Genomic DNA, 72,089 nt, shown 5'->3' on the forward strand with positions numbered 1-72,089 from the left:
GGAGGTGTAATAATACAGGGGGGAGGTGTAATAATACAGGGGGGGAGTGTAATAATACAGGGGGGGAGGTGTAATAATACAGGGGGGAGGTGTAATAATACAGGGGGGGAGGTGTAATAATACAGGGGGGGAGGTGTAATAATACAGGGGGGAGGTGTAATAATACAGGGGGGAGGTGTAATAATACAGGGGGGGAGTGTAATAATACAGGGGAGGTGTAATAATACAGGGGGAGGTGTAATAATACAGGGGGAGGTGTAATAATACAGGGGGAGGTGTAATAATATAATACAGGGGGAGGTGTAATATATAATACAGGGGGAGGTGTAATAATACAGGGGAGAGGTGTAATAAATATAATACAGGGGGAGGTGTAATAATACAGGGGAGAGGTGTAATAATATAATACAGGGGAGGTGTAATAATACAGGGGGGAGGTGTAATAATACAGGGGGAGGTGTAATAATACAGGGGGAGGTGTAATAATACAGGGGGGAGGTGTAATAATACAGGGGGGAGGTGTAATAATACAGGGGGAGGTGTATAATACAGGGGAGGTTTAATAATACAGGGGAGAGGTGTAATAATATAATACAGGGGGAGGTGTAATAATACAGGGGGAGGTGTAATAATACAGGGGGGAGGTGTAATAATACAGGGGGAGGTGTAATAATACAGGGGGAGGTGTAATAACTAATACAGGGGGAGGTGTAATAATACAGGGGGGAGGTGTAATAATACAGGGGGGAGGTGTAATAATACAGGGGGGAGGTGTAATAATACAGGGGAGGTGTATAATACAGGGGGAGGTGTAATAATACAGGGGGAGGTGTAATAATACAGGGGGGAGGTGTAATAATACAGGGGGAGGTGTAATAATACAGGGGGAGGTGTAATAATACAGGGGGAGGTGTAATAATACAGGGGGAGGTGTAATAATACAGGGGAGAGGTGTAATAATACAGGGGGGGGTGTAATAATACAGGGGGGGTGTAATAATACAGGGGAGAGGTGTAATAATATAATACAGGGGAGGTGTAATAATACAGGGGGAGGTGTAATAATACAGGGGGAGGTGTAATAATACAGGGGGGGGTGTAATAATACAGGGGGGCGGTGTAATAATACAGGGGGGAGGTGTAATAATACAGGGGAGGTGTAATAAATATAATGCAGGAGGCTGTAGATTACACCCCGGGCAGCGCAGCAGTCCCCGCCCGCCCGCCTGCCCGTATTTGACATCCCCCACACTCGGCGCTCCCTCTGCATGAGTCACGTTTTTATATTCGGAGGTTTTTCTTCAGTTTCCATGACGACGCGGAGATGAGACAGACGGCACTTTGTGTGAGGGGCAGATGTGGACGCCGTTCCTGCCGTGATGGAGTTTCTCAGACTGCGTCCCCAGAATATTCACAGGAGCGACAACCGAGGCGGCCACAGACAGAGCGAGAACGGGCGGATCCGCCCAGAACACGTGATCAGAGTGATAACCGCGCCGTCTCCGGGGACAGCCATCTTTATCCGACAATGAAGGACGGGCCAGAAATATCAACCGGAAGAAACGGTCGCAGCTGCTGCAACTGGACGACAAGATCTACGTGAGACTGCGCAAAAGTGAACACCGTACAAGATGCTGGAACACTCCGCCACACATTATGCACACGCGGCCAGAGCCCCATACTTTACAGCCCCCCTTTATTCCGACAAGCTCTGCCGCACCTAGAACGCTGAGCTTCCTGTAGATGAATATAATGCCAGACTTACAGTGAAGACTGACACGGGAGGGCCGCAATGCTAAGGAACAGTCCAGATTGCTGAGTGACCCCCTCTCTGGGCGTAGTAATGGCGGCGGACAGGCCCGAACACAATACTAGAAGGCCAAGCAGCGATTTTTAGGGAGTTTATTCTGAGGGGACCCCGACCGCACCTCCCGACATCCTGAGAAATATTTCATGGAGGACAAAACAAAAAAGTGACAAGAAACACTTTATTTACAGGATCGGATACAAAATGACGGCGAATATTTACAGCGATCAGCGGCGCCTCTGTACACGCTCCACGTCATATATACAATCAGTACCCAATACAGATCAGCGGCGCCTCCCCTATATACACATCTGTACACAGGGGCCGGTAATTATACACATATTACTGTACAGGTCACACCCAGCCATGAGGAGAGAGAACCCGGGAATAGTACAATGATGGGGGCTGTAGTACTCTGCACAGGAACCTGCATGGGACCCAACAGGGCAGGCAGAAAAAGGGTTAAACAGTCATGCAACCTCACAGACCTATGTGCATCATGGGAGTTGTAGTTCAAAAAAAGAGGAAGAAACTGCCAAGATGCATAGTGGGAGTCACAGTACAATCTATTGTTCTCTGTTATCAGACATGTCAGGCTGGGGGAGGATGACTGTAGGACAGGTGAATACAATCTATTGTTCTCTGTTATCAGACATGTCAGGCTGGGGAGGATGACTGTAGGACAGGTGAATACAATCTATTGTTCTCTGTTATCAGACATGTCAGGCTGGGGGGAGGATGACTGTAGGACAGGTGAATACAATCTATTGTTCTCGGTTATCAGACATGTCAGGCTGGGGGAGGATGACTGTAGGACAGGTGACTACAATCTATTGTTCTCTGTTATCAGACATGTCAGGCTGGGGAGAGGATGACTGTAGGACATGTGAATACAATCTATTGTTCTCTGTTATCAGACATGTCAGGCTGGGGAGGGTGACTGTAGGACAGGTGAATACAATCTATTGTTCTCTGTTATCAGACATGTCAGGCTGGGGAGAGGATGACTGTAGGACAGGTGAATACAATCTATTGTTCTCTGTTATCAGACATGTCAGGCTGGGGGAGGATGACTGTAGGACAGGTGAATACAATCTATTGTTCTCTGTTATCAGATATGTCAGGCTGGGGGGAGAGGATGACTGTAGGACAGGTGAATACAATCTATTGTTCTCTGTTATCAGACATATCAGGCTGGGGAGGATGTCTGTAGGACAGGTGAATACAATCTATTGTTCTCTGTTATCAGACATGTCAGGCTGGGGAGGGTGACTGTAGTGTTCATCGATGGGATAAGTAACCGTGGGTGCAGAATAGGGGATCTTGGAACCTGACTGTGCTGGCAGAAGTCCTCCGTGTGGATTTGGGGTGTCGGTCACACGGTTGTCATGACCTTAAGTGACCCTGTGTGGAACCTCATTAACTTTTTCTTAAGCGCCTGAGAAGCTTTTACCTTAAACATTTGGGGGCGCCCTTCGGCATCCCGTGGGGGGAGCTGCATTGGCCACACAAGCCCCCTCATCTTCCTCTCCTCTTCTCCTTCAGAGTCCACCCTGGCCTCCCCCTCTGGGACCCCTGCTCTGATCTCGGCCGTGGACCTCCACTTTCTGCAGGGAGGGCCAATCCTTGCTGTTGGGGTCCTCCTGTCTCTTCCCAGGGTGTAACAGCGGCCTCCTTCCTGGATGTGGGCTCCAGGGTCGCCCCATTCCTGCGCAAAGCCCTGTGAGTCTGCCCAGCCCTCGGTGTGAGCCCTAGTATTCGCCCAGCTCTCCTTGTAAGCGCGGGGATTGACCCAGCCATCTAAGTGGCCCCTGGAGCCCTGCCACACTTCTGGGGGGACCCTGAGATCTACGTTCTCCTCTGGCTGCGGAGCGGGGTCCCGTAGGCTAGTTTCTGAAAGTGACCGCGGGTCCTCCGCCCACCTCTTTTTCGCGGTGGCTCCTCAGCCGAAAGGCATTTCCTTGGAGGTTTAGGTGGAGACACCTCCACACTGTGGCCCTTTAATAGAGGGGGTGTTTTCTGCGGGGGCCACGGTGAGTTGGGGTGTAGGAGGCGTTGGCCATTCTACACACAGGGGCTGGGGCAGGAGGACGCTCGGCAGACACAGAACGTAGGAACGGGGCCCGGAGCTGACGACGAAGGAGAGAGAGAATATAACCTTCAGCCCGGCGAGCAGGAGGCGGTGGAGGAGGAGATGAGGGGGAAGGGTAAGGGGCCGACATGGAACGAGGCACCAGAAGACGAGAAGAAGAGGAACGAGGGTGATGGGATCCCACAACCAGATCACCTGAGGGCAGAAAGGAGAGCGGGACAGTTACAAACTGAAGAGGAGAAGCGACAGAAGCTGCGGGGACCGCGCCATGACGGGCTCTCACCTGCGCTCTTGGGGCGCTCACTGGCGTAATGCATTCGAGCCTCAGCTTGTCCTACCCGGGGGCCCGATCCAGGAACACGTCACATGACTCGGGACCATCCGCTTCATACTCCTCTGCAGAGAGAGAGACGTTACATACAGGACAGAAATAATGACAGCAAGCTACACGTGGGAGGAGTCTCAGCCGGCGCATCTATGAAGGGGCGGAGTCTACGAATATATTACCAAACACAAATTCATTCAACAAACTGCGCAGCGTTCATCCACCCGCCATCAATGATAACCCTTCCGTATAGATCAACCCCACCGCCCGATACATAATGGTATAAAGTCTACACGCCCCTGTTACAATCAGTACAAGACAAAACTTTTCAAGAACTTTTCCACCTTTAATGTCTCCCATAATCTGAACATTTCCACTGAAAAACAAACAAATCGTTTAGAGGGAAAATAAAAACCTCCAATAATGCGGCTGCGTAAGTGTGAACACCGTCTTAGAATTGGCTAATTCTGTCCACAACCACATCCTCAATCACTACTCCGCTGCCATTATTTATAGTGATTCGGAGTGACCCCATATAAAGTTCAGCTCTTCCATTAGGATTTTCCTGACATTTTCTTTGTTGCATGTGTCAGTAAAAGCCGTGGTCCGTAAATAACTTACAACACATCAAAGGGATCCGATTGTAGAAAGGCATCAGTCAGGTGAAGGGTACCAAAGAGTTTCCAAGGCATTAGATATACAATGGAACACAGTGAAGACATTTGGCAGAACAGTGACGTTACCAAGAACTGGACGTCACTCAGAATTTGATGAAAAGAGAAGACGAAAAATGGTCCAGGAGGCAACTAAGAGGCCAACAGCAACATTAAAAGGAGCTGAGGACTTTCTGACAAGTTCTGGTTGTGTAGAGCATGTGACAACAATCTCCGTATTCTTCATATGTCTGGGCTGTGGGGGAGGGTGGCAAGACGGAAGCCTTTTCTAACCAAGAAAAACATCCAAGCCCGGCCATGTTATACCAAGACCTCCATCCAGTCTGCCGAAAGCGTGTGGGGAAATGTGTTCTGTCTGAGTAGACCGAGTGGAACTTTTTGGCCAGAATTCCAAAAGGTATGTTGGGCACAAAGCAAAAGGAGCGCAGCGGGGGCGGCGTCATGGAGCGCGGGGGGCTCAGAGGAGCGGGGGCTCAGAGGGAGCGGGGGGCTCAGAGGGAGCGGGGGGCTCAGGGGGAGCGGGGGGCTCAGGGGAGCGGGGGAGTCAGAGGGAGCGGGGGCTCAGAGGGAGCGGGGGGCTCAGAGGGAGCGGTAGGAGCGGGGGGCTCGGAGGGAGCGGGGGGCGAAGGCTTTATGCTGTTTTATATTTTGGATATATCACGTTCTACCCACAAAGATAAAAATTGCCGATACCCGAATGGTTAATGTTCATCCCTGCGGGTGGGCAGGACAGGTGGGCGCTGGTCACGGTCTACTGGGCAGGAGCGGGGAAACATCGGGATCCACACGTGCGCTGGGCAGAAATGAACGTCAATCATCTCCCGCTCCTCCATTCATTTCCAGGATCTGAGGAAACGTGAAAATCCGGCGAGCCGGTGACCTTCCCGCCCAATGTAAACGGCTGACGCAGCGGAGGACGAGGCCAGGTCACTGAAGACCGGGCAACCTGCTGCGTACTTAACCCCTTCATAACAAGCCGCAGATTCCACACTAATGACCCGAGCAGTCAGAGCGTCCCGGGTGTCATGTGTAGAGACTCGGGCTCTGTTCACACACAAAATAAAAAACGGCTGAAATTACGGAGCGCGGCGGTCGGGGAGCGCGGCGGACAGGGAGGTCGGGGAGCGCGGCGGACGGGGAGGTCGGGGAGCGCGGCGGACGGGGAGGTCGGGGAGCGCTGCGGACGGGGGGTCGGGGCGGACGGGGAGGTCGGGGGCGCGGCAGCTTTGATTGGGAGGCTCAGCACAGGAACAAGTCTGGGAGCCTCAAATAATCAAAGAAGAAGAACCAGCGGTACTGAACGTGGCAGCGCAGGACGGGCGGCTAAAGGCAGCAGCGAGGGTAGATCAGAGGACTCCAGTAATTCTCTGATAATGAGCCTTTAGGAGGGGCTACATACTAGAAGACCCCAAGCCCACACTGCCCAGTATACACAGCCCCTCCACAGGTATATATATATACAGCCCCCCCACGTCTCCGGTTCTCACCGCTCTCCTGGTCGTTTTCCGCCCTCAACCGCAATTCTCCAAGTTTTCTTTCCAGTTCCCACAACTGCCGATCCAGATCCTGAGAGACGAAGAGGAAGGTGAGAAACGATACACAGGATGTTGGGGGTTATACGGGGGGGGGGATGGGGGTTATACACGGGGGGGGGGGGTTACGACGACGGCGGGAATTACACACGGGGGGGGGACATACATGGGGGTTATACACGGGGGGGGGTGATGGGGGTTATACACGGGGGGGGGGGGTGATGGGGGTTATACACGGGGGGGGGGGGATAATGGGGGTTATACACGGGGAGGGGGATGATGGGGGTTATACACGGGGAGGGGATGATGGGCGTTATACACGGGGAGGGGATGATGGGCGTTATACACGGGGAGGGGATGATGGGGGTTATACACGGGGAGGGGATGATGGGGTTATACACGGGGAGGGATGATGGGGTTATACACGGGGAGGGGATGATGGGGGTTATACACGGGGAGGGGATGATGGGGGTTATACACGGGGAGGGGATGATGGGGGTTATGTTATATACACATTATAGATGTAGATAATTCTTGGACACTTCATTCCCAGGTGATTCTAGTCTTATTATTGTGACGTCGTCCTCTCACCTCTCCGCCGCCGCGCAGCGCCCGTCTCACTCGCACCTCCTGCCGCTCCCGCAGTAATTTCAGCTCGCACAGCCCCGCCACACTTCCCCGCAACAACTGACGGAGTCGCCCCCGGTCCACAGAGCCACCCGTGCCCAGCATATCACACCGGAGCCGGCTGCGACCTGACTGAGCAGCCGCCACTAGAGCTCAGCGGCCCGGAGCGCAGAAGGCACAATCATAAGCCGCTATTCCACTGACGCTCTCTGCTTTACCCAATCACAGACAGAGAAATCTGACAAATCCCGCCTCCACCCCCAGCAGCCTGACCAGATAAAAAGCATCTAGCCCCGCCTTCCCAGTTCTCATGGCCTTTTTCATCTCTGCATGTAAACCAATCAAAAGGTGATTATTTACATATTCTTGATTGACAGCCCAGCGTTTAATGAAAAAATAACCCACGCCTCCAAGAAAAGGTTGGGTTAACAACAGATGACTGACATTGAGTTTAACCAATAAAGTCTGCCTGTCGATTCTACTAGCCAATCATTAGTTAGAATTTGGTTTTAACAAAACCAATAAGCACACAGTTGCCTAGGCTGCAGGTATAATGCATACGCTCAATTAGCCACGCCCTCAATGCGCTGCCACGTCAAACAAGAGCGAGAAAACCGAGAAGAGCTGATTAATATTCCTCACAGCAGTAGAGATGGGCGGGGCTAAAGGAGGAGCCAGCAGCAGCTGATTGACCGGGTGTATCGGCAGCGGGCGGGGCCAGATCCCTGAAAGCCGGCGTCTGTCTGTGTCACGCAGAACAATAAAGTTTTTTCAAGGACGTCAGAAGGGGCGGGAAAAGAGAAAGACACGTGGGTTGCAGCTGAGTGATGGCTACACTATAAGCAGCGGCGGATACGGAGGTAATTATGCCCCTCCCCCGGTGTACCGGCTGTGACGTGGGCGGGGGGAGGGTGTGTTGTACGTTCCCTGTCAGACGCGTGCGTTCTGTGCACACGCGAACTCAAAAACGTCTGAGAATACGGAGCTTCAAGGGTACGATTTTCTATAGAGTCAATGAAAAACGGCTCCAAAAACGTCCCAAGCAGTGACATGCGCGTCTTTTTTGCGGGCGTCTTTTTTGCGGGCGTCTTTGCCTTTTTTAGAAAATGAGGCGTAAAAAAACGTCCTGTCGGAACAGAACGCCGTATTTCTTATTGAAATCAATGGGCAGATGTTTGTAGGCGTTCAGCCCCCTTTTTTTGCCGTTTTTCGTGGCGTTTTACGGCCGTGTGCACGGAGCCTTACGCTTTCTTTTGCTATTGCCTAGAAGTGGCGCTGATAATAAACGTAAAGATTGGGAGTAAGGTGCCCCCCCCGCCATGCCGTCGTTCTCCCCGCACCGCCGTTCTTCCCGTTTCTGTTCTCCTTGCGCCCCCGTTTTCCCCGCGCTGCTGCTCTCCCAGCCCCGCCATTCTCCCTGGTTCCGTTTTCCTTGCGCTGCCGCTCTCCCCGTGTTTCCGTTCTCCCCGCGCTGCCGCTCTCGTTGTCAGCCGCTCCTGTCAGTACTTTACATATTTTGGGGGGTCTTATCATCCAGCGTCTCCCGCTTTGCGTATTCTCGGAGCAGTCGTTCGGATGTAATGAATGCAGAATAGAGTCGCTGTAGTCCTGGGGGCTCCCGTCACCTCTCGGGGTTTCTTATATGACGGTCGTACGTAGTGATCATGTGACTGCAGCCGCTGATCTGACAGACTGGTTACTAGGACTCGCGGCCTGACGACCTCCCACAAGAGCGGTTGTTACAGTGTCTCCATAGCAACCAGACTGTCAGATAACAGAGAAGCAGCAGAGACACAGGCAGTCCTCCTCTGCGGTGATAACCCCCATCATCCGCCTGTGTATTCATGATGTCTCTCCCCGCAGGCTCGGTGGTGCTGTGATGAGCTCAGGATGCGCTGCCGGCTCTGCTACGCGTTGGTGGCTCTGACTCTGCTGTGTAACGCGCTGTGCTGTACTACACTGGCACCTCCACCCGGCTGGACGCCCGCAGTCCTCCCTGTCGCCCGGCGTCACCGTCATTGTGCGGGAGCTGCGCAGCTTTGAGCATGCTCGGGCGGAGTTACAGCGCTCCTTCCTGCGCGCCCGCTCTTCTCTTCACATTGTTGTGGCCTCAGAGACGTCTCTGTACCCAGCGGTACCTGGAATACACCTGCTGAGGCTTCAACCGTCCCCGGAGCAGCCCGGCTCTGCATCCCGCCCGGAGTCCCATGTTCACACTCGTCTGTGGCTCTGCTTCCGGACGGTTGTGCTCTGGATCCTCCCGGATCTACTGGAGCGGATGCTCGAGGATGCGTGATGCTCCACCTGGAGTCAGACTCGTGGCGGCTGGAGCTGGCGCTGCCCTGCGCTGTCTGCACCTGAACGTATCGCAGCGGGAGTGGACGGCGCAGTACAGAGCAGCCGACCCGGAGGATCCTGTGGAGCGGTGTCTGGAGCCGCGGTCATTCTGATGCGATCCCGCGACTTGTTAGACCTGCCCTTTCCTCTCTCCCGCCCCCTGCAGGCAGCCATATTTATTCAAGCAGCTCTGCGTGGGTGGAGGGTGAAAGGTGATGAATGACGCCATGTTTCCTCGCACTCGTCTGCCGGCCACAGACCACGTCGCTGGAAGGCGGAGCAGGCAGAGGGGCAGAGGAGGCAGCGACAATGCGAGCGCTGAACGTCAGACTGGTCCGGGGCCTGGACGGGGGCGATCGCTGGTTTGGCTGCACTAAAGAGACTCCGCGCTGCTTTGGGACTGTGGTCGGAGAAAACCCCAGATTACCTGTATGAGGGGCGCTGGACCCCCCCGTGCTGCCTCCGGGCGCTGAGAATCACTGCCCTCCATGTTATCAAGGTCCTGGAAGCCAACAACGTGCGGTACTGGCTGGAAGGAGGAAGCTGCTGGGGGCCGCCCGTCACCGAGATGTCATCCCCTGGGACTACGATGTGGATCTTGGCATCTACCTAGAAGACATTACGCTGTGTCCGGAGCTGCGGGGGGCTCAGGGGGGGCCCTCATAGATGAAGCTGGGCTTTGTGTGGGAGCGGGCCGTGGAGGGCGACTTCTTCAGGGTACAATACAGTCAGAGTAACCACCTCCATGTCGATCTGTGGCCTTTCTACCCTCGTGACGGGCTGATGACCCGGGACTCTTGGACCGGACACCCCCAGGATATTGAGTTTCCGGAGAGTTTCCTCCAGCCCCTGCAGACGCTGCCTTTCGCCGGTGCCTTAGTTCAGGCCCCAATCGCCACCTGGAGCTGCTGAAGATGAAATTTGGGGAAAGAGCCATAGAGGTTCCCGAGTATCCCAACCCGGCCGTACTGAAAATAAAGAGGCGGTGAGGCAGGAGCAGGGACTTTCATCAGGACTGGAGGGGCAGGGGGGTGGAGTGTGGGCAGGACCCTGGAGTGGGGGGGATGTGCAGGACCCTGGAGTGGGGGTGCAGGACCCTGGAGAGGGGGGGGGGGGATGTGCAGGACCCTGGGGGGGGGGGGGGGGGGTCACAACTGAATTAAACTGCCGACTCAGGAAATAACGGCGCCCGGTGTGGCATACTGCTGCTGTATGATGTGTATAGTACAACATATGGAAGGTCCTGCACATACAGGGTGTAACCACTGGGGGGCAGCACTGCCTCATAAACTGCTGTATGGGGCATCACTGACCTTGAGAACGCAGGGACGGGTTGTGAGGCGCCTCGCTGCAGCTTTATACGGTGGTTTATGTTACGCTGCTGTAGGTCACCCCTGCAGGGAGTATATATATATACACACACACACGTATCAGAGGATGAGTCTCTACCATGCACCAAACCCCTATCAGTAGCCTGAGCACAGGGAGGTGAAGCTGTGACCAGACGTCTGCTGCCTTCCGCTTAGGACGCCGTCACCATGACCGGCACGTTGTATGGCGGTCATCATGGCGCACGCCTGTTATTCACCCCGATCCTGCCCCTACGATGTTATTTTTTTCTTGGAGCAGATCCCGGCCCAGCTGTAGACAATCCTGCGTGAGCGAAATACAGCAGCACAAATCACTCCTGTCGTGATAGTTTGTTACAGTGTATCAGCGCAGGTGAAATGTATCAGTCTGAAGTCCAAGCTGTTTGCCACAAAGGATTGTTTAGACTGGAGACAATGGTAACAAAGCCTCAGCTGTGGGATTATGTCAGGAAAGGTTAGCAGCCTCTGACTGTAAATAAGAATGTTTAAATTTACTGACAGCAAGCAGAGATCCTGAAAATGGTGAGGAACTAACGCACAATGCCTCACAATGATACTTTTTTGGCGCTCTTTACTCCAGAATAACGTTTTATCTGCTGTGCGACATATTTATAAACCATTTATGTGGACGGGGCTTCTCGCTTGGCCAAGATTTGGACATTTATGATGTCACCCGGGTAATAGAAGCGCCCGGATGGAGCGGCAGCGACCGCTGTATCAGAAGCTGCTGCTGTCACAACATGTAACAATGGCGCCACTTCTCATATTGAGATCTTGGGGCCCGGTCTGCGTGCGGCGATCAGCCATAATCTTCTGGTCAGAGGACTTGTCACCGCCTGCTGATCATGTGTTTATAGAACAAGCACTGCAGTGTAAAGCATGGAGGACAGCAGCAGCCTGGTGAGGCAGGAGGCGTGTCAGACGTGCAGCGCTCATTGTCACCACAGGGCAGAATCTCCTCACCGAGGTGAGAGAGACACAGACATTCATTACAGGGTGTCCCCAGAACAGACGTCCGTGTCCACAGGAAGGGCCAGAATCGTCTCAGGACAATGACCCCCCTTCCCCCCATGAGAACAGGGGTCCTGAGGCCCCCCCCCCCAACCATGACTTCCTCTGGAGAGCAGTTTCTTGTCGTGTCACGGCATCCGGCTGTAGCCTCGGGCCCAGATCTGTAATCATCCGCATATGGGGCCCACGGTCTGCAGACACGCTCCGCAGTGCCCCCATATTTACAGATCTGCAAGGACAGGGAGGCGACACACGATGTCACCAATGTCTCCGCCCCTGCACAAGGTCACATGATCGTCCCGACACCATTTTCTTGGAGTAGCCCCTGACGTGGCCTAGTAACACGTCCGCGATTACAGCCGGCCGGGAGCTTTGTGCGCCCCATAGGCGGTGCCGCAAATGCAGCCAAGAATAGGGCGTGTTCTATATTTTGCGGATCATTTCTACGGCACCGGAATCATCTGAAAATAGACAGAAGGGCGTCCGTGACCTATCGAAATGAGCGGAGCCGCAGATTATCCGTAATTACAGATAAAAGCTATACGCGGGGGGCGGAGACGGTTCATATTGTCGCTTTTTACACTTATTTCTCAGCTCATCCATTTTAATGGAACCATCCCGTATTACTAACGAATATAAAACCGTGACACAAATCCGAGGATCAGACCTATTTCTGGCGCGCGTGCCGCCGCCGTACTGATCTCCGAGCAGCGACACGCAGCACATAAGCACGCAGTCACACAACGCAGATTTTCTGCAACTGAGAATCCGTCCCATTCCAGGGATTTCTGCTGCGTGTGACTGCGGCGACATGTGGGGGGGGGGGGGACAGCAGAGACCCCTTGCCCCTCTATGGCAGTCCTATGTAACAGAGCCGCACAGCCTCGGGCATTTTGAGAAGTCAAAGCAGTGACCCGATTGGCTGCTGGTGAGACGGCTTCACTTAAAGAGGTTGTCACCAGATTTTGCAGCCCCTATCTGCTATTGCCTGTGATCGGCGCTGCAATGTAGATAAGAGTAACGTTTTTATTTTTAAAAAACGAGCATTTTTGGCCAAGTTATGGCCATTTTTGTAGTTATGCAAATGAGGCTTGCAAAAGTCCAAGTGGGCGTGTATTATGTGCGTACATCGGGGCGTGTTTAATACTTTCACTAGCTGGGCATTCTGAAGAGAAGTCTCATCCTCTTCTCTTCAGAACGCCCAGCTTCTGACAGTGCAGATCTGTGACGTCACTCACAGGTCCTGCATCGTGACGGCCACATCGGCACCAGAGGCTACAGTTGATTCTGCAGTCGATGTAGCTACTTACCTGCAAACGCTGATGCTGCTGCAGAATCAACTGTAGCCTCTGGTGCCGATGTGGCCGTCACGATGAAGGACCTGTGAGTGACGTCACAGATCTGCACTGTCAGAAGCTGGGCGTTCTGAAGAGAAGAGGATGATACTTCTCTTCAGAATGCCCAGCTAGTGAAAGTATTAAACACGCCCCGATGTACGCACCTAATACACGCCCACTTGGACTTTTAAACACACCCACTTGGACTTTTGCAAGCCTCATTTGCATAAATACGAAAATGGTCATAACTTGGCCAAAAATGCTCGTTTTTTTAAAATAAAAACGTTACTGTAATCTACATTGCAGCGCCGATCACAGGCAATAGCAGATAGGGGTGCAAAATCTGGTGACAGAGCCTCTTTAAGTTATGACAATTCTCAGAGAAACGTAACCCCTACTGCACCGGCCCACAACCCGTATATCCCCTGGTCACAGCGACAACCCAACCAGATGGTGTAAATTAAATTGGGCAACCATGCCACACCCCCAACGTGTAACCGCCCCGCCCGTCCATACACAGAACCTCGCGGGGTCGGCCAATTATGTAATGTATATGGGATGAACCAACCCTCCCGCTGGCACGGTGGATTTCAAGATGGGCACGGGGCAGTACATGGCCGCAGGTTATTTCCCTCCACATAGAAATTAATAACTCCTGTAGTGTGACCAGGACCCCAACAACTCACAGTAAAGCCCCCTGACGTTCGTCCCCCCCCCCCCCCCCACTGATCAGCAGACCCCAATAATAATGGGAGGGAGGGATTAGATTGCGGGTTACAGGGATGATGGGAGTTATACTTTGTGTTGAGGATTCCTCCCCTCTGTCGTAGTCGGTAACGTTCACACTGAGCAGCCGGACAATAAAAGACACTGGAGACTCCGATATTGTTTGTCGTTCCTTCATTGAACACTACATTTCCATCATTCTCTCCATCATTTGTTCTGTTTACGTTTCCTGTTTGGGTTTCAGGGGTTCCACATGTAACAGACTCATTGGCGCGCCCCCATAGCGTACGGTACCGGCAGCAGCATCAGGCGAACAATGTCAGCATCCGCTCCGAGTCCAAGGTAATAACACCACAGCGGCGCCGGTGAACCAGAAATATCCAGAGTGACCCCCACACCGCCCAGGGGGTCACAGCAGCAGGTTGGGAACCCCCACAAGTTCTTGTACAAAATCAATTTGGTCCCAAAGTAGAACAAGAAACATCATAATTCTCCCAAAATAAAGTTACAGACACACGAGTCACCCACGGACAGACGTATAAAAGAGAACGGAACCAGAACCAGCATGGCGGACGCAGGCAGGGCCCCTGCTGAGCGACAATTACATCACCGTGATTGGAGGTATAGGAGGCAGCGCAGACCCGGAATGGAGACATACGCCCCCGATTGCCCTGAAGATGCAGCACATAAGTTAAAAATCCACGTAAAAAAATAGAATATAAAAAAATAAAACTGCCCGCGGCCTCAGCCAGTCCACACGCCACACGCGCTCAGCCTCACATAGTGGACTCCTTCTCCGAGGGGCTGCAGCCGTCCACCACACAGACATCCTTCTTCAGGAGGGGGTTGCCCTCCGGCTGATCCTCATTCACCACCTGTACGGACATTAAAGTCACGTCATCAAAACTGGGCTTCGCAGTCCGGTCACTGTACACCTGGAGGAGGCCGGCGCCAAACGCATCTCCTTCTACATTCAGCACCGTACACGTGCGATCACTGGAGAAAGCAACAAACATGGAGTCAGTATAATGACCGGGCAGAACAGACGGCAACTCAAACCAGGAGGAGACAGATAGATGCAGCCGATACAAACGTATACATAATCTACACAAAACAATGCAGTCACTGTGTACATACAGATCCTGAGTTATATCCTGTATTATACTCCAGAGCTGCACTCACTATTCTGCTGGTGGAGTCACTGTGTACATACATTACATTACTTATCCTGTACTGATCCTGAGTTATATCCTGTATTATACTCCAGAGCTGCACTCACTATTCTGCTGGTGGAGTCACTGTGTACATACATTACATTACTTATCCTGTACTGATCCTGAGTTATATCCTGTATTATACTCCAGAGCTGCACTCACTATTCTGCTGGTGGAGTCACTGTGTACATACATTACATTACTTATCCTGTACTGATCCGATCCTGATTTACATTCTATATTATACGCCAGAGCTGCACTCACTATTCTGCTGGTGGAGTCACTGTGCACATACATTACATTACTTATCCTGTACTGATCCGGAGTTACATCCTGTATTATACTCCAGAGCTGCACTCACTATTCTGCTGGTGAAGTCACTGTGTACATACATTACATTACTTATCCTGTACTGATCCTGAGTTATATCCTGTATTATACTCCAGAGCTGCACTCACTATTCTGCTGGTGGAGTCACTGTGTACATACATTACATTACTTATCCTGTACTGATCCTGAGTTACATCCTGTATTATACTCCAGAGCTGCACTCACTATTCTGCTGGTGGAGTCACTGTGTACATACATTACATTACTTATCCTGTACTGATCCTGAGTTACATCCTGTATTATACTCCAGATCTGCACTCACTATTCTGCTGGTGGAGTCACTGTGTACATACATTACATTACTTATCCTGTACTGATCCTGAGTTATATCCTGTATTATACTCCAGAGCTGCACTCACTATTCTGCTGGTGGAGTCACTGTGTACATACATTACATTACTTATCCTGTACTGATCCTGAGTTATATCCTGTATTATACTCCAGAGCTGCACTCACTATTCTGCTGGTGGAGTCACTGTGTACATACATTACATTACTTATCCTGTACTGATCCTGAGTTACATCCTGTATTATACTCCAGAGCTGCACTCACTATTCTGCTGGTGGAGTCACTGTGTACATACATTACATTACTTATCCTGTACTGATCCTGAGTTATATCCTGTATTATACTCCAGAGCTGCACTCACTATTCTGCTGGTGGAGTCACTGTGCACATACATTTCATTACTTATCCTGTACTGATCCTGAGTTACATCCTGTATTATACTCCAGAGCTGCACTCACTATTCTGCTGGTGGAGTCACTGTGTACATACATTACATTACTTATCCTGTACTGATCCTGAGTTATATCCTGTATTATACTCCAGAGCTGCACTCACTATTCTGCTGGTGGAGTCACTGTGTACATACATTACATTACTTATCCTGTACTGATCCTGAGTTACATCCTGTATTATACTCCAGAGCTGCACTCACTATTCTGCTGGTGGAGTCACTGTGTACATACATTACATTACTTATCCTGTACTGATCCTGAGTTATATCCTGTATTATACTCCAGAGCTGCACTCACTATTCTGCTGGTGGAGTCACTGTGTACATACATTACATTACTGATCCTGTACTGATCCTGAGTTATATCCTGTATTATACTCCAGAGCTGCACTCACTATTCTGCTGGTGGAGTCACTGTGTACATACATTACATTACTGATCCTGTACTGATCCTGAGTTATATCCTGTATTATACTCCAGAGCTGCACTCACTATTCTGCTGGTGGAGTCACTGTGTACATACATTACATTACTGATCCTGTACTGATCCTGAGTTATATCCTGTATTATACTCCAGAGCTGCACTCACTATTCTGCTGGTGGAGTCACTGTGTACATACATTACATTACTGATCCTGTACTGATCCTGAGTTATATCCTGTATTATACTCCAGAGCTGCACTCACTATTCTGCTGGTGGAGTCACTGTGTACATACATTACATTACTGATCCTGTACTGATCCTGAGTTATATCCTGTATTATACTCCAGAGCTGTACTCACTATTCTGCTGGAGGAGTCACTGTGTACATACATTACTTATCCTGTACTGATCCTGAGTTACATCCTGTATTATACTCCAGAGCTGCACTCACTATTCTGCTGGTGGAGTCACTGTGTACATACAGTACATTACTTATCCTGTACTGATCCTGAGTTATATCCTGTATTATACTCCAGAGCTGCACTCACTATTCTGCTGGTGGAGTCACTGTGTACATACATTACTTATCCTGTACTCATCCTGAGTTATATCCTGTATTATACTCCAGAGCTGCACTCACTATTCTGCTGGTGGAGTCACTGTGTACATACATTACATTACTTATCCTGTACTGATCCTGAGTTACATCCTGTATTATACTCCAGAGCTGCACTCACTATTCTGCTGGTGGTCACTGTGTACATACATTACATTACTTATCCTGTACTGATCCTGAGTTACATCCTGTATTATACTCCAGAGCTGCACTCACTATTCTGCTGGTGGTCACTGTGTACATACATTGTGGGGGGCAGTTTGTGACGGATATAAACGTTACACTAAAACATTTAACAATCTACACAACAACTTCGTGGTTATGGATAAGAAACATTGTTTGAGAAGTCTCTTAGTTCTGCCCATGATGGATATAAATGGTGACCTGGTTGTGGGTGACATTACGGACAGAGCGCTCCTGTACTGACTGTTTCCTCTGGTCAATGATTCCACAATCGGGATCTCATGTTACTCGTTATCTGGGGAGGACTCCGGGATCTGTCCTGGGACGTTACGCTTTAGAATTGGCGCTGGGAATTCGCTTACTCTAGTGCAATTATTACTTCTTACCTTGGAGATCACAGATAACTGGACATATGATGGGGGCCGATACTCCGACCCAGGACACTCCTCGCACCAGGCACCAGGGGTACACGCCTCCGTTTTTGAGGTGCCCAGATGGCCCTGGCACCAGAGATCTATTACTTCCACACCCTCCCCCACCCTCTGCTGCCCCAGCTACTCGCACCCTTGGTCCAAAAATAGAAGACTATTAGAAAAGACCCCCTAAAACATCACGGTTACAAAATGCAAATAATCCCCGTCAGTGTGAACGATCGGAGTCATTGTGAGGATGATGGGGGTTGTATCTGACGCTGCTGAACACTAGTGACTGGACGGGCGCACTGCAGAAATATTCACACCCCTGAAAACCAATGAAGATTCTGTAAAGTTTCCAGTGAGACCCCAGTAATATGGCGCCCGGTTACAGCAGCCGCTCCCGGCATCCGACCTCGGGCACAAACCTCGTTACTTCCCCACAAAAGAGCCAATTACCATAAACATGGCGGCCACCAAGAGCCGATACTTACACCAACCAATCCACGGCCAGGATGAGAGAGATGTCATTAGTGGGAAGCCCCACCGCCTCTAGAATGATAGCGAGTGTCAGCACGCCACCCGCCGGGATCCCTGCAGCCCCCACGCTGGACGCTGTGGCCGTCACCCTGAGCGAGAGACAAGGGGAGGAGTCAGCGAGAGACAAGGGGAGGAGTCAGCGAGAGAAGCTGCGTCCGCTCATGGCACTTACAGGATGGTGATGATCTGGATGAAGTTCAAGTCAAAGCTGTTGAGCTGCGCAATGAAGACGGCGGCTACGCACTGGAATAACGCCGCTCCATCCATGTTCACTGTGGCGCCGATCGGGAGGATAAATCTGCTGATCTGTTTGGACACTCCATTTTTTTCTTCCACACATTTCATCATCAGTGGGAGGGTGGCCGAGCTGAAGGAAGAGCCGAGACATTAACCCTGCAGTTCCCAGCAGAATACTCAAAACCAACAACACCGCACAATGAACGAAAACCACAACAGATCCGCCACCTCATCACACAGGACACAAAAATAATGTATACCACAACTAGTACTGATCCTGAGTTATATATATCCTGTATTATACTCCAGAGCTGCACTCACTATTCTGCTGGTGGAGTCACTGTGTACATACATTACATTACTTATCCTGTACTGATCCTGAGTTATATCCTGTATTATACTCCAGAGCTGCACTCACTCTTCTGCTGGAGGAGTCACTGTGTACATACATTACATTACTTATCCTGTACTGATCCTGAGTTATATCCTGTATTATACTCCAGAGCTGCACTCACTATTCTGCTGGTGGAGTCACTGTGTACATACATTACATTACTTATCCTGTACTGATCCTGAGTTACATCCTGTATTATACTCCAGAGCTGCACTCACTATTCTGCTGGTGGAGTCACTGTGTACATACATTACTTATCCTGTACTGATCCTGAGTTATATCCTGTATTATACTCCAGAGCTGCACTCACTATTCTGCTGGTGGAGTCACTGTGTACATACATTACATTACTTATCCTGTATTGATCCTGAGTTATATCCTGTATTATACTCCAGAGCTGCACTCACTATTCTGCTGGTGGAGTCACTGTGTACATATATTACATGATTTATCCTGTAATGATCCTGAGTTACATCCTGTATTATACTCCAGAGCTGCACTCACTATTCTGCTGGTGGAGTCACTGTGTACATACATTACTTATCCTGTACTGATCCTGAGTTATATCCTGTATTATACTCCAGAGCTGCACTCACTATTCTGCTGGTGGAGTCACTGTGTATACATTACATTACTTATCCTGTACTGATCCGGAGTTATATCCTGTATTATACTCCAGAGCTGCACTCACTATTCTGCTGGTGGAGTCACTGTGTACATACATTACATTACTTATCCTGTACTGATCCGGAGTTATATCCTGTATTATACTCCAGAGCTGCACTCACTATTCTGCTGGTGGAGTCACTGTGTATACATTACATTACTTATCCTGTACTGATCCAGAGTTATATCCTGTATTATACTCCAGAGCTGCACTCACTATTCTGCTGGTGGAGTCACTGTGTACATACATTACTTATCCTGTACTGATCCGGAGTTACATCCTGTATTATACTCCAGAGCTGCACTCACTATTCTGCTGGAGGAGTCACTGTGTACATACATTACTTATCCTGTACTGATCCTGAGTTATATCCTGTATTATACACCAGAGCTGCACTCACTATTCTGCTGGTGGAGTCACTGTGTACACACATTACATTACTTATCCTGTACTGATCCTGAGTTACATCCTGTATTATACTCCAGAGCTGCACTCACTATTCTGCTGGTGGAGTCACTGTGTACATACATTACATTACTTATCCTGTACTGATCCTGAGTTACATCCTGTATTATACTCCAGAGCTGCACTCACTATTCTGCTGCTGGAGTCACTGTGTATACATTACATTACTTATCCTGTACTGATCCTGAGTTATATCCTGTATTATACTCCAGAGCTGCACTCACTATTCTGCTGGTGGAGTCACTGTACATACATTACATTACTTATCCTGTACTGATCCTGAGATACATCCTGTATTATACTCCAGAGCTGCACTCACTATTCTGCTGGTGGAGTCACTGTGTACATACATTACATTACTTATCCTGTACTGATCCTGAGTTATATCCTGTATTATACTCCAGAGCTGCACTCACTATTCTGCTGGTGGAGTCACTGTGTACATACATTACATATCCTGTACTGATCCTGAGTTACATCCTGTATTATACTCCAGAGCTGCACTCACTATTCTGCTGGTGGAGTCACTGTGTACATACATTACATTACTTATCCTGTACTGATCCTGAGTTACATCCTGTATTATACTCCAGAGCTGCACTCACTATTCTGCTGGTGGAGTCACTGTGTACATACATTACATTACTTATCCTGTACTGATCCTGAGTTATATCCTGTATTATACTCCAGAGCAGCACTCACTATTCTGCTGGTGGAGTCACTGTGTACATACATTACATTACTTATCCTGTACTGATCCGGAGTTACATCCTGTATTATACTCCAGAGCTGCACTCACTATTCTGCTGGTGGTGTCACTGTGTACATACATTACATTACTTATCCTGTATTGATCCTGAGTTACATCCTGTATTATACTCCAGAGCTGTACTCACTATCCTGCTGGTGGAGTCACTGTGTACGTACATTACATTACTTATCCTGTACTGATCCTGAGTTATATCCTGTATTATACTCCAGAGCTGCACTCACTATTCTGCTGGTGGAGTCAGTGTGTACATACATTACATTACTTATCCTGTACTGATCCTGAGTTACATCCTGTATTATACTCCAGAGCTGCAGTCACTATTCTGCTGGTGGAGTCACTGTGTATATACATTACTTATCCTGTATTATACTCCAGAGCTGCACTCACTATTCTGCTGGTGGAGTCACTGTGTACATACATTACATTACTTATCCTGTACTGATCCTGAGTTACATCCTGTATTATACTCCAGAGCTGCATTCACTATTCTGCTGGTGGAGTCACTGTGTACATACATTACTTATCCTGTACTGATCCTGAGTTATATCCTGTATTATACTCCAGAGCTGTACTCACTATTCTGCTGGTGGAGTCTCTGTGTACATACATTACATTACTTATCCTGTACTGATCCTGAGTTATATCCTGTATTATACTCCAGAGCTGCAGTCACTATTCTGCTGGTGGAGTCACTGTGTACATACATTACATTACTTATCCTGTACTGATCCTGAGTTATATCCTGTATTATACTCCAGAGCTGCACTCACTATTCTGCTGGTGGAGTCACTGTGTACATACATTACTTATCCTGTACTGATCCTGAGTTACATCCTGTATTATACTCCAGAGCTGCACTCACTATTCTGCTGGTGGAGTCACTGTGTACATACATTACATTACTGATCCTGAGTTACATCCTGTATTATACTCCAGAGCTGCACTCACTATTCTGCTGGAGGAGTCACTGTGTACATACATTACATTACTTATCCTGTACTGATCCTGAGTTATATCCTGTATTATACTCCAGAGCTGCACTCACTATACTGCTGGTGGAGTCACTGTGTACATACATTACATTACTTATCCTGCACTGATCCTGAGTTACATCCTGTATTATACTCCAGAGCTGCACTCACTATTCTGCTGGTGGAGTCACTGTGTACATACATTACATTACTTATCCTGCACTGATCCTGAGTTACATCCTGTATTATACTCCAGAGCTGCACTCACTATTCTGCTGGTGGAGTCACTATGTACATACATTACTTATCCTGTACTGATCCTGAGTTATATCCTGTATTATACTCCAGAGCTGCACTCACTATTCTGCTGGAGGAGTCACTGTGTACATACATTACATTACTTATCCTGTACTGATCCTGAGTTATATCCTGTATTATACTCCAGAGCTGCACTCACTATACTGCTGGTGGAGTCACTGTGTACATACATTACATTACTTATCCTGCACTGATCCTGAGTTACATCCTGTATTATACTCCAGAGCTGCACTCACTATTCTGCTGGTGGAGTCACTGTGTACATACATTACATTACTTATCCTGCACTGATCCTGAGTTACATCCTGTATTATACTCCAGAGCTGCACTCACTATTCTGCTGGTGGAGTCACTGTGTACATACATTACATTACTTATCCTGCACTGATCCTGAGTTACATCCTGTATTATACTCCAGAGCTGCCCTCACTATTCTGCTGGTGGAGTCACTGTGTACATACATTACATTACTTATCCTGTACTGATCCTGAGTTATATCCTGTATTATACTCCAGAGCTGCACTCACTATACTGCTGGTGGAGTCTTACATCTGTATGTAACATTGTGCGCATATCACCTTTAGCCCCTCCCCCTACCTAGAAGACGTTCCGAAGGCCGTGGCCAGAGCAGTGACGATCCCCCACAGGAAACGGTACGGGTTCTTCCGGGTGAACGCGAAGTAGATGAGCGGCAGGATGATGAGGCCGTGGATGACGTGACCCACGATGCAGCAGCAGATGTACTTTCCCAGGCTGGTGAAGAGCAGGATCACGTCCTTCATCTCCACGATCTTCCCGGCCACCAGGAACATGATACCGAGCGGCGCGTACCTGGCGAGTGACGGCAATGTTAGCGGGCGGCGGTCATTCTGTGTCTCCTGCGCGGCTGCCACGGTCGCGGCTCTTACCACATGATCCAGGTCACCAGCACCATCGTGGCTTCATTGAAGGAGTTAAAGAACTTAATGAGAATTTCGCCCTCTTCGCCCAACTTCCGCAGCGCCACCCCGAAGACGATGGCGAAGACCACCAGGCCCAGGATGTTCATGCCCTCCACCTCCTGACCATAGGGCACCTAGGACGACACAAACCATGAGGTCCGGGCGGCAGGAGACCACGCCGGAGGCCGGCGGCCGCGGTGCTCACCTTAATGTCCGTCCTGTTCACCAGGCCGTGCGCGCTGACGTTATCCTGGGAAGAATTAGCGGCCTCCGTCCTATAGGAGGTGGAATACTGCAAGAGAAACGCACAATGACTGCGCTGACCGACGCCATGACACGTCACACGGGGGAGGGGACAACCAGCAGACACTCACCGACTGGAAGGCGGCCGACACCAAGTTCGAAGGGAAGATGTTTCTGTGGAGACAAGAAAAAAAAAAAGTCAGCGGAGAATACAAAATGGACGCCGGCGCACGTCACGTGACAATATAAGCCGCTGTGCGCCTCACCCCTCCCCCACACCGCAACACTCCCGGCCGCCATTGTAGTGTCATCTATAGATACACGGACGACTCACTGGACGAAAAGATGGCGCAGAAAGCTGGACAGGGAATGGTTAATAATCGTATACGCGGTTCTGTGCGCGCCGCTGTGATCCGATATCTGCGCCGTTACTCCGACACATTCCGGTCAGGTTTATAATGTCCCCCACGCACATCCTGCCGATAACCAAGCGCCTGGTCACGTGTAATGTGGGACAGCGGCGGAGATACCGCGCCATTCTTAATAACAACAGGATACAGGGCGACAGAACGTGTCACGCGGCTGTACGATACCGCTGCGATAACGGATCCTGCGCACTCAGGACGCCGCGGGGGAGGGGGACATCCAGGGAGAAGCAGACGGAACCTCCACGTGTAAACACCGGCCATGATGACGCACACGAGAGAAACAAAGCTGCTGCTGACGTCACACGGGGCGGACCAGTGATGTCATAACAGAACCACGCCCCTCCCCACGTGTCACTTATCACACAATCCGCTGTCAACATTGCATCAGCCCCAACTGAACGCGCGCGGCGGGGCAGGAGGGGGCGCGCGGCACAGAACCCCCCATACACGGTGCAGGATACAACGGGCTGCGCGGACAGATCTCCGCTCCGGTGTGAGAGGAAAATCAAAGACCCCGAAACCGAACTCCACATAGAACAGGCGGACACGAGCGTCACAGCCCCCAATATCACCCGGCTGTCCCCTCAGACCTCCGCGCTCCTCTGTGGCCCCTGACTCACCGCACGAGATCCAGAAACGAGTCCACCACCTCCTTCGCCTCCGGGGGACCTTCTCCTTCCCCGCGCTGGGTCTGTGCCCCGTCCCCGGGTCGGATGAGCAGCGCCAGGCAGACGCCGAGGCCGGAGGCGAGCAGCGTGGTGACGAGGAAGAACAGCATGGCCCATCCGCCGAGCTTCCCCAGGGCTGCGGGCTGCAGGGAGGCGGCTCCGGACACCAGGCTGCACACCACCAGCGGCAGGATGATCATCTTCAGCAGCCGCAGCAGCAGCTCCCCGGGGAACGAGAAGCGGGAGATCTGCGCCTCATCCAGATCCAGCGGCCGCACCGCCATCCCCAGCGCCGCTCCCAGCAGCACCCCGGCCACCGTCAGCAGCACCAGAGCATTATCGCGGAGCAGGCGGCGGGAGCGGGCGCAGCAGGAGGGGGGGGCCTCCGGGGACCGGTGCAGGCCGGGGGGTACCGGGGGCTCGGCGGCGTCTCCGTTACACTCCTTCATGATGCCGGGCCACGTGTCTCTAAACCGGATGTTTCTACACTGAGTGCGGGACTGTCAGCGGCCGCTCTTATACGGGGGGGCGGGGCTGCTCTTATACGGGGGGGGCGGGGCCGCTCTTATACCGGGGGGCGGGGCCGCTCTTATACCAGGGGGCGGGGCCGCTCTTATACCAGGGGGCGGGGCCGCTGTCACCTGCTGACGCTACATGTGGAAAACGTGGTTCATAGACCAGAGGGGGGGTGTCTGGTACATTAGCATAGCCACGCCTCCATTAAAGGGACCGCTGCACTAGCTTAGTAACATCGTCGTTGATGAGAGTCACATGTCACTGCGCTGAGAACATGACCTGGAACCAGGGCCGGCCTTAGGATAGATGGCGCCCCGTGCGAAATTATCTTCCGGCGCCAATCATTAAAAAAAAAATAATGCCCCCATACAGTATAATAATAATATTTAAGGTGTAGCAAAACGTTTGGGAAACTTCTGACCGGTCATAGTGAGATATAATAGAGACATGTCAGATGTTTGGGGGGGGGGGGGGTCCGAGCACTGAGACCCCACCAATCGCTAGAACGAAGCAGCTGAAGGTCTCGTGTGAGCTCCGACGCTTCCTGTCTGTTCGGCTTTTCCCAGAAATAAATGGATCGGTGACCGGAGTCAATAGAAAGTCTGAGCCCCTCCTCCGATACATCGGCTTTCCGGAAAAAGCCGAACAGACAGGAAGTGTCGGAGCTCACACGAGACCTTCAGCTGCTTCGTTCTAGCGATTGGTGGGGGTCTCAATGCTCGGACCCCCCCCCCCCCCAAACCAAACTTCTGTCATGTCTCAAACGTTTAGCAACAGTTTAATAATATAATATATTACAACCCCTTCAAGGACACAGTATTATGCCCCATGTAGTACCCCCACACAGTATCATGTCTGTTTAGTGCCCCCCTGTAGACAGTGCCATACAGCCCCCCACCCTTGTAGACAGTGCCATACAGCCCCCCACCCTTGTAGACAGTGCCATAGAGCCCCCCACCCTTGTAGACAGTGCCATACAGCTCCCCCTTGTAGACAGTGCCATACAGCCCCCCCCCACCTCCCCCTTGTAGACAGTGCCATAAAGCCCCCCACCTCCCCCTTGTACAGTGCCATACAGCCCCCCACCCTTGTAGACAGTGCCATACAGCCCCCCCTTGTACCCCTTGTAGACAGTGCCATACAGCCCCACCCCCTTGTAGACAGTGCCATACAGCCCCCCCACCTCCCCCTTGTAGACAGTGCCATAAAGCCCCCCACCTCCCCCTTGTACAGTGCCATACAGCCCCCCACCCTTGTAGACAGTGCCATACAGCCCCCCCTTGTACCCCTTGTAGACAGTGCCATACAGCCCCCACCCTTGTAGACAGTGCCATACAGCCCTCCCTTGTACCCCTTGTAGACTGTGCCATACAGCCCCCCACCCTTGTAGACAGTGCCATACAGCCCCCCCTTGTACCCCTTGTAGACTGTGCCATACAGCCCCACCCCCTTGTAGACAGTACCATACAGCCCTCCCTTGTAGCCAGTGCCAAACAGCCCCCCCCCCCCTTGTAGACAGTGCCATACAGCCCCCCACCCTTGTAGACAGTGCCATACAGCCCCTCACCCTTGTAGACAGTGCCATACAGCCCCCCACCCTTATAGACAGTGCCATACAGCCCCCCACCCTTATAGATAGTGCCATACAGCCCCCCACCCTTGTAGACAGTGCCATACAGCCCCCACCCTTGTAGACAGTGCCATACAGCCCCACACCCTTGTAGACAGTGCCATCCAGTCCCCCACCCTTGTAGACAGTGCCATACAGCCCCCACCCTTGCAGACAGTGCCATACAGGCCCCAAACCTTGTAGACAGTGCCATACAGCCCCCCACCCTTATAGACAGTGCTATACAGCCCCCCACCCTTGTAGACAGTGCCATACAGCCCCCCACCCTTGTAGACAGTGCCATAGAGCCCCCCACCCTTGTAGACAGTGCCATACAGCTCCCCCTTGTAGACAGTGCCATAAAGCCCCCCACCTCCCCCTTGTACAGTGCCATACAGCCCCCCACCCTTGTAGACAGTGCCATACAGCCCCCCCTTGTAGACAGTGCCATACAGCCCCCCCTTGTAGACAGTGCCATACAGCCCCACCCCCTTGTAGACAGTGCCATACAGCCCCCACCCTTGTAGACAGTGCCATACAGCCACCTCCCCCTTGTAGACTGTGCCATACAGCCCCACCCCCTTGTAGACAGTACCATACAGCCCCCCCTTGTAGACAGTGCCAAACAGCCCCCCCCTTGTAGACTGTGCCATACAGCCCCCCACCCTTGTAGACCGTGCCATACAGCCCCTCACCCTTGTAGACAGTGCCATACAGCCCCCCACCCTTATAGACAGTGCCATACAGCCCCCCACCCTTATAGATAGTGCCATACAGCCCCCCACCCTTGTAGACAGTGCCATACAGTCCCCACCCTTGTAGACAGTGCCATACAGCCCCCACCCTTGTAGACAGTGCCATACAGCCCCACACCCTTGTAGACAGTGCCATCCAGTCCCCCACCCTTGTAGACAGTGCCATACAGCCCCCACCCTTGCAGACAGTGCCATACAGGCCCCAAACCTTGTAGACAGTGCCATACAGCCCCCCACCCTTATAGACAGTGCTATACAGCCCCCCACCCTTGTAGACAGTGCCATACAGCCCCCCACCCTTGTAGACAGTGCCATAGAGCCCCCCACCCTTGTAGACAGTGCCATACAGCTCCCCCTTGTAGACAGTGCCATAAAGCCCCCCACCTCCCCCTTGTACAGTGCCATACAGCCCCCCACCCTTGTAGACAGTGCCATACAGCCCCCCCTTGTAGACAGTGCCATACAGCCCCCCCTTGTAGACAGTGCCATACAGCCCCACCCCCTTGTAGACAGTGCCATACAGCCCCCACCCTTGTAGACAGTGCCATACAGCCACCTCCCCCTTGTAGACTGTGCCATACAGCCCCACCCCCTTGTAGACAGTACCATACAGCCCCCCCTTGTAGACAGTGCCAAACAGCCCCCCCCTTGTAGACTGTGCCATACAGCCCCCCACCCTTGTAGACAGTGCCATACAGCCCCTCACCCTTGTAGACAGTGCCATACAGCCCCCCACCCTTATAGACAGTGCCATACAGCCCCCCACCCTTATAGATAGTGCCATACAGCCCCCCACCCTTGTAGACAGTGCCATACAGTCCCCACCCTTGTAGACAGTGCCATACAGCCCCCACCCTTGTAGACAGTGCCATCCAGTCCCCCACCCTTGTAGACAGTGCCATACAGCTCCCACCCTTGCAGACAGTGCCATACAGGCCCCAAACCTTGTAGACAGTGCCATACAGCCCCCACCCTTGCAGACAGTGCCATACAGGCCCCAAACCTTGTAGACAGTGCCATACAGCCCCCCACCCTTATAGACAGTGCTATACAGCACCCCACCCTTGTAGACAGTGCCATACAGGCCCCCACCCTTGTAGACAGTGTCATACAGGCCCCCACCCTTGTAGACAGTGTCATACAGGCCCCCACCCTTGTAGACGGTGCCCCCAAAATTCTACTCACCTAGGCCGTGTTCCCATGACGAGATCCTTGCGTCGGCCGGCCTGATCCTGTCCAGAGTTTCCCGACCTTTTCGGACTGGAGGCAGAACTGGAAAAATAACATTTCCTCAGGACCCCGACCAAAAATTGTTTCCAGAAAGACAGAAAATGGCTAAAAAGAAGCGCTGCACTCGTGGGATCTGCCGCAAAATTCCTTCAGGACCTGACAGCGCCGTGTGACCTTTTTTCTTAAGCCGTTGAAGGGAAAAAAAGCTCCAAACGAGCGACGCAGGAATTTACTGCCACCGGCCCCCCACTCACAGTAACAAGACCACCGGCCCCCCACTCACAATAATGACCACCAGCCCCCCCACTCACAGTAACAAGACCACCGGCCCCCCACTCGTAGTAACAAGACCACCGGCCCCCCACTCACAGTAACAAGACCACCGGCCCCCACTCACAGTAACAAGACCACCGGCCCCCCACTCACAGTAACATGACCATCAGCCCCCACTCACAGTAATGACCATCAGCCCCCCACTCACAATAATGACCACCAGCCCCCCACTCAATGTAATGACCATCAGCCCCCCACTCACAATAATGACCATCAGCCCCCCACTCACAGTAATGACAATCAGCCCCCACTCACAGTAATGACCATCAGCCCCCCCCACTTAAGGTAATGACCATCAGCCCCCCCCCCACTCACGGTAATGACCATCAGCCCCCCACTCACGGTAATGACCATCAGCCCCCCCCCACTCACCGTAATGACCATCAGCCCCCCACTCACAGTCATGACCATCAGCCCCCCCCACTCGCAGTCATGACCATCAGCCCCCACTCACGGTCATGACCATCAGTCCTCCACTCACGGTAATGACCATCAGCCCCCCCCCCACTCACAGTAATGAACATCAGCCCCCCCCCACTCACAGTAATGACCATCAACCCCCCACTCACAGTAATGAACATCAGCCCCCCCCACTTACAGTAATGACCATCAACCCCCCACTCACAGTAATGAACATCAGCCCCCCCCCACTTACAGTAATGACCATCAACCCCCCACTCACAGTAATGACCATCAGCCCCCACTCACAGTAATGATCACAGATTCCCCATTGTAGAGAGCGCCACACAGCCCCCTTGTAGGTAGCGCAACTGTAGCTCCCTTAAGGAGCGGAATCCCCGTGTGACCCGGGATTCCGCTCCTGGAGCGCTCCGCTTGATGTCTCTGTCCATATATGGACAGTGACGTCATTGGCTTCTTCTGGAGTGGAATTGACGGTCACAGAGTCGGCAACGCTGTGGATGGGGATTCCGCTTTAGGAGTTTCCCCTGATGTCACGGTCTATATATGGACAGAGACATCAAGCGGAGCGCTCCAAGAGCGGAATCCCGGGTCACACGGGGATTCCGCTCCTTCAGGTAGCTACAGTGGCGCTATTAGATAGCAGAGCTCTGCTATAGTGCCGTCGCTACTGCTGTAGCAGCTAGCGGCGCCACCGCCCTCATGCTCGTGTCGCCGCTAGCATCTGCTATGGCTGCTACAGCGGTAGCGACGGCGCTGAGTGAAGAAGCGCCCAGGCGGAAAGGCGACTGGTGAGTCACTGGGCCCCGGCACTTCTGAAACAAGCAGAGGAAGGGAGCCAGCGCAGCGCCGCCTTCCACCTGTTAGAGTGATGCGCCCTGTGCGAAGGCACAGGTCACACACCCCTAAGGCCAGCCCTGCCTGGAACCCTGATGATTGATGTCCATGATCTGCTGGGACTTGTAGTGCCTCCACAGCAGGGAATATACACATTCAGAAGACAGGCATGATGGGACTTGTGGTTCTACAGCAGCTGGAGCGGCGCAGTTCTCTCTGTCCAGTTATAGGGATGCGTCTGATAAACAGTAAATGTTTCTGTGACCGCGTGGCGATAAGTAATGACCCCACATTCAATTATTCATTGTTGGAGCTGATTTACATAACTCCACCCATGTGGGAATCAGAAGTTATTTTTAGCTGAAGGTTTATTTATAGCGCAAGCCACGAGATGATCAATCATTACTCAGAATGCCCTGCGCCAAACCCCGGTAAACAAACATAAGTGTGGGGGTCTCATCAATCCATCCACACAGGACCGGCAGTGATGATAATCGCCGTGAGGCACAGACTAGGGCCGGGTTCACATGTAGCGTAAATACTGCGGGTCCCCACAACGGATTTTGTTGCGGAATATTGGCAGCGTAATCCAGTAGCAGCCGAGTCGATGAGAGAGAACAAATGTCCTCCACACGCCGCGTAAATGAGCGCAAGAAACGCTCAAAAATTGACCGGATTCGTTTTTTTAATCCGCACCGTCACTTGTATTTGGGTAATCGCTGCTTTATCTCCTCCATACGATGTGTAAATGATACGCGGAAAATTGCCCTGCGCCGCGTCTTTTAATCGGTGGAATGTCGATTGTATTTACATCATCGCTTCTTTCTTGTTGTGGGTCTTCCTCGTTGAATTCAATGAGAGGTAAAACAAGTAGCAGATGTTGCGATTTTTGTAGTGGAAAAACTGCAATTCCGCTGGAAAGATTGCAACTCAGATTAAAAAACATATATACTTACCCAGAATTCTGTGCTTATTCGTCCAGGCCGGCCTCCTGGGATGACATTTCATCCCATGTGACCACTGCAGCCAATCACAAGCTGCGACGGTCACATGGGATGAAACGTGATCCCAGGAGGCCGGACTGCAGGACGCACCGTCTTGGCTACGTAAGGATGAAACTTTTTTTCATTTCACGTGCAGTTTTCCGTAGCGGACATTCCGGCCGAAAAAACTGCTCCACAATTAGGTGCGGTCTTTCATCTGGAATTCCCTGCGGTGCCCGGGGCGGGTACGCGGTGTGAACATAGCCGAATAGTTGAGACAAGCTGGAAGTCTGATGGTGCGCCGGGCGCCTCTCGGGCCATTATCTCAGCTTTGCCTCGGAGACAGGAGATCCACAGCCTGAGATTTGTAGCCTCCAGGGAGAAGTTTATAAATTGTGGAATAATAACCCAAGCGACTGATTATAAGGCGAGGCCTCGATCCGCCCGCTGCTGCAGGTTATTACAGGTGGTGGTTCATAATGTGTCACTCATGGTAACCCCACGCGTACGGCGGAATTGTAGAAAAAAACAATCATGCCCAAAAAGTCCCTCTGAGCGACGCCCTGGAGACTGGAACCTACAAGGTTGTAGCTGGGGGTCTGCCAGGCAGGGTGGTCCTCGCAGGCGGCAGCAGCCTGGGGGTCCGAATCCCACCTGCCGGCCCGTGTGCATGATGTGGACACCGGGACGGGATCACCTTCTGCTTATAACAATAGGTCAGGTGACCAGTGCGGTGGCAGCGATGTCACGATTCTCAGCCCCTGGTTGGGAGACGTCCGTCCGCTGTGCCCAGAACCGACCTCCGAAAGCTGCTCATACAAACGATCAGATCTCTCCCTATTTCTGCCGCTGCACAGTAATAGGGGGAAATCTGTCCATCAGCGGCGGCAGGTCGGAGTAAGGGTCCTATTACGGGGCGCGATATGGGCAACAAGCTGTCATTCACAAGGAGCAATGACCCGTAATGTATGAGAACGAGCGATCATATACATTTCTATCATGTCGGCAGCGCGTCTCCTTGTCACCAAGATGTGCGGCCGACAACCAGAATATTTATTGCTGCATAAACGACACGATCAGTCGATGGATACACGTTTTCCCGATAATTGGCCCAATAATAGGTCCTTAAGTGGAGGCTGGTCAGAGGGAGCGGGGGCCGTTCGGAGGGAGCGGCGGCCGGTCGGAGGGAGCGGCGGCCGGTCGGAGGGAGCGGCGGCCGGTCGGAGGGAGCGGCGGCTCATGAATACACTGGTCTCATCTCGAGTCGCGCGCTGACACGCAGTTTTGATGCCGTTTTTGAGCTAAAGGGAGAAGAGACAGAACGGAGGGAAGGTGTAAAGATAAAACTGATCGTCTCCTTTCTTTTGTATCCGCTTCTGTGTTTGTCTAAAAAAAACTGAGCCGAAAACTGCATCACAACTGTGTGTGTGACCCTGGACTAAAGAGCAAATTCTGGAAATAGCTTCACATTAGTAGATAAATCACAGCGCTGACATTGGGGTGGGCAGCATAACCGAGGTGACAGGTCCCCTTTAATGGGCGAGCGTTCGAGCGTGCGGGGGGGGGTAAGGAGTGCTCCTTGGTCGCGGGACAAACATCTCAACCACAAATCAGTGAAGACATTTTTTTCCTACAAAGAATCCTGAAATCCCAAACTGCTGAAAACAAGTACAGAACACCACACCCAGCGCCACGTCCCGCCAAGCGCACCCTCATAATCCTGTGTAATCTGCCCCCGGGCCTGGCGCTGCCCCTCACCCTGCACAGGGATATGTAATGTCTGGATATAGATCTACAGAGAACCCTGCACCCAACTCATCACCTGCACCCACCTCCTCACCTGCACCCTCCTCATCCTGCACCCACCTCCTCACCTTGCACCCTCCTCACCCTGCACCCACCTCATCACCTGCACCCTCCTCACCCTCACTCACCTTGCACCCTCCTCACCCTGCACCCACCTCATCACCTGCACCCTCCTCCTCACCCTGCACCCTCCTCACCCTGCACCCACATCCTCACCCTGCACCCTCCTCACCCGGCACCCTCTTCACCCTGCACCCACCTCATCACCTGCACCCTCCACCCACCTCAACCTGCACCCTCTTCACCCTGCACCCACCTCATCACCTGCACCCGCCTCACCCTGCACCCTCTTCACCCTGCACCCACCTCATCACCTGCACCCTCCACCCACCTCCTCACCCTGCACCCACCTCCTCACCCTGCACCCACATCCTCACCCTGCACCCTCCTCACCCGGCACCCACCTCACCCTGCACCCTCTTCACCCTGCACCCACCTCATCACCCTGCACCCACCTCATCACCTGCACCCTCCTCCTCACCCTGCACCCTCCTCACCCTGCACCCACATCCTCACCCTGCACCCTCCTCACCCGGCACCCTCTTCACCCTGCACCCACCTCATCACCTGCACCCTCCACCCACCTCAACCTGCACCCTCTTCACCCTGCACCCACCTCATCACCTGCACCCGCCTCACCCTGCACCCTCTTCACCCTGCACCCACCTCATCACCTGCACCCTCCACCCACCTCCTCACCCTGCACCCACCTCCTCACCCTGCACCCACATCCTCACCCTGCACCCTCCTCACCCGGCACCCACCTCACCCTGCACCCTCTTCACCCTGCACCCACCTCATCACCCTGCACCCACCTCATCACCTGCACCCACCTCACCCTGCACCCACCTCCTCACCCTGCACCCTCCACCAACCTCCTCACCCACCTCACCCTGCACCCTTCTTATCAACTGTACCCGCCGCCTTGCTCACCCTGCACCCTCATCAACCTGTACCAACACTACCCTGCACCCTCATTACTCTTTATCTTCCTCACCCCGCACCCCTTGCTCTCATTACCCTCCTCGCCCGATTCTTATCATGTTTCCTGCATCTCGACCTCATTTCACCCATCAAACAATCCCGGCTGTGTTCTGGGCAGGATCTGCAGCTGTGTGTTTGCCTGCGGCACAATAGGGCGGAGTGGGTGACGTTGGACACGTGGGGGGCAGCCTCAGTGATTATGGTTACATAGTATACATAGTTACATAGTTAGTACGGCTGAAAAAAGACACATGTCCATCAAGTTCAACCAAGGGAAGGGAAAAGGGAAGGAAAAATTTCTACACATAGGAGCTAATATTTTTTTGTTCTAGGAAATTATCTAACCCTTTTTTAAAGCCATCTACTGTCCCTGCTGTGACGGCTCCTGCGGTGTCTACTGTCCCTGCTGTGACGGCTCCTGCGGTAGGCTATTCCATAAATTCACAGTTCTCACTGTAAAGAAGCCTTGTCGCCTCTGCAGGTTGAACCTTTTTTTCTCCAGACGGAGGGAGTGCCCCCTTGTTTTTTGAGGGGGTTTTACAGGGAACAGGATTTCACCATATTTTTTGTATGTGCCATTAATATATTTATATAAGTTAATCATGTCCCCCCTTAGTCTTCTTTTTTCAAGGCTAAATAGGTTTAATTCTTTCAATCTTTCCTCATAACTTAAATTCTCCATGCCCCTTATTAGCTTCGTTGCTCTTCTTTGTATTTTTTCCAACTCCAGGGCATCCTTTCTATGAACTGGAGCCCAGAACTGAACTGCATATTCTAGATGAGGCCTCACTAATGCTTTGTAAAGTGGTAATATTACATCCCTGTCCCGCGAGTCCATGCCTCTTTTAATACACGACAATATCCTGCTGGCCTTTGAAGCAGCTGATTGACACTGCATGCTGTTATTGAGTTTATGATTTACAAGAACACCCAGATCCTTCTCAACAAGTGAATCCGCCAGTGTAGCTCCCCCTAGGACATATGATGCATGCAGGTTGTTGGTACCAAGATGCATAACTTTACATTTATCTACATTAAACTTCATCTGCCAAGTGGACGCCCAAACACTTAGTTTGTTTAAATCTGCCTGTAATTCATGAACATCTTCCATAGTCTGAACTATATTACATAGCTTGGTGTCATCTGCAAAAATAGAAATAGTGCTATTAATCCCTTCCTCTATATCATTACTAAATAAGTTGAATAATAGTGGTCCCAGCACTGAACCCTGGGGTACACCACTTATAACCGGGGACCATTCAGAGAAGGAATCATTGACCACAACTCTCTGGATACGGTCCTTGAGCCAATTCTCAATCCAATTACAAACTATATTTTCTAAACCTATAGTCCTTAATTTACCCATTAGGCGTCTATGGGGGACAGTGTCAAATGCCTTTGCAAAGTCCAAAAACACTAAATCCACAGCGGCCCCTCTGTCTAGACTTCTGCTCACCTCTTCATAAAAACAGATTAGGTTAGTTTGACAACTTCTGTCCTTAGTAAAACCGTGCTGGCTGTCACTTATAATGCTATTTATTGTCACATAATCCTGTATATAGTCCCTCAATAGCCCCTCAAACATTTTCCCCACGATGGATGTTAAGCTTACTGGTCTATAATTACCCGGGGAAGACCTAGAGCCCTTTTTGAAAATAGGCACCACATTTGCCCTGCGCCAGTCCCTTGGCACTATACCTGTCACTAGAGATTCTCTGAATATTATGAAAAGGGGGACAGAAATAACTGAACTAAGCTCTTTAAGAATTCTAGGGTGTAACCCATCTGGTCCCGGAGCCTTGTGCACATTTATTTTATTTAATATAGCTTGGACCATCTCTACATTCATCCAATTCAGTATATCAACTGATATATTAACAGCACCGGCACCGGCTACATCAGCTGCTCTTTCTTCTGTTGTATACACAGAGCTAAAGAACCCATTTAGTAACTCTGCCTTCTCTTGATCCCCTGTGATCAACTCCCCATTACCACTATCTAGGGGTCCTACATGTTCAGACCTTGGCTTTTTTGCATTTATATGCTTGAAGAATTTTTTAGGATTTGTTTTACTATCCTTGGCCACCTGCCTTTCATTTTGTATTTTTGCTAATTTTATTACATTTTTACAGATTTTATTAAGCTCTTTATATTTTACAAAGGCTACAGCTGTACCCTCAGATTTGTATTTTTTAAATGCCCTTTTTTTGTCATGTATTGCCCCTTTCACAGAAGGTGTAAGCCATGTGGGGTTTAATTTGAGTCGTTTATACTTATTACCTGTAGGAATAAATTTTGCACTATAATAACAGTAGATTTGAAAATCTCCCATTTATCATTTGTTCCATTATTTGACATTAGTTCTTCCCAGTCTATATCCTGAATTGCCGCCCTCATCCTGGGGAAATTGGCTTTCTTAAAATTAAATGTTTTTGCCCTCCCAGCCTGCGTTTGTTTTTTACAGTATAGGTAAAATGTAACTATATTGTGATCACTGTTACCGAGGTTTTCACGAACATTGACATTCCCAACAAGATCTGCATTATTAGAAATGACCAGATCCAACAGAGCTTCACCTCTAGTCGGGTCTTCCACAAACTGGCCCATAAAATTTTCCTGCAACAGGTTGAGGAAATGTCTCCCCTTTGCAGTTGAAGCCGAACCATGACACCAATTAATATCCCGGAAATTAAAATCTCCCATTATCACTACAGTACCCGCCTGTGCAGCCCGCTCCATCTGTTTATATAGCTGACCTTCCATCTCCTCAGTTATATTGGGGGGTCTATAGATTACACCAAAAGTAATTTTTTCAGTGTTTACCTCCCTTTCTAGTTCCACCCACAAGGTTTCAACCTCCTCACAGTATTCACCCACTATTGTCTCTTTCACACTCGCCTTCATATCACTTCTCACATACAGACATACACCACCACCTTTCCTATTTGTCCTGTCTTTACGAAAAAGTGTAAAACCCTGTAGATTTACAGCCCAGTCATGTGAAGAGTCCAGCCATGTTTCAGCAACACCAACTATATCTATATCTTCTTCCAGTATTAAGGCCTCCAGCTCCCCCATTTTGCTTGCTAGACTTCTGGCATTTGTGAACATACACTTTAACTTGCCTGTCAGTTTTTCACTTTTATTATCAGAAATGTGATTTGACATTAATCGGTCCTTTTTATTTACACTGATGTTTTGTAACGAAAGGATCTCCTTATCTTGTTGTCTAGTCCTCTCCCCACATTCTGTTTCTCCCCCCACCAATATAGTCTGACCCCTCTCTAACCTGGCTACCCCTTTTTTTTCTACATTGACCTCCCTCCTCAGCCCTAGTTTAAATACTCCGCCACCCCAGCTAGAATTCTCTCCCCCAGCACAGCGGACCCCCTTCCATTTAGGTGCAAATCATCTGCAGAATACAGTTTGTACCCCAATGAAAAGTCAGCCCAGTGCTCTAGGAACCCAAATCCTTCTCCTCTACACCAAGACTTCAGCCATGCATTTAACTCCCTAAGCTCCCGCTGTCTTTCCTGTGATGCGCATGGCACAGGCAGTATTCCTGAGAATACAACCTTGGAGGTCCTTCCCTTCAGCTTGTAGCCTAGTTCTTTAAAATTATTCTTAAGGCTCCTCCACCTACCATTTATTCTGTCGTTGGTACCGACATGGACCACGACAGCTGGATCATCACCAGCCCCTCCCAGCAATTTGTCCACCCGTTCCACCACATGCCGAACCCTGGCACCAGGGAGACAGCAAACCATTCGGTTGAGGCGGTCATGGCGACAAATTATTCTATCCGTCTTCCTGATTATAGAATCCCCAACAACTATCAATTGTCTTGGCTTGCCTGCATTACCATCCCACCGACTACTAGCTGGGCTGTTCTCCCGGCTGTTAGGGAGATCAGTATCCACTAGGGCTGCCTTTTCTGAGACTGACACCCTCGCATCATCACCCAACCTGGCAATTTTGCTTGGAATGCCAGAAACCGGATCGGCCTTCCTTGTCTTTGACCCCTTTCTACTGCCCCTAACTACATTAACCCAGCTACTTACCTGATCCTGCTCGCCCATGTCTTCACCCTCCAGTTCTAACCCACTAACTGCATGCTCCGTGAGCAGCAAGCTCAGCTCAAGATTGTCTATCCTCCTCAGTGTTGCATTCTGCTCCTCCAGATCTCTAATACGAGCTTCCAGGTGAACAACATGCTCACATCTGCCACAGAGATATTCACCCTGGAACCCCGGCTCCAGTCGTGTATACATATGACAAACTGTGCACTGAAGAAAACCTCCAATCTTGCTATCCATTATCCAAGTTACACCAAAACAGCGAACAATTGTCAAAGAAAAAGAAGAGCACTTACTGGGGCTTCAACTCCTCTTTTCAACTCCGGTTTTAGAACTCCACTTAGTTCACAAGCCACTTAAACCACCAAGCTCAGAAAGAGCAAGCTCAAAATGAGGTCTGCTGACTAATTTATACCACCTGTGTCCAGTTAACCCCTTCCCCCTCGTCAGCTGTTCAGCTGGAACGAATCTCCACTTAGTTCACAAGCCACTTAAACCACCAAGCTGGGAAGCTGGGAAGTTGGGATCACATCACATTGGGGGGTGAATACTTTAGCAGCAGGCACCATGTTCCTGGCATGTGTGCCCAATATCCAGCCCTGGCATCTGGTGAACCCCACTCTGATTGCTGAGTGTTATGCCACGGTGCCCCCCACCTGCAATGTGTGCGGTTAAAGGGCCGGTGTCCAGATTTCTGTAAATGAAGCTTCATCATTGTATAATGACAAGTTCTACAACTTTCTAATAGACTTTGTGTTTCTGCAACGCCCACGTGTGGTGATGTCATCGTGCCGCGGCGGTGATGTCACTAGGTCTGGTCCCGGGGCTCCGCTCATCAGACACTGACATCAGGAGAAGCTTCTAGACTGCGGAATGGATGGAGGTTTTTAGAAACAAATAGGATCTATGATGGCGCTGCTGCGTGGTGAAGACAAGGACCATATACGAGATCCGGTCTTATAAAAGGATTTTATTGCAACGCGTTTCAACACCGAACTGGCGTCTTCGTCAGGCATAATGAGCACAGTTTTGGCGGTTTTTTGCTCAACTGCTCCGTCTGAATTGGCCCAATCAAGATGTGTCCATCTTTGTATATATACATGTTTTCTTTTTGTGCTCATTATGCCTGACGAAGACGCCAGTTCGGTGTTGAAACGCGTTGCAATAAAATCCTTTTATAAGACCGGATCTCGTATATGGTCCTTGTCTTCACCACGCAGCAGCGCCATCATAGATCCTATTTGTTTCTAAAAACCTCCATCTGTCCTACCGGCTCGGATCTGGCAGCAGCTTTTCGTGGACCCCATTGCCCAATGTCTATGACCTCATGGTGAGCATGGTTTTTTTATTCCTTCACCTGCTTATCTTATTGATCCGCACTATGTGGCGCCGTGGTTTTTGCTCTCTTTCCTAGACTGCGGAATGAGGAGAAAAACTGAATACCCCACCCCCACCCGAGTGTCGGGACAAATGATCTATCTGCGGCCGCTGGCAGCTGAGGACGGCGCCCGCTGCTGACATCACAGTTGTGCCTCGTCATTATTTATGGGTGATCTTAGTCCCGCTACATTAGAACCAGTGTGATGGGCAGCGCAGGGTTAATGAGCAGCAGATTCCTGTCACGAGTCTATCCCGACATTCCGGTTTGGACTTGTTCACACGTAACAAAATTGCTGCAGAAAATGGTGCAGATTTTGCTGCGTTTTTCTCAATGATGGGGGATGGGGACGTCTCCTCTGAAAAACGCAGCAGGAATTGTACGAAAAATACACACCGCAGGTCAATTTCTGCTCGGAAATAATGACCCCCCACCAGCAGAACATCGACCCCCCCCCACTAGCAGAACGACCCCCCACCAGCAGAACGACCCCCCCACAAGCAGAATAACGACCCCCCCCACAAGCAGAATAACGACACCCCCCCCACAAGCAGAATACTGACCTGCTCTCCAGGCCGCCCCAAAGGCCAGTCGCGCCCTCCTGCCACGACTAGCCCCTTCAGGCAGCAGCCAATCCTCCAACCGACCTCCGTGGCTGTCCTTGTAGGTAGTGCAACACACAGCCCCCTGTAGATAGCGCCACACACGGGCCCCCTGTAGATAGTGCCACACACAGCCCCCCTGTAGATAGTGCCACACACAGCCCCCTGTAGATAGCGCCACACACGGGCCCCCTGTAGATAGCGCCACACACGGGCCCCCTGTAGATAGCGCCACACACGGGCCCCCTGTAGATAGCGCCACACACGGGCCCCCTGTAGATAGCGCCACACACGGGCCCCCTGTAGATAGTGCAACACACAGCCCCCTGTAGATAGCGCCACACACGGGCCCCCTGTAGATAGCGCCACACACAGCCCCCCTGTAGATAGCGCCACACACAGCCCCCCTGTAGATAGCGCCACACACAGCCCCCCTGTAGATAGCGCCACACACAGCCCCCCTGTAGATAGCGCCACACACAGCCCCCCTGTAGATAGCTCCACACACAGTCCCCTGTAGATAGCTCCACACACAGCCCCCCTGTAGATAGCGCCACACACGGGCCCCCTGTAGATAGCGCCACACACGGACCCCCTGTAGATAGCGCCACACACGGACCCCCTGTAGATAGCGCCACACACGGACCCCCTGTAGATAGTGCCACACACAGCCCCCTGTAGATAGCGCCACACACGGACCCCTGTAGATAGCGCCACACACGGACCCCCTGTAGATAGCGCCACACACACGGGCCCTCCTGTAGATAGTGCCACACACAGCCCCCTGTAGATAGCTCCACACACAGCCCCCTGTAGATAGCTCCACACACAGCCCCCTGTAGATAGCTCCACACACAGCCCCTTGTAGATAGCGCCACACACAGCCCCCTGTACATAGCTCCACACAAAGCCCCCTGTAGATAGCTCCACACACAGCCGCCCTGTACATAGCTCCACACACAGCCGCCCTGTAGATAGCTCCACACACAGCCCCCTGTAGATCGCTCCACACACAGCCCCCTGTAGATAGCTCCACACACAGCCCCCTGTACATAGCGCCACACACAGCCCCCTGTACATAGCGCCACACACAGCCCCCCTGTACATAGCGCCACACACAGCCCCCCTGTACATAGCGCCACACACAGCCCCCCTGTACATAGCGCCACACACAGCCCCCCTGTACATAGCGCCAAACACAGCCCCCCTGTAGATAGCTCCACACACAGCCCCCCTGTAGATAGCTCCACACACAGCCCCCCTGTAGATAGCTCCACACACAGCCCCCCTGTAGATAGCTCCACACACAGCCCTCCTGTAGATAGCTCCACACAGCCCCCCTGTAGATAGTGCCACACAGCCCCCTGTAGATAGCTCCACACACACAGCCCCCCTGTAGATAGCTCCACACAGCCCCCTGTAGATAGTGCCACACACAGCCCCCCTGTAGATAGTGCCACACACAGCCCCCTGTAGATAGTGCCACACACAGCCTCCCTGTAGATAGCTCCACACACAGCCCCCTGTAGATAGCTCCACACACAGCCCCCTGTAGATAGCGCCACACACAGCCCCCTGTACATAGCGCCACACACAGCCCCCCTGTACATAGCGCCACACACAGCCCCCCTGTACATAGCGCCACACACAGCCCCCCTGTACATAGCGCCACACACAGTCCCCCTGTACATAGCGCCACACACAGCCCCCCTGTAGATAGTGCCACACAGCCCTCCTGTAGATAGCTCCACACAGCCCCCCTGTAGATAGTGCCACACAGCCCCCTGTAGATAGCTCCACACACACAGCCCCCCTGTAGATAGCTCCACACAGCCCCCTGTAGATAGTGCCACACACAGCCCCCTGTAGATAGCGCCACACTCAGCCCCCTGTACATAGCGCCACACACAGCCCCCCTGTAGATAGTGCCACACACAGCCCCCCTGTAGATAGCTCCAGACACAGCCCCCTGTAGATAGCTCCACACACAGCCCTCCTGTAGATAGTGGCGCACACACAGCCCCCTGTAGATAGTGCCACACACAGCCCCCCTGTAGATAGTGCCACACACAGCCCCCCTGTAGATAGCTCCACACAGTCCCCTGTACATAGCGCCACACACAGCCCCCCTGTACATAGCTCCACACACACACCCTGTAGATAGCGCCACACACGGACCCCTGTAGATAGCGCCACACACGGACCCCCTGTAGATAGCGCCACACACGGGCCCCCTGTAGATAGCGCCACACACACGGGCCCTCCTGTAGATAGTGCCACACACAGCCCCCTGTAGATAGCTCCACACACAGCCCCCTGTAGATAGCTCCACACACAGCCCCCTGTAGATAGCTCCACACACAGCCCCTTGTAGATAGCGCCACACACAGCCCCCTGTACATAGCTCCACACAAAGCCCCCTGTAGATAGCTCCACACACAGCCGCCCTGTACATAGCTCCACACACAGCCGCCCTGTAGATAGCTCCACACACAGCCCCCTGTAGATCGCTCCACACACAGCCCCCTGTAGATAGCTCCACACACAGCCCCCTGTACATAGCGCCACACACAGCCCCCTGTACATAGCGCCACACACAGCCCCCCTGTACATAGCGCCACACACAGCCCCCCTGTACATAGCGCCACACACAGCCCCCCTGTACATGGCGCCACACACAGCCCCCCTGTAGATAGTGCCAAACACAGCCCCCCTGTAGATAGCTCCACACACAGCCCCCCTGTAGATAGCTCCACACACAGCCCTCCTGTAGATAGCTCCACACAGCCCCCCTGTAGATAGTGCCACACAGCCCCCTGTAGATAGCTCCACACACACAGCCCCCCTGTAGATAGCTCCACACAGCCCCCTGTAGATAGTGCCACACACAGCCCCCCTGTAGATAGTGCCACACACAGCCCCCTGTAGATAGTGCCACACACAGCCTCCCTGTAGATAGCTCCACACACAGCCCCCTGTAGATAGCTCCACACACAGCCCCCTGTAGATAGCGCCACACACAGCCCCCTGTACATAGCGCCACACACAGCCCCCCTGTACATAGCGCCACACACAGCCCCCCTGTACATAGCGCCACACACAGCCCCCCTGTACATAGCGCCACACACAGCCCCCCTGTAGATAGTGCCACACAGCCCTCCTGTAGATAGCTCCACACAGCCCCCCTGTAGATAGTGCCACACAGCCCCCTGTAGATAGCTCCACACACACAGCCCCCCTGTAGATAGCTCCACACAGCCCCCTGTAGATAGTGCCACACACAGCCCCCTGTAGATAGCGCCACACTCAGCCCCCTGTACATAGCGCCACACACAGCCCCCCTGTAGATAGCTCCAGACACAGCCCCCTGTAGATAGTGCCACACACAGCCCCCCTGTAGATAGCTCCAGACACAGCCCCCTGTAGATAGCTCCACACACAGCCCTCCTGTAGATAGTGGCGCACACACAGCCCCCTGTAGATAGTGCCACACACAGCCCCCCTGTAGATAGTGCCACACACAGCCCCCCTGTAGATAGCTCCACACAGTCCCCTGTACATAGCGCCACACACAGCCCCCCTCCACACACACACCCTGTAGATAGCGCCAGACACAGCCCCCTGTAGATAGCTCCACACACAGCCCCCTGTAGATAGCGCCACACACAGCCCCCTGTAGATAGCGCCACACACAGCCCCCTTGTAGCTAGCACCCCCCCCCCCCCTCTCTTTCCTGTGGATAGCGTCACTATAGCTCCCTGAAGGAGCGGAATCCCCGTGTGACCCGGGACAGTCCCCTGTACATAGCGCCACACACAGCCCCCCTCCACACACACACCCTGTAGATAGCGCCAGACACAGCCCCCTGTAGATAGCTCCACACACAGCCCCCTGTAGATAGCGCCACACACAGCCCCCTGTAGATAGCGCCACACACAGCCCCCTTGTAGCTAGCACCCCCCCCCCCCTCTCTTTCCTGTGGATAGCGTCACTATAGCTCCCTGAAGGAGCGGAATCCCCGTGTGACCCGGGATTCCGCTCCTGGAGCGCTCCGCTTGATGTCTCTGTCCATATATGGACAGTGACGTCATTGGCTTCTCCTGGACTGGAATAGGCAATGCTGTGGACAGGGATTCCACTTCAGGAGATTCCCCTGATGTCACTGCCCATATATGGACAGAGACATCAAGCGGAGCGCTCCAGGAGCGGAATCCCGGGTCACACAGGGATTCCGCTCCTTCAGGGAGCTACAGTGGCGCTAGTAGATGTATACGTCCCTGCTCTGCTATAGTGCCGCCACCCATGAGGGGGGGGGCCCAGCGCGGGCACTCTCATGCCCGATGTCGCCGCTATAGCGGTAGCGACGCCACTGAGTGAAGCGCCCGGGCGGAAAAGCGACTGCTGAGTGGCCGGACCCTTCTGAAACAAGCAGAGGAAGGGAGTCAGCGCAGCGCCCCCTTCCACCTGCTGGAGCGATGCGCCCTGTGCGAAGGCACAGGTCGCACATCCTTAAGGCCGGCCCCGGCCGTGACCATAACGAACCAGTGGCGTGCAGAGCCGTGAACCGAAGCCGCACAATTTCCAAGTCTCGCTGCCCAGGATCAGATAATAACGCTGCCTCCCCATCGCTCCGCACACCCCCTCTGGGATCCCCTAGAACCGCATGGCCCCCTTCGCTGCTCCTTGTTCGTCCAATGATGGAGGCCGGGGGGGGGGCCTCCAGCTAAGCTCCACCCCCTTTTCTCTCCGGACATTTGCCGCATATGCGATAATAAATTTCCACCGAAGTCTATAGAAGCCGCAATACTTTTCATTCTACAAGGCTGACGCTTCATTTGCGTGTCTCTGCGGTGACTGGGCGCTCGGATTACGATTGGACTATTATTGGCGCGAATCTCCTGCGCCCCGTGCGATTAATTATTCCCAGCCAGACGTCACAGAATCTGCCGACCACGTGACCCATGAGTAAGCGCCAGACATGGGACGCCTCCTCTCCTGTCAGCCAATCACGGGCTGTCCTCCCGGCCTATAAACCGCGGACAGTGCGGGTCATCCAATAACACTAATCAACTTCACGTCGTCCACATTGCGCAATATATATATATTTATACCCCCCTCCCCCCATATATATCGCCACCTCCAGGCTGAGCAGCGTCACTGCAGTGGCCGGGGAGGCTCCGTCTTCGTGTCTTTGCTGCTCACGTTACATAATTGACCTCCGCGGAGAAGGTGGCGCAGGGCGCGGCCTTCACTGCTGTAAATAACATGGGCTCCAATAGAAAAAACTGCGGCTCTAGAGTAGGGACCGCTGGAGCGGCAGAATGTTTTGCAAGTCCCGGCTTCTTGTCCCTGTTTGCCAAGTATCCAGGACCAGGAATAAGTAACGTGCTGCGGTGGGAGGAGCCTGCGGGGCACCACGTCCTAATCCCCCGTCACAGTCATTGTAAATCCACCACATGTCTTCTACTCCAGTCACATCTAGAGCTGCACTCATAATTCGGTAACATCATATCTTCTACTCTAGTTACATCCAGAGCAGTTCTACTGGTTTCCTATTTCCAGACCGCAGTACATCATGTGACCTCAGCTGAGGGTCACGCAGAGCTCCACTGGTAGGTCACATTGAATTTTGAACTGTTTTGGATGTGACAGGAGTACAACATGATGCAACAGCAGAACTGTGAATGCAGCTCAAGATGTGGCGGGGGTGGGGGTGCGTGTGCGCCCCCTCCCCGTCCGATGTAACTGGAGCATAAGACATGATGTAAAAGCAGTATTGTGTGTGCAGCTCTGGATGTGACTGGAGTATGACATGATGGAACAGCGGTATTGTGTGTGCAGCTCTGGATGTGACTGGAGTATAAGACATGATGGAACAGCGGTATTGTGTGTGCAGCTCTGGATGGGAGGACATTGAGGACGCCCCGGAGCTGCGCCCGGTGATGACACATAACTCCGTGTATGACTGGACCGGCAGGAGGGAGAGACGACCGCACCCGGACACCAGCGAAACCTCTGATCATCCCCATAACAAGACCTACAGGGTCTGTTCACACACAGTTTTTGGCGCCGATTTTAACTCAGAAACCGCATCTAAATCAGCACCAAAAATGGCCCAAAACGCCGCTTATTGATTTCTATCAGAGGAAGAGACGGGTTTTAACCACTTGCGGGAAAAAACAAAAAGCAGCGTGTTCTGTGGAGTGACGCTTCTCTATGTGACGTGTTCTGTGGAGTGACGCTTCTCTATGTGACGTGTTCTGTGGAGTGACGCTTCTCTATGTGACGTGTTCTGTGGAGTGACGCTTCTCTATGTGACGTGTTCTGTGGAGTGACGCTTCTCTATGTGACGTGTTCTGTGGAGTGACGCTTCTCTATGTGACGTGTTCTGCGGAGTGACGCTTCTCTATCTGACGTGTTCTGTGGAGTGACGCTTCTCTATGTGACGTGTTCTGTGGAGTGACGCTTCTCTATGTGACGTGTTCTGTGGAGTGACGCTTCTCTATGTGACGTGTTCTGTGGAGTGACGCTTCTCTATATGACGTGTCCTGTGGAGTGACGCTTCTCTATGTGACGTGTTCTGCGGAGTGACGCTTCTCTATCTGACGTGTTCTGTGGAGTGACGCTTCTCTATGACGTGTTCTGTGGAGTGACGCTTCTCTATGTGACGTGTTCTGCGGAGTGACGCTTCTCTATCTGACGTGTTCTGTGGAGTGACGCTTCTCTATATGACGTGTTCTGTGGAGTGACGCTTCTCTATGTGACGTGTTCTGCGGAGTGACGCTTCTCTATGTGACGTGTTCTGTGGAGTGACGCTTCTCTATGTGACGTGTTCTGTGGAGTGACGCTTCTCTATCTGACGTGTTCTGTGGAGTGACGCTTCTCTATGTGACGTGTTCTGTGGAGTGACGCTTCTCTATGTGACGTGTTCTGTGGAGTGACGCTTCTCTATATGACGTGTTCTGTGGAGTGACGCTTCTCTATGTGACATGTTCTGTGGAGTGACGCTTCTCTATATGACGTGTTCTGTGGAGTGACGCTTCTCTATGTGACGTGTTCTGCGGAGTGACGCTTCTCTATATGACGTGTTCTGTGGAGTGACGCTTCTCTATGTGACGTGTTCTGTGGAGTGACGCTTCTCTATGTGACGTGTTCTGTGGAGTGACGCTTCTCTATGTGACGTGTTCTGTGGAGTGACGCTTCTCTATGTGACGTGTTCTGTGGAGTGACGCTTCTCTATGTGACGTGTTCTGTGGAGTGACGCTTCTCTATGTGACGTGTTCTGTGGAGTGACGCTTCTCTATATGACGTGTTCTGTGGAGTGACGCTTCTCTATATGACGTGTTCTGTGGAGTGACGCTTCTCTATGTGACGTGTTCTGCGGAGTGACGCTTCTCTATGTGACGTGTTCTGCGGAGTGACGCTTCTCTATCTGACGTGTTCTGCGGAGTGACGCTTCTCTATGTGACGTGTTCTGTGGAGTGACGCTTCTCTATGTGACGTGTTCTGTGGAGTGACGCTTCTCTATGTGACGTGTTCTGTGGAGTGACGCTTCTCTATGTGACGTGTTCTGTGGAGTGACGCTTCTCTATGTGACGTGTTCTGTGGAGTGACGCTTCTCTATGTGACGTGTTCTGTGGAGTGACGCTTCTCTATGTGACGTGTTCTGCGGAGTGACGCTTCTCTATGTGACGTGTTCTGTGGAGTGACGCTTCTCTATGTGACGTGTTCTGTGGAGTGACGCTTCTCTATATGACGTGTTCTGTGGAGTGACGCTTCTCTATGTGGCGTGTTCTGTGGAGTGACGCTTCTCTATGTGACGTGTTCTGTGGAGTGACGCTTCTCTATGTGACGTGTTCTGTGGAGTGACGCTTCTCTATGTGACGTGTTCTGTGGAGTGACGCTTCTCTATGTGACGTGTTCTGTGGAGTGACGCTTCTCTATGTGACGTGTTCTGCGGAGTGACGCTTCTCTATGTGACGTGTTCTGTGGAGTGACGCTTCTCTATGTGACGTGTTCTGTGGAGTGACGCTTCTCTATGTGACGTGTTCTGTGGAGTGACGCTTCTCTATGACGTGTTCTGTGGAGTGACGCTTCTCTATGTGACGTGTTCTGTGGGGTGACGCTTCTCTATGTGACGTGTTCTGCGGAGTGACGCTTCTCTATGTGACGTGTTCTGCGGAGTGCCGCTTCTCTATGTGACGTGTTCTGCGGAGTGACGCTTCTCTATGTGACGTGTTCTGCGGAGTGACGCTTCTCTATGTGACGTGTTCTGCGGAGTGACGCTTTTCTATGTGACGTGTTCTGCGGAGTGACGCTTCTCTATATGACGTGTTCTGCGGAGTGACGCTTCTCTATATGACGTGTTCTGTGGAGTGACGCTTCTCTATGTGACGTGTTCTGTGGAGTGACGCTTCTCTATGTGGCGTGTTCTGTGGGGTGACGCTTCTCTATGTGACGTGTTCTGTGGAGTGACGCTTCTCTATGTGACGTGTTCTGTGGAGTGACGCTTCTCTATATGACGTGTTCTGTGGAGTGACGCTTCTTTATGTGACGTGCTCTGTGGAGTGACGCTTCTCTATGTGACGTGTTCTGTGGAGTGACGCTTCTCTATGTGACGTGTTCTGTGGAGTGACGCTTCTCTATGTGACGTGTTCTGCGGAGTGACGCTTCTCTATGTGACGTGTTCTGCGGAGTGACGCTTCTCTATATGACGTGTTCTGCGGAGTGACGCTTCTCTATGTGACGTGTTCTGTGGAGTGACGCTTCTCTATGTGGCGTGTTCTGTGGGGTGACGCTTCTCTATATGACGTGTTCTGTGGAGTGACGCTTCTCTATATGACGTGTTCTGCGGAGTGACGCTTCTCTATATGACGTGTTCTGCGGAGTGACGCTTCTCTATGTGACGTGTTCTGTGGAGTGACGCTTCTCTATGTGACGTGTTCTGTGGAGTGACGCTTCTCTATGTGACGTGTTCTGTGGAGTGACGCTTCTCTGTGTGACGTGTTCTGTGGAGTGACTCTTCTCTATATGACGTGTTCTGTGGAGTGACGCTTCTCTATGTGACGTGTTCTGTGGAGTGACGCTTCTCTATGTGACGTGTTCTGTGGAGTGACGCTTCTCTATGTGACGTGTTCTGTGGAGTGACGCTTCTCTATATGACGTGTTCTGTGGAGTGACGCTTCTCTATGTGACGTGTTCTGTGGAGTGACGCTTCTCTATGTGACGTGTTCTGTGGAGTGATGCTTCTCTATATGACGTGTTCTGTGGAGTGACGCTTCTCTATGTGACGTGTTCTGTGGAGTGACGCTTCTCTATGTGACGTGTTCTGTGGAGTGACGCTTCTCTATGTGACGTGTTCTGTGGAGTGACGCTTCTCTATGTGACGTGTTCTGTGGAGTGACGCTTCTCTATGTGACGTGTTCTGTGGAGTGACGCTTCTCTATGTGACGTGTTCTGTGGAGTGACGCTTCTCTATGACGTGTTCTGTGGAGTGACGCTTCTCTATGTGACGTGTTCTGTGGAGTGACGCTTCTCTATGACGTGTTCTGTGGAGTGACGCTTCTCTATGTGACGTGTTCTGTGGAGTGACGCTTCTCTATATGGCGTGTTCTGTGGAGTGACGCTTCTCTATGTGACGTGTTCTGAGGAGTGACGCTTCTCTATGTGACGTGTTCTGTGGAGTGACGCTTCTCTATATGGCGTGTTCTGTGGAGTGACGCTTCTCTATGTGACGTGTTCTGTGGAGTGACGCTTCTCTATGTGACGTGTTCTGTGGAGTGACGCTTCTCTATGACGTGTTCTGTGGAGTGACGCTTCTCTATGACGTGTTCTGTGGAGTGACGCTTCTCTATGACGTGTTCTGTGGAGTGACGCTTCTCTATGACGTGTTCTGTGGAGTGACGCTTCTCTATGTGACGTGTTCTGTGGAGTGACGCTTCTCTATGACGTGTTCTGTGGAGTGACGCTTCTCTATATGACGTGTTCTGTGGAGTGACGCTTCTCTATGTGACGTGTTCTGTGGAGTGACGCTTCACTATATGACGTGTTCTGTGGAGTGACGCTTCTCTATGTGACGTGTTCTGTGGAGTGACGCTTCTCTATGTGACGTGTTCTGTGGAGTGACGCTTCTCTATGTGACGTGTTCTGTGGAGTGACGCTTCTCTATGTGACCTGTTCTGTGGAGTGACGCTTCTCTATGTGACGTGTTCTGCGGAGTGACGCTTCTCTATGTGACGTGTTCTGTGGAGTGACGCTTCCCTATGTGACGTGTTCTGTGGAGTGACGCTTCTCTATATGACGTGTTCTGTGGAGTGACGCTTCTCTATGTGACGTGTTCTGTGGAGTGACGCTTCTCTATGTGACGTGTTCTGTGGAGTGACGCTTCTCTATGTGACGTGTTCTGTGGAGTGACGCTTCTCTATGTGACGTGTTCTGTGGAGTGACGCTTCTCTATGTGACGTGTCCTGTGGAGTGACGCTTCTCTATGTGACGTGTTCTGTGGAGTGACGCTTCTCTATGTGACGTGTTCTGTGGAGTGACGCTTCTCTATGTGACGTGTTCTGTGGAGTGACGCTTCTCTATATGGCGTGTTCTGTGGAGTGACGCTTCTCTATGTGACGTGTTCTGAGGAGTGACGCTTCTCTATATGACGTGTTCTGTGGAGTGACTCTTTATGTGACGTGTTCTGTGGAGTGACGCTTCTCTATGTGACGTGTTCTGTGGAGTGACGCTTCTCTATGTGACGTGTTCTGTGGAGTGACGCTTCTCTATAGGACGTGTTCTGTGGAGTGACGCTTCTCTATATGACGTGTTCTGTGGAGTGACGCTTCTCTATGTGACGTGTTCTGTGGGGTGACGCTTCTCTATGTGACGTGTTCTGTGGAGTGACGCTTCTCTATGTGACGTGTTCTGTGGAGTGACGCTTCTCTATGTGACGTGTTCTGCGGAGTGACGCTTCTCTATGTGACGTGTTCTGTGGAGTGACGCTTCTCTATATGACGTGTTCTGTGGAGTGACGCTTCTCTATATGACGTGTTCTGTGGAGTGACGCTTCTCTATGTGACGTGTTCTGTGGAGTGACGCTTCTCTATGTGACGTGTTCTGTGGAGTGACGCTTCTCTATGTGACGTGTTCTGTGGAGTGACGCTTCTCTATGTGACGTGTTCTGTGGAGTGACGCTTCTCTCTATGACGTGTTCTGTGGAGTGACGCTTCTCTATGTGACGTGTTCTGTGGAGTGACGCTTCTCTATGTGACGTGTTCTGTGGAGTGACGCTTCTCTATATGACGTGTTCTGTGGAGTGACGCTTCTCTATATGACGTGTTCTGTGGAGTGACGCTTCTCTATGTGGCGTGTTCTGTGGAGTGACGCTTCTCTATATGGCGTGTTCTGTGGAGTGACGCTTCTCTATGTGACGTGTCCTGTGGAGTGACGCTTCTCTATGTGACGTGTTCTGTGGAGTGACGCTTCTCTATGTGACGTGTTCTGTGGAGTGACGCTTCTCTATGTGACGTGTTCTGTGGAGTGACGCTTCTCTATGTGACGTGTTCTGAGGAGTGACGCTTCTCTATGTGACGTGTTCTGTGGAGTGACGCTTCTCTATGTGACGTGTTCTGCGGAGTGACGCTTCTCTATGTGACGTGTTCTGCGGAGTGACGCTTCTCTATGTGACGTGTTCTGCGGAGTGACGCTTCTCTATGTGACGTGTTCTGCGGAGTGACGCTTCTCTATATGACGTGTTCTGTGGAGTGACGCTTCTCTATATGACGTGTCCTGTGGAGTGACGCTTCTCTATGTGACGTGTCCTGTGGAGTGACGCTTCTCTATATGGCGTGTTCTGTGGAGTGACGCTTCTCTATGTGACGTGTTCTGTGGAGTGACGCTTCTCTATGTGACGTGTTCTGTGGAGTGACGCTTCTCTATGTGACGTGTTCTGTGGAGTGACGCTTCTCTATGTGACGTGTTCTGAGGAGTGACGCTTCTCTATGTGACGTGTTCTGTGGAGTGACGCTTCTCTATATGACGTGTTCTGTGGAGTGACGCTTCTCTATATGACGTGTTCTGTGGAGTGACGCTTCTCTATGTGACGTGTTCTGTGGAGTGACGCTTCTCTATGTGACGTGTTCTGAGGAGTGACGCTTCTCTATGTGACGTGTTCTGTGGAGTGACGCTTCTCTATATGGCGTGTTCTGTGGAGTGACGCTTCTCTATGTGACGTGTTCTGTGGAGTGACGCTTCTCTATATGACGTGTTCTGTGGAGTGACGCTTCTCTATGTGACGTGTTCTGTGGAGTGACGCTTCTCTATGTGACGTGTTCTGTGGAGTGACGCTTCTCTATGTGACGTGTTCTGTGGAGTGACGCTTCTCTATGTGACGTGTTCTGTGGAGTGACGCTTCTCTATGTGACGTGTTCTGTGGAGTGACGCTTCTCTATGTGACGTGTTCTGCGGAGTGACGCTTCTCTATGTGACGTGTTCTGTGGAGTGACGCTTCTCTATATGACGTGTTCTGCGGAGTGACGCTTCTCTATCTGACGTGTTCTGCGGAGTGACGCTTCTCTATGTGACGTGTTCTGTGGAGTGACGCTTCTCTATGTGACGTGTCCTGTGGAGTGACGCTTCTCTATGTGACGTGTCCTGTGGAGTGACGCTTCTCTATGTGACGTGTCCTGTGGAGTGACGCTTCTCTATATGGCGTGTTCTGTGGAGTGACGCTTCTCTATATGACGTGTTCTGTGGAGTGACGCTTCTCTATGTGACGTGTTCTGTGGAGTGACGCTTCTCTATGTGACGTGTCCTGTGGAGTGACGCTTCTCTATGTGACGTGTCCTGTGGAGTGACGCTTCTCTATATGGCGTGTTCTGTGGAGTGACGCTTCTCTATATGACGTGTTCTGTGGAGTGACGCTTCTCTATATGACGTGTTCTGTGGAGTGACGCTTCTCTATGTGACGTGTTCTGTGGAGTGACGCTTCTCTATGTGACGTGTTCTGTGGAGTGACGCTTCTCTATGTGACGTGTTCTGTGGAAGCTGCGGTACGTTATTACCCCGGGGCCCGGAAGCTGCGGTACGTTATTACCCCGGGGCCCGGAAGCTGCGGTACGTTATTACCCCGGGCCGGGAAGCTGCGGTACGTTATTACCCCGGGCCGGGAAGCTGCGGTACGTTATTACCCCGGGCCGGGAAGCTGCGGTACGTTATTACCCCGGGCCGGGAAGCTGCGGTATGTTATTACCCCGGGCCGGGAAGCTGCGGTACGTTATTACCCCGGGCCGGGAAGCTGCGGTACGTTATTACCCCGGGCCGGGAAGCTGCGGTACGTTATTACCCCGGGCCGGGAAGCTGCGGTACGTTATTACCCCGGGCCGGGAAGCTGCGGTACGTTATTACCCCGGGCCGGGAAGCTGCGGTACGTTATTACCCCGGGCCGGGAAGCTGCGGTACGTTATTACCCCGGGGCCCGGAAGCTGCGGTACGTTATTACCCCGGGCCGGGAAGCTGCGGTACGTTATTACCCCGGGCCCGGAAGCTGCGGTATGTTATTACCCCGGGCCGGGAAGCTGCGGTACGTTATTACCCCGGGCCCGGAAGCTGCGGTATGTTATTACCCCGGGCCGGGAAGCTGCGGTACGTTATTACCCCGGGCCCGGAAGCTGCGGTATGTTATTACCCCGGGCCGGGAAGCTGCGGTACGTTATTACCCCGGGCCCGGAAGCTGCGGTACGTTATTACCCCGGGGCCCGGAAGCTGCGGTACGTTATTACCCCGGGGCCCGGAAGCTGCGGTACGTTATTACCCCGGGCCGGGAAGCTGCGGTACGTTATTACCCCGGGCCCGGAAGCTGCGGTATGTTATTACCCCGGGCCCGGAAGCTGCGGTATGTTATTACCCCGGGCCGGGAAGCTGCGGTACGTTATTACCCCGGGCCCGGAAGCTGCGGTACGTTATTACCCCGGGGCCCGGAAGCTGCGGTATGTTATTACCCCGGGCCCGGAAGCTGCGGTACGTTATTACCCCGGGGCCCGGAAGCTGCGGTATGTTATTACCCCGGGCCGGGAAGCTGCGGTACGTTATTACCCCGGGGCCCGGAAGCGATGGCTGTAGAGTTCTGCCACTTTCTAACAGACCTTGGGCCAGATGTGGGCCGGTTGGCGCTTCACGCGGTGACTACGTCAGGGTTCGGTAAGTGGCGAGTCATTTCTTCGGAGCTCACACCCCTTTATAAATAAGCCGCTTCCTGCGCTGTCCGTGTGCAGCTGCCAGTGTAAGTTATGGTAACCTGGTCGGGCTGCGGTGACCCCACAACTGTTACCTAAGCCACGCCCTTTTTAAAAGTGACGGCCGCAAAGTAGCGCAAATCACTTCATAATCGAGGGCCAATGTGTTTCGCTGCCACCATTTTTTACGGCGATGTAAACTCTTCAAAGCGATTTCTTTCATTTTTTTTATATAAACTTCAGCCGGCGACATTGCTGCAACTTTACAATTTGTTTTCATTAAAAACTCCTTTCACTTTCTGAGATGCAGCTGCTTTATCTCCGGTGTACGGAGCAGCTGCGTCTGCCAATGGAACCCGTCAGATCAGCGAGACTGACGGGTTCAGTGACAGCGGGTCCTGCGGCTCTGACAGTTCATAACTGAGATGTGATCATTACAGGACCCGCTGTCAGTGAATGGAAGAGAAAGCCGTCTTGACCTAGTCCTTATACAGCTGAGGGTTTGTTACCATTTATTACATAGGAGATAAATACTGCAGCAGCCCAGACAACCTGGCTGATCACGATCATCTGCACTGATACATAGGAGCAAAATACACAGTGTAATACAATCAGCCGCTTCTGTTACACACAGCCTTGCAGCGGATCCTGACACAATGTAACACAATCACACAGCAGATCCTGACACAATGTAACACAATCACACACAGCAGATCCTGACAATGTAACGCAATCACACACAGCAGATCCTGACACAATCACACACAGCGGATCCTGACACAATGTAACACAATCACACAGCAGATCCTGACATAATGTAACACAATCACACACAGCAGATCCTGACACAATGTAACACAATCACACACAGCAGATCCTGACACAATGTAACACAATCACACACAGCAGATCCTGACACAATGTAACACAATCACACACAGCAGATCCTGACACAATGTAACACAATCACACACAGCAGATCCTGACAATGTAACGCAATCACACACAGCAGATCCTGACACAATCACACACAGCGGATCCTGACACAATGTAACACAATCACACAGCAGATCCTGACACAATGTAACACAATCACACACAGCAGATCCTGACACAATGTAACACAATCACACACCGCGGATCCGGACACAATGTAACACAATCACACAGCAGATCCTGACACAATGTAACACAATCACACAGCAGATCCTGACACAATGTAACACAATCACACACAGCAGATCCTGACACAATGTAACACAATCACACACAGCAGATCCTGACACAATCACACACAGCTGATCCTGACACAATGTAACACAATCACACAGCAGATCCTGACACAATGTAACACAATCACACACAGCAGATCCTGACACAATGTAACACAATCACACACAGCAGATCCTGACACAATGTAACACAATCATCATCTGTGCGCTGCTATACGGGATGTGGGGCTGAGGTGTCGTGTAATCTTGCGCCAATCAATGAGACCGCTGGCTGATCGGCGCTCGTAACTCCGGTCTCCACCCGTTTCTATCCCGTCGGTAGCGCGTCCCCCTCTTTAGGCCTCATTCACACGACAGGGTCCGAGTGTCGGCCGGGAAAATCGGCCGTTTTTGGTCGATCTTCCCGGCCGGTTTGCATCCGTTCCGGGCCGTGTTGCCGTTTTTACCGGCCGATTTGGACCCGATTTGCATCCGTTTGTTTTCCTGTCCGTTTTAAAATCGGATGAATTTCATTTAAATTTGTTGCCACACACAGCCCTTTGTAGATAATGCCACCCAGCCCCCTGTTGGTGATGCCACACAGCGCCATGTAGGCGATGCCACCCAGTCCCCTGTAGGTGATGCCACCCAGCTCCCTGTATGTAATGCCACCCTGCCCCTGTAGGCGATGCCACCCAGCCCCCTGTAGGCGATGCCACCCAGCCCCCTGTAGGCGATGCCACCCAGCCCCCTGTAGGCGATGCCACCAAATCCCCTGTAGGCGATGCCACCCAGCTCCCTGTAGGTAATGCCACCCAGCTCCCTGTATGTAATGCCACCCTGCCCCTGTAGGCGATGCCACCCAGTCCCCTGTAGGCGATGCCACCCAGCCCCCTGTAGGCGATGCCACCCAGCCCCCTGTAGGCGATGCCACCAAATCCCCTGTAGACGATGCCACCCTGCCCCTCTGTAGGCGATGCCACCCTGCCCCCTGCAGGCGATGCCACCCAGCCCCCTGCAGGCGATGCCACACAGCCCCCTGCAGGCGATGCCACACAGCCCCCTGCAGGCGATGCCACCCTGCCCCCTGCAGGCGATGCCACACAGCCCCCTGCAGGCGATGCCACACAGCCCCCTGCAGGCGATACCACACAGCCCCCTGCAGGCGATGCCACACAGCCCCCTGCAGGCGATGCCACACAGCCCCCTGTAGGTTGCACCCATCCCCCCCCCCCCTTCCAGGAGAAGTCACTGACTTCAATGTCCATATATGGACAGTGTAGTCACTCACTTCTCCTGTAGTGGAATCCCCAATCCCCGGCCGGGGATTCAGACTCCTACAGGGAGCAAAAAAGACCCTCCTCACATACACTCTACACTGTGAGGAGGAGAGAGTGCGCGAGCGACGGTAGACCCGGCCATCACTCGGGACACGGTGATGGCCGTGTATTACCCGGCCCCATAGACTTCTATGGGTACCCGGCCGAAAATAGGGCATGTCCCATTTTTTGACAGCCGGTTTTCCCGGCCGTCAAAAAATCGGTCGTGTGAATAGCCCCATACACTCCCGGACGCGCTGCCGATGGGATAATATTTTCGGCTGCATAAACGACACGATCAGCAGATGAACGAGCGTTTGGCCACAAATTGTCCGGTAGTGCCGGGTCGCGGCTGGTGAGCAGTAAACGTGGCGGTGACGCACAGTCAAGATATTCCTTGTATGTATGTGATGATGAGGAGGAGGAGGAGGATGATGATGATGATGATGATCTCACTGTTACCCTCCCCCTCCTGCCGGCTGCAGCTGTTAAGATATGATGCAACTTTACGTCCTGGTTCAGAGGAGGAGGCGCCGCTGATCACTGGGTCACACACACAGCCCTGCCTCATTATAATACTGATAATGATACAACGGGGGAGGGGAACACCAAGCAGGTGCCCAGTATTCTGCCCATAATCAAATATAAGGTGCGGGGTGCAGATATTTCCCGTTATGAAAACGAGTTTCAGTCTCATTGACGTCACCAAGATGTAAGGATTAACCCATCACCTGCTGCTTATTATGTAACTACAGCCGAAACAATTATAACGAACAGCAGTCAGTGTGACTGTATATACAATGTGACCGGTCAGTGTGACTGTATATACAATGTGACCGGTCAGTGTGACTGCGGATATACAATGTGACCGGTCAGCGTGACTGCGGATATACAATGTGACCGGTCAGTGTGACTGTGGATATACAATGTGACCGGTCAGTGTGACTGTATATACAATGTGACCGGTCAGTGTGACTGCGGATATACAATGTGACCGGTCAGCGTGACTGCGGATATACAATGTGACCGGTCAGCGTGACTGCGGATATACAATGTGACCGGTCAGTGTGACTGCGGATATACAATGTGACCGGTCAGTGTGACTGTGGATATACAATGTGACCGGTCAACGTGACTGTGGATATACAATGTGACCGGTCAACGTGACTGTGGATATACAATGTGACCGGGTCAGCGTGACTGTGGATATACAATGTGACCGGTCAGCGTGACTGTGGATATACAATGTGACCGGTCAGTGTGACTGTGGATATACAATGTGACCGGTCAGTGTGACTGTGGATATACAATGTGACCGGTCAGTGTGACTGCGGATATACAATGTGACCGGTCAGCGTGACTGTATATACAATGTGACCGGTCAGTGTGACTGTGGATATACAATGTGACCGGTCAACGTGACTGTGGATATACAATGTGACCGGTCAACGTGACTGTGGATATACAATGTGACCGGGTCAGCGTGACTGTGGATATACAATGTGACCGGTCAGCGTGACTGTGGATATACAATGTGACCGGTCAGCGTGACTCTGGATATACAATGTGACCGGTCAGCGTGACTGTGGATATACAATGTGACCGGTCAGCGTGACTGTGGATATACAATGTGACCGGTCAGCGTGACTGTGGATATACAATGTGACCGGTCAGCGTGACTGCGGATATACAATGTGACCGGTCAGCGTGACTGGATCTACAATGTGACCGGTCAGTGTGACTGTATATACAATGTGACCGGTCAGTGTGACTGCGGATATACAATGTGACCGGTCAGTGTGACTGTGGATATACAATGTGACCGGTCAACGTGACTGTGGATATACAATGTGACCGGGTCAGCGTGACTGTGGATATACAATGTGACCGGTCAGCGTGACTGTGGATATACAATGTGACCGGTCAGTGTGACTGTGGATATACAATGTGACCGGTCAGCGTGACTGCGGATATACAATGTGACCGGTCAGCGTGACTGGATCTACAATGTGACCGGTCAGTGTGACTGCGGATATACAATGTGACCGGTCAGTGTGACTGTGGATATACAATGTGACCGGTCAGTGTGACTGTGGATATACAATGTGACCGGTCAACGTGACTGTGGATATACAATGTGACCGGTCAGCGTGACTGTGGATATACAATGTGACCGGTCAGCGTGACTGTGGATATACAATGTGACCGGTCAGTGTGACTGTGGATATACAATGTGACCGGTCAGCGTGACTGCGGATATACAATGTGACCGGTCAGCGTCTCTGGATCTACAATGTGACCGGCCAGCGTGACTGTGTATATACAATGTGACCGGTCAGCGTGACTGTGGATATACAATGTGACCGGTCAGCGTGACTGTATATACAATGTGACCGGTCAGCGTGACTGTGGATATACAATGTGACCGGTCAGTGTGACTGCGGATATACAATGTGACCGGTCAGTGTGACTGCGGATATACAATGTGACCGGTCAGCGTGACTGCATATACAATGTGACCGGTCAGTGTGACTGCGGATATACAATGTGACCGGTCAGCGTGACTGTATATACAATGTGACCGGTCAGTGTGACTGTGGATATACAATGTGACCGGTCAGTGTGACTGTGGATATACAATGTGACCGGTCAGTGTGACTGCGGATATACAATGTGACCGGTCAGCGTGACTGTATATACAATGTGACCGGTCATCGTGACTGCGGATATACAATGTGACCGGTCAGCGTGACTGGATCTACAATGTGACCGGCCAGCGTGACTGTGGATATACAATGTGACCGGTCAGCGTGACTGTATATACAATGTGACCGGTCAGTGTGACTGTGGATATACAATGTGACCGGTCAGCGTGACTGCGGATATACAATGTGACCGGTCAGCGTGACTGCGGATATACAATGTGACCGGTCAGCGTGACTGGATCTACAATGTGACCGGTCAGCGTGACTATGGATATACAATGTGACTGGTCAGCGTGACTGTGTATGTACAATGTGACCGGTCAGCGTGACTGTATATACAATGTGACCGGTCAGCGTGACTGCGGATATACAATGTGACCGGTCAGCGTGACTGCGGATATACAATGTGACCGGTCAGCGTGACTGGATATACAATGTGACCGGTCAGCGTGACTGTGTATGTACAATGTGACCGGTCAGCGTGACTGTATATACAATGTGACCGGTCAGCGTGACTGTATATACAATGTGACCGGTCAGCGTGACTGTGGATATACAATGTGACCGGTCAGTGTGACTGCGGATATACAATGTGACCGGTCAGCGTGACTGTGGATATACAATGTGACCGGTCAACGTGACTGTGGATATACAATGTGACCGGTCAACGTGACTGTGGATATACAATGTGACCGGGTCAGTGTGACTGTGGATATACAATGTGACCGGTCAGCGTGACTGTATATACAATGTGACCGGTCAGCGTGACTGCGGATATACAATGTGACCGGTCAGCGTGACTGTGGATATACAATGTGACCGGTCAGCGTGACTGTGGATATACAATGTGACCGGTCAGCGTGACTGTGGATATACAATGTGACCGGTCAGTGTGACTGTGGATATACAATGTGACCGGTCAGCGTGACTGTGGATATACAATGTGACCGGTCAGCGTGACTGTGGATATACAATGTGACCGGTCAGTGTGACTGTGGATATACAATGTGACCGGTCAGCGTGACTGCGGATATACAATGTGACCGGTCAGCGTTTCTGGATCTACAATGTGACCGGCCAGCGTGACTGTGTATATACAATGTGACCGGTCAGCGTGACTGTGGATATACAATGTGACCGGTCAGCGTGACTGTATATACAATGTGACCGGTCAGCGTGACTGCGGATATACAATGTGACCGGTCAGTGTGACTGTGGATATACAATGTGACCGGTCAACGTGACTGTGGATATACAATGTGACCGGGTCAGCGTGACTGTGGATATACAATGTGACCGGTCAGCGTGACTGTGGATATACAATGTGACCGGTCAGTGTGACTGTGGATATACAATGTGACCGGTCAGCGTGACTGTGGATAAACAATGTGACCGGTCAGTGTGACTGCGGATACACAATGTGACCGGTCAGCGTGACTGGATCTACAATGTGACCGGTCAGTGTGACTGTATATACAATGTGACCGGTCAGCGTGACTGCGGATACACAATGTGACCGGTCAGCGTGACTGGATCTACAATGTGACCGGTCAGTGTGACTGTATATACAATGTGACCGGTCAGCGTGACTGCGGATACACAATGTGACCGGTCAGCGTGACTGGATCTACAATGTGACCGGTCAGTGTGACTGTATATACAATGTGACCGGTCAGTGTGACTGCGGATATACAATGTGACCGGTCAGTGTGACTGTGGATATACAATGTGACCGGTCAGTGTGACTGTGGATATACAATGTGACTGGTCAACGTGACTGTGGATATACAATGTGACCGGGTCAGCGTGACTGTGGATATACAATGTGACCGGTCAGCGTGACTGTGGATATACAATGTGACCGGTCAGCGTGACTGTGGATATACAATGTGACCGGTCAGTGTGACTGTGGATATACAATGTGACCGGTCAGCGTGACTGCGGATATACAATGTGACCGGTCAGCGTCTCTGGATCTACAATGTGACCGGTCAGTGTGACTGTATATACAATGTGACCGGTCAGCGTGACTGCGGATACACAATGTGACCGGTCAGCGTGACTGGATCTACAATGTGACCGGTCAGTGTGACTGTATATACAATGTGACCGGTCAGCGTGACTGCGGATACACAATGTGACCGGTCAGCGTGACTGGATCTACAATGTGACCGGTCAGTGTGACTGTATATACAATGTGACCGGTCAGTGTGACTGCGGATATACAATGTGACCGGTCAGTGTGACTGTGGATATACAATGTGACCGGTCAGTGTGACTGTGGATATACAATGTGACTGGTCAACGTGACTGTGGATATACAATGTGACCGGGTCAGCGTGACTGTGGATATACAATGTGACCGGTCAGCGTGACTGTGGATATACAATGTGACCGGTCAGCGTGACTGTGGATATACAATGTGACCGGTCAGTGTGACTGTGGATATACAATGTGACCGGTCAGCGTGACTGCGGATATACAATGTGACCGGTCAGCGTCTCTGGATCTACAATGTGACCGGCCAGCGTGACTGTGTATATACAATGTGACCGGTCAGCGTGACTGTGGATATACAATGTGACCGGTCAGCGTGACTGTATATACAATGTGACCGGTCAGCGTGACTGCGGATATACAATGTGACCGGTCAGCGTGACTGTGGATATACAATGTGACCGGTCAGCGTGACTGTATATACAATGTGACCGGTCAGCGTGACTGCGGATATACAATGTGACCGGTCAGCGTGACTGTGGATATACAATGTGACCGGTCAGCGTGACTGCGGATATACAATGTGACCGGTCAGCGTGACTGCGGATATACAATGTGACCGGTCAGCGTGACTGCGGATATACAATGTGACCGGTCAGCGTGACTGGATCTACAATGTGACCGGTCAGCGTGACTGTGGATATACAATGTGACTGGTCAGCGTGACTGTGTATGTACAATGTGACCGGTCAGCGTGACTGTATATACAATGTGACCGGTCAGCGTGACTGCGGATATACAATGTGACCGGTCAGCGTGACTGGATATACAATGTGACCGGTCAGCGTGACTGTGGATATACAATGTGACCGGTCAGCGTGACTGTGTATGTACAATGTGACCGGTCAGCGTGACTGTGTATGTACAATGTGACCGGTCAGCGTGACTGTATATACAATGTGACCGGTCAGCGTGACTGCGGATATACAATGTGACCGGTCAGCGTGACTGCGGATATACAATGTGACCGGTCAGCGTGACTGGATATACAATGTGACCGGTCAGCGTGACTGTGTATGTACAATGTGACCGGTCAGCGTGACTGTATATACAATGTGACCGGTCAGCGTGACTGTATATACAATGTGACCGGTCAGCGTGACTGTGGATATACAATGTGACCGGTCAGTGTGACTGCGGATATACAATGTGACCGGTCAGCGTGACTGTGGATATACAATGTGACCGGTCAGTGTGACTGTGGATATACAATGTGACCGGTCAGTGTGACTGTGGATATACAATGTGACCGGTCAACGTGACTGTGGATATACAATGTGACCGGTCAACGTGACTGTGGATATACAATGTGACCGGGTCAGTGTGACTGTGGATATACAATGTGACCGGTCAGCGTGACTGTATATACAATGTGACCGGTCAGCGTGACTGCGGATATACAATGTGACCGGTCAGCGTGACTGTGGATATACAATGTGACCGGTCAGCGTGACTGTGGATATACAATGTGACCGGTCAGCGTGACTGTGGATATACAATGTGACCGGTCAGCGTGACTGTGGATATACAATGTGACCGGTCAGTGTGACTGTGGATATACAATGTGACCGGTCAGCGTGACTGTGGATATACAATGTGACCGGTCAGCGTGACTGTGGATATACAATGTGACCGGTCAGTGTGACTGTGGATATACAATGTGACCGGTCAGCGTGACTGTGGATATACAATGTGACCGGTCAGCGTGACTGTATATACAATGTGACCGGTCAGCGTGACTGCGGATATACAATGTGACCGGTCAGCGTGACTGTGGATATACAATGTGACCGGTCAGCGTGACTGTGGATATACAATGTGACCGGTCAGCGTGACTGTGGATATACAATGTGACCGGTCAGCGTGACTGTGGATATACAATGTGACCGGTCAGTGTGACTGTGGATATACAATGTGACCGGTCAGTGTGACTGTATATACAATGTGACCGGTCAGCGTGACTGTGGATATACAATGTGACCGGTCAGCGTGACTGTGGATATACAATGTGACCGGTCAGTGTGACTGTGGATATACAATGTGACCGGTCAGCGTGACTGTGGATATACAATGTGACCGGTCAGTGTGACTGTGGATATACAATGTGACCGGTCAGTGTGACTGTGGATATACAATGTGACCGGTCAGCGTGACTGTGGATATACAATGTGACCGGTCAGTGTGACTGTGTATATACAATGTGACCGGTCAGCGTGACTGTGTATATACAATGTGACCAGTCAGCGTGACTGTGTATATACAATGTGACCGGTCAGCGTGACTGTGTATATACAATGTGACCAGTCAGCGTGACTGTGTATATACAATGTGACCGGTCAGCGTGACTGTGTATATACAATGTGACCGGTCAGCGTGACTGCGGATATACAATGTGACCGGTCAGTGTGACTGTGGATATACAATGTGACTGGTCAACGTGACTGTGGATATACAATGTGACCGGTCAGCGTGACTGTGGATATACAATGTGACCGGTCAGTGTGACTGTATATACAATGTGACCGGTCAGCGTGACTGTGTATATACAATGTGACCAGTCAGCGTGACTGTGGATATACAATGTGACCGGTCAGCGTGACTGTGTATATACAATGTGACCAGTCAGCGTGACTGTGTATATACAATGTGACCAGTCAGTGTGACTGTGGATCATAATTCTGCATGTAAACAGATTTGCAAATTCATCTTCAAGTCACCAAACCTCAATATAAATACAACAAAAGACGTTGAGTCACCGTTACACGACAGCCCGTAGAGGACGGACCAGACAGAAATACTGATGAGTCACCAACTAACACTGCAACTCCAGGAGGACGGGACAACTATCCTAATTATTTGGGAGATGTTTGTAAAGTAGTTATATTCTTGTATATAGGGGGCAGTATTATAGTAGTTATATTCTTGTATATAAGGCGCAGTATTATAGTAGTTATATTCTTGTATATAGGGAGCAGTATTATAGTAGTTATATTCTTGTAAATAGGAGCAGTATTATAGTAGTTATATTCTTGTATATAGGAGCAGTATTATAGTAGTTATATTCTTGTATATAGGGGGCAGTATTATAGTAGTTATATTCTTGTATATAGGGAACAGTATTATAGTAGTTATATTCTTGTATATAGGAGCAGTATTATAGTAGTTATATTCTTGTATATAGGGGGCAGTATTATAGTAATTATATTCTTGTATATAGGGGGCAGTATTATAGTAGTTATATTCTTGTATATAGGGAGCAGTATTATAGTAGTTATATTCTTGTATATAGGGGGCAGTATTATAGTAGTTATATTCTTGTATATAGGGGGTAGTATTATAGTAGTTATATTCTTGTATATAGGGGCAGTATTATAGTAGTTATATTCTTGTATATAGGAGGCAGTATTATAGTAGTTATATTCTTGTATATAGGGGGTAGTATTATAGTAGTTATATTCTTGTATATAGGGGGCAGTATTATAGTAGTTATATTCTTGTATATAGGAGGCAGTATTATAGTAGTTATATTCTTGTATATAGGAGCAGTATTATAGTAGTTATATTCTTGTATATAGGGGGTAGTATTATAGTAGTTATATTCTTGTATATAGGGGGCAGTATTATAGTAGTTATATTCTTGTATATAGAGGGCAGTATTATAGTAGTTATATTCTTGTATATAGGAGCAGTATTATAGTAGTTATATTCTTGTATATAGGGGGCAGTATTATAGTAGTTATATTCTTGTATATAGGAGCAGTATTATAGTAGTTATATTCTTGTATATAGGAGCAGTATTATAGTAATTATATTCTTGTATATAGGAGGCAGTATTATAGTGGTTATATTCTTGTATATAGGGACAGTATTATAGTAGTTATATACTTGTATATAGGGGCAGTATTATATTAGATATATTCTTGTATATAGGGGGCAGTATTATAGTAGTTATTTTCTTGTATATAGGAGGCAGTATTATAGTGGTTATATTCTTGTATATAGGGAGCAGTATTATAGTAGTTATATTCTTGTATATAGGAGCAGTATTATAGTAGTTATATTCTTGTATATAGGGGCAGTATTATAGTAGTTATATTCTTGTATATAGGGGGCAGTATTATAGTAGTTAGTCTTGTATATAGGGGCAGTATTATAGTAGTTATATTCTTGTATATAGGAGGCAGTATTACAGTAGTTATATTCTTGTATATAGGGGCAGTATTATAGTAGTTATATTCTTGTATATAGGAGCAGTATTAGAGTAGTTATATTCTTGTATATAGGGGCAGTATTACAGTAGTTATATTCTTGTATATAGGGAGCAGTATTATAGTAATTATATTCTTGTATATAGGAGCAGTATTATAGTAGTTATATTCTTGTATATAGGGGGCAGTATTATAGTAGTTATATTCTTGTATATAGGAGCAGTATTATAGTAGTTATATTCTTGTATATAGGGGGCAGTATTATAGTAGTTATATTCTTGTATATAGGAGCAGTATTATAGTAGTTATATTCTTGTATATAGGAGCAGTATTATAGTAGTTATATTCTTGTATATAGTGGCAGTATTATAGTAGTTATATTCTTGTATATATAGGCAGTATTATAGTAGTTATATTCTTGTATATAGGGAGCTGTATTATAGTAGTTATATTCTTGTATATAGGAGCAGTATTATAGTAGTTATATTCTTGTATATAGGGGCAGTATTATAGTAGTTATATTCTTGTATATAGGAGCAGTATTATAGTAGTTATATTCCTGTATATAGGAGCAGTATTATAGTAGTTATATTCTTGTATATAGGGGGCAGTATTATAGTAGTTAAATTCTTGTATACAGGGGGCAGTGTTATAGTAGTTATATTCTTGTATATAGGAGCAGTATTACAGTAGTTATATTCTTGTATATTAGGGGCAGTATTACAGTAGTTATATTCTTGTATATAGGAGCAGTATTATAGTAGTTATATTCTTGTATATAGGGGGCAGTATTATAGTAGTTATATTCTTGTATATAGGAGCAGTATTATAGTAGTTATATTCTTGTATATAGGGGGCAGTATTATAGTTGTTATATTCTTGTATATAGGGGCAGTATTATAGTAGTTATATTCTTGTATATAGAGGGCTGTATTATAGTAGTTATATTCTTGTATATATGGGCAGTATCATAGTAGTTATAGTCTTGTATATAGGAGCAGTATTATAGTAGGTACATTCTTGTATATAGGAGCAGTATTATAGTAGTTATATTCTTGTATATAGGGGGCAGTATTATAGTAGTTATATTCTTGTATATAGGAGCAGTATTACAGTAGTTATATTCTTGTATATAGGGGGCAGTATTACAATAGTTATATTCTTGTATATAGGGAGCAGTATTATAGTAATTATATTCTTGTATATAGGAGCAGTATTATAGTAGTTATATTCTTGTATATAGGGGGCAGTATTATAGTAGTTATATTCTTGTATAAAGGGGGCAGTGTTATAGTAGTTATATTCTTGTATATAGGAGCAGTATTACAGTAGTTATATTCTTGTATATAGGGGGCAGTATTACAGTAGTTATATTCTTGTATATAGGGGGCAGCATTATAGTTGTTATATTCTTGTATATAGGGGCAGTATTATAGTAGTTATATTCTTGTATATAGAGGGCAGTATTATAGTAGTTATATATTTGTATATATGGGCAGTATCATAGTAGTTATAGTCTTGTATATAGGAGCAGTATTATAGTAGGTATATTCTTGTATATAGGAGCAGTATTATAGTAGTTATATTCTTGTATATAGGGGGCAGTATTATAGTAGTTATATTCTTGTATATAGGAGCAGTATTATAGTAGTTATATTCTTGTATATAGGGGGCAGTATTATAGTTGTTATATTCTTGTATATAGGGGCAGTATTATAGTAGTTATATTCTTGTATATAGAGGGCTGTATTATAGTAGTTATATTCTTGTATATATGGGCAGTATCATAGTAGTTATAGTCTTGTATATAGGAGCAGTATTATAGTAGGTATATTCTTGTATATAGGAGCAGTATTATAGTAGTTATATTCTTGTATATAGGGGGCAGTATTATAGTAGTTATATTCTTGTATATAGGGCAGTATTATAGTAGTTATATTCTTGTATATAGGGGGCAGTATTATAGTAGTTATATTCTTGTATATAGGATCAGTATTATAGTAGTTATATTCTTGTATATAGGGGCAGTATTATAGTAGTTATATTCTTGTATATAGGAGCAGTATTATAGTAGTTATATTCTTGTATATAGGAGCCAGTATTATAGTAGTTATATTATTATATATAGGAGCGCTATTATAGTAGTTATATTATTATATATAGGGGCGGTATTATAGTAGTTATATTCTTGTATATAGGGGCGGTATCATAGTAGTTATATTCTTGTATATAGGAGGCAGTATTATAGTAGTTATATTCTTGTATATAGGGGGCAGTATTATAGTAGTTATATTCTTGTATATAGGAGCAGTATTATAGTAGTTATATTCTTGTATATAGGGGGCAGTATTATAGTTGTTATATTCTTGTATATAGGGGCAGTATTATAGTAGTTCTATTCTTGTATATAGAGGGCTGTATTATAGTAGTTATATTCTTGTATATATGGGCAGTATCATAGTAGTTATAGTCTTGTATATAGGAGCAGTATTATAGTAGTTATATTCTTGTATATAGGGGGCAGTATTATAGTAGTTATATTCTTGTATATAGGGCAGTATTATAGTAGTTATATTCTTGTATATAGGGGGCAGTATTATAGTAGTTATATTCTTGTATATAGGATCAGTATTATAGTAGTTATATTCTTGTATATAGGGGCAGTATTATAGTAGTTATATTCTTGTATATAGGAGCAGTATTATAGTAGTTATATTCTTGTATATAGGGGGCAGTATTATAGTAGTTATATTCTTGTATATAGGGCAGTATTATAGTAGTTATATTCTTGTATATAGGGGGCAGTATTATAGTAGTTATATTCTTGTATATAGGATCAGTATTATAGTAGTTATATTCTTGTATATAGGGGCAGTATTATAGTAGTTATATTCTTGTATATAGGAGCGGTATTATAGTAGTTATATTATTATATATAGGGGCGGTATTATAGTAGTTATATTCTTGTATATAGGGGCGGTATCATAGTAGTTATATTCTTGTATATAGGAGGCAGTATTATAGTAGTTATATTCTTGTATATAGGGGGCAGTATTATAGTAGTTATATTCTTGTATATAGGGGCAGTATTACAGTAGTTATATTCTTGTATATACAGGGCAGTATTATAGTAGTTATATTCTTGTATATAGGAGGCAGTATTATAGTAGTTATATTCTAGTATATAGGAGCAGTATTATAGTAGTTATATTCTTGTATATAGGGGCAGTATTATAGTAGTTATATTCTTGTATATAGGGGGCAGTATTATAGTAGTTATATTCTTGTATATAGGGGGCAGTATTATAGTAGTTATATTCTTGTATATAGAGGCAGTATTATAGTAGTTATATTCTTGTATATAGGGGCAGTATTATAGTAGTTATATTCTTGTATATAGGAGCAGTATTATTGTAGTTATATTCTTGTATATAGGGGGCAGTATTATAGTAGTTATATTCTTGTATATAGGAGCAGTATTATTGTAGTTATATTCTTGTATATAGGGGGCAGTATTATAGTAGTTATATTCTTGTATATAGGGGCAGTATTATAGTAGTTATATTCTTGTATATAGGAGCAGTATAAGGCTATGTTCACACGGAGTATTTTGGGGGAGGAATATATGCCTCAAAGTTCCAAACGGAATTTTGAGGCAGATATTCCTCCCCCAAAATACTCCGTGTGAACAGCAATTATCGCGCCGTTTTTCGCCCGCGGCCATTGAGCGCCGCGGGCATAAAACACGCTTTCTCCTGCCTCCCATTGAAGTCAATGGGAGGTCGGAGGCGGAAGCGCCCGAAGATAGGGCATGTCGCTTCTTTTTCCCGCGAGGCAGTTTTACTGCTCGGGGGAAAAAGACGCCGACGCCTCCCATTGAAATCAATGGGAGGCGTTCTCGGGCCGTTTCTGTCGAGTTTTGCGACGCGGTTTCCGCGTCAAAAAACTCGGCAAAAGACCCCGTGTGAACATAGCCTTATAGTAGTTATATTCTTGTATATAGAGGCAGTATTATAGTAGTTATATTCTTGTATATAGGGGCAGTATTATAGTAGTTATATTCTTGTATGTAGGGGCAGTATTATAGTAGTTATATTCTTGTATATAGGGGCAGTATTATAGTAGTTAGATTCTTATATATAGGAGTAGTATTATAGTAGTTATATTCTTATATATAGGAGCAGTATTATAGTAGTTATATTCTTGTATATAGGGAGCAGTATTATAGTAGTTATATTCTAGTATATAGGGGCAGTATTATAGTAGTTATATTCTTGTATATATGGGGGCAGTATTATAGTAGTTATATTCTTGTATATAGGAGCAGTATTATAGTAGTTATATTCTTGTATATAGGGGGCAGTATTATAGTAGTTATATTCTTGTATATAGGGGGCAGTATTATAGTAGTTATATTCTTGTATATAGGGGCAGTATTATAGTTATATTCTTGTATATCGGGGCAGTATTATAGTAGTTATATTCTTGTATATAGGGGCAGTATTATAGTGGTTATATTCTTGTATATAGGGGGCAGTATTATAGTAGTTCTATTCTTGTATATAGGAGCAGTATTATAGTAGTTCTATTCTTGTATATAGAGGGCAGTATTATAGTAGCTATAGTTTTGTATATAGAGGCAGCATTATAGTTATTATATTCTATATATAGGGGGCAGTATTATAGTAGTTATATTCCTGTATATAGGGACAGTATTATAGTAGTTATATTCTTGTATATAGGAGCAGTATTATAGTAGTTATATTCTTGTATATAGGAGCAGCATTATAGTAGTTATATTCTTGTATTTAGGGGGCAGTATTATAGTAGTTATATTCTTGTATATAGGAACAGTATTATAGTAGTTATATTCTTGTATATAGGGGCAGTATTATAGTAGTTATATTCTTGTATATAGGGGCAGTATTATAGTAGTTATATTCTTGTATATAGGGGGCAGTATTATAGTAGTTATATTCTTGTATATAGGGACAGTATTATAGTAGTTATATTCTTGTATATAGGAGCAGTATTATAGTAGTTATATTCTTGTATATAGGAGCACCATTATAGTAGTTATATTCTTGTATATAGGGGCAGTATTATAGTAGTTATATTCTTGTATATAGGGGGCAGTATTATAGTAGTTATATTCTTGTATTTAGGGGGCAGTATTATAGTAGTTATATTCTTGTATATAGGAACAGTATTATAGTAGTTATATTCTTGTATTTAGGGGGCAGTATTATAGTAGTTATATTCTTGTATATAGGGGGCAGTATTATAGTAGTTATATTCTTGTATATAGGGGCAGTATTATAGTAGTTATATTCTTGTATATAGGGGGCAGTATTATAGTAGTTATATTCTTGTATATAGGAGCAGTATTATAGTAGTTATATTCTTGTATATAGGAGCAGTATTATAGCAGTTATATTCTTGTATATAGGGGCAGTATTATAGTAGTTATATTCTTGTATATAGGGGGCAGTATTATAGTAGTTATATTCTTGTATATAGGGGGCAGTATTATAGTAGTTATATTCTTGTATATAGGGGCAGTATTATAGTAGTTACATTCTTGTATATAGGGAGCAGTGTTATAGTAGTTATATTCTTGTATATAGGGGCAGTATTATAGTAGTTATATTCTTGTATATAGGGGCAGTATTATAGTAGTTATATTCTTGTATATAGGGGCAGTATTATAGTAGTTATATTCTTGTATATAGGGGGCAGTATTATAGTAGTTATATTCTTGTATATAGGAGCAGTATTATAGTAGTTATATTCTTGTATATAGGAGCAGTATTATAGTAGTTATATTCTTGTATATACGGGGCAGTATTATAGTAGTTATATTCTTGTATATAGGGGCAGTATTATAGTAGTTATATTCTTGTATATAGGGGCAGTATTATAGTAGTTATATTCTTGTATATAGGAGCAGTATTATAGCAGTTATATTCTTGTAGATAGGGGGCAGTATTATAGTAGTTATATTCTTGTATATAGGAGCAGTATTATAGTAGTTATATTCTTGTATATAGGAGCAGTATTATAGTAGTTATATTCTTGTATATAGGGGGCAGTACTGTAG

At 49.4% G+C, this 72,089-nt stretch overlaps 3 protein-coding genes across 4 annotated transcripts; 1 reads left to right on the top strand and 2 right to left on the bottom strand.

The window, feature by feature from the left end:
• Positions 1-2,937: 2,937 nt before the first annotated feature.
• Positions 2,938-7,240, bottom strand: LOC142708463 (dapper homolog 3-like). The gene is given in 7 exon segments (XM_075848388.1): positions 2,938-3,717; positions 3,720-3,818; positions 3,821-4,093; positions 4,182-4,241; positions 4,244-4,294; positions 6,385-6,463; positions 7,021-7,240. Coding segments are annotated over 7 exon segments (1,239 nt in total). The 5' UTR covers positions 7,162-7,240; the 3' UTR covers positions 2,938-3,181.
• A 707-nt stretch (positions 7,241-7,947) lies between these two features.
• FKRP (fukutin related protein) lies at positions 7,948-10,423 on the top strand. Its single transcript, XM_075848387.1, is given in 12 exon segments — positions 7,948-8,049; positions 8,920-9,002; positions 9,004-9,275; positions 9,278-9,343; positions 9,346-9,459; positions 9,462-9,601; positions 9,603-9,654; positions 9,657-9,680; positions 9,683-9,807; positions 9,809-9,932; positions 9,935-10,276; positions 10,279-10,423. Coding segments are annotated over 11 exon segments (1,419 nt in total). The 5' UTR covers positions 7,948-8,049; positions 8,920-8,946; the 3' UTR covers positions 10,383-10,423.
• Positions 10,424-13,994: 3,571 nt separating this feature from the next.
• Positions 13,995-24,987, bottom strand: SLC1A5 (solute carrier family 1 member 5). Of its 2 annotated transcripts, none has more exons than XM_075848389.1 (8): positions 24,414-24,987; positions 23,497-23,539; positions 23,328-23,414; positions 23,090-23,256; positions 22,779-23,012; positions 18,530-18,724; positions 18,312-18,446; positions 13,995-14,833 (listed from the first exon to the last, which is right to left on the bottom strand). In XM_075848389.1, the coding sequence occupies exons 1-8, from the start codon at positions 24,908-24,910 to the stop codon at positions 14,614-14,616; spliced, it is 1,578 nt and encodes a 525-aa protein (XP_075704504.1). In that variant the 5' UTR covers positions 24,911-24,987; the 3' UTR covers positions 13,995-14,613. The 2 variants fall into 2 exon arrangements, with proteins under 2 accessions (XP_075704504.1, XP_075704505.1); XM_075848390.1 differs by lacking the exon at positions 24,414-24,987 and adding an exon at positions 23,700-23,778.
• Between the last annotated feature and the right edge of the window lie 47,102 nt (positions 24,988-72,089).

This window comes from Rhinoderma darwinii, unplaced genomic scaffold (assembly GCF_050947455.1).
Source record: "Rhinoderma darwinii isolate aRhiDar2 unplaced genomic scaffold, aRhiDar2.hap1 Scaffold_3925, whole genome shotgun sequence".
Classification (NCBI taxonomy): domain Eukaryota; kingdom Metazoa; phylum Chordata; class Amphibia; order Anura; family Rhinodermatidae; genus Rhinoderma; species Rhinoderma darwinii.

Coding starts and splice junctions, on each gene's coding strand:
- SLC1A5 (XM_075848389.1), bottom strand. CDS start 24,910: ATGAAGGAGTGTAACGGAGACGCCGCCGAGCCCCCGGTACCCCCCGGC. Junction 23,257..23,327: donor TGAACAGGACGGACATTAAG/GTGAGCACCGCG, acceptor GTGTCGTCCTAG/GTGCCCTATGGTCAGGAGGT. Junction 18,447..18,529: donor ATCCAGATCATCACCATCCT/GTAAGTGCCATG, acceptor TCTCTCGCTCAG/GGTGACGGCCACAGCGTCCA.